Source organism: Pinus tabuliformis, chromosome 2_2 (assembly GCF_031772625.1).
Source record: "Pinus tabuliformis cultivar Carrire ecotype Pingquan chromosome 2_2, CPIR1, whole genome shotgun sequence".
Classification (NCBI taxonomy): Eukaryota; Viridiplantae; Streptophyta; class Pinopsida; order Pinales; family Pinaceae; genus Pinus; species Pinus tabuliformis.
The window spans coordinates 797,206,878-797,278,966 of record NC_142300.1 but is presented as its reverse complement, the minus strand read 5'-3'; positions in this window follow the sequence as shown (position 1 = coordinate 797,278,966).

The window sequence follows — 72,089 nt, the reverse complement described above, 5'->3', positions numbered from 1 at the left end:
CTAAAAAGATTGTAAAGCTTGCTTATCATTTTAGCTGCATTTAGGAATTTGTACCAATACATCTCGTGGTGATCCTGAAAGACAAACTGCTAAACAAGATCAACTTAAAATATATTGAATGAATCTAAAAATGCTTTGTAACATAACGCTCACAATAGAGGTCTAGGTAGAGACGTGTTCCGGCGTCGTTAAACGTAGTGATTGTCGTTCTCTACGAAGGTGGGTGATTCCTCCTGAGAGACGATAACACTAATACGGACTTGTGCTCCCGCGTACCGTCGCGTATATTGGGAGACCCCTATAGGAATTTATCCTTTATCCTTAGGAAGCCGTGTCGGCCGCCCTACTGATCGCGATGCAGTGAACACAGCATTCACGAAGATCGACCACCCGTACCGTAAAACGTATTCTGTGGTTTCGCGAAAGGTTTGGCACACCCTCTGCCTAGATCTCCAGAGCAGTTTCTTTTGGCCTTTTTCAAACTCTATAACTGAAAAAGTCCAACCGAGAATTTGTCACTTCAGGCTCGTTAATACATCGAAGGCGACTAGAGTCATCTTTAGCTTTTTCTCGACTCTTAAAATATGAAAAAGCAAAGTTGTGTCTAAAAGCGTCTAATAAAATTCATTCAATACGGAAACATAATTCCCCTTTTTGTATTTTAGTTGATCAAGTAATCCGCAACCGTGGAGGAAAGTCAATTAAAACTCCGTCGTTCTAGGAGACTCGCGAGTCAACCGTCTTTGTCTCCGGAATCGAGAGTAGTACAGACGAAGCGAACTCGCTTGACCGGGTCAAAATCTCCCATTAAAGTTAGAACAACAGTTCCGACAACATCTGAGATTCTGGTCACTCCTAATATTTCTGGAATCCCTGCCTCTATTGAAGAAGTTCAACATCAACAGAGGGACAGTTGTACTGATCCTAGTCTGGGGACCAGTACTTGCATAACTGAACCAGTTCCATCTGGAACCGGTCCACAGAGTCTTGTTGCTCAAACAACTGTCGCTGTCGAAGCAACCCCTTCTTCGGCACCAGAAATCTTTTACGGACCCGACGGTCTTCCTCTTCCTCCTGGTCTGATTGCAATAGAGGAAATCGTAGAGGACCAGCAAGCAAATACTCCAACTCATTTTGGAGTAGGCACCACTCTTTTTCCTTCTGCATCAGAAGTTTGTCCATCGCCACAGGAAGTTCCTGTAGAATCGTTAGGCAGTTTATTGGATAGACTTAAAATGTCTGAGCAACCGTCGACATCTAGGACTGTGCCAAATGACACAGCGACAGCAGAAGCTCCTGCTGTCAATCCAACGATGTTTGCCGGCATACCAGCTGTCCCGACTAGCTCTCATCAGCTAGAAGGAGTCCACCCAGGGACTATTACGACAACTTGGTCTGTTCCAGTTTGTTCTTCCGGTATAATACCCGGTAATTCTTATGTTGAAACTAGACAAATTGATCCCTTTGGAAATCAGTTTGGGCCACCCTGTCCTCAAAGGCAATCTATACCCTTGAGCTCCGGATTGTTACCGTATGGGGGGCAATATGCCCTTTCACTTCCCCTTCCGGGGGGATACCCATACGGCAGTTTTCAACAACATTCAGGTTTGACTGAAGTAACGACGAGTAGTTGGGTACCTATGTTACCCCAACAACCGAGAGTTGTATATTCCATGCAACAGTGTGTACCTATGTCTAGTATCCCGACGACGCCAGCAATTGTAACCATGTCGCAAATTCAATCGATGCCTGTTGTATGTCAACCCCAAGTTGTAATGCAACAGCCCATTGACCCTGCAACACAACCACAATCGCCAACTGCCGGGACGACAGAGATACAAACGGGAACCATAACCCCGCATCTTGGTCCGTCGATTAGTGTCACACAGCAAAACATGGCTTCACAACCATGGATGGTGCAATACCAACAACCTCAGTTTCAACAGGTGTACCAGGGATCTGAGCAACAGATCTTTGCGAATAGTGGGCAACCCTATATTCAGAACGGGTTAAATCAACCACTTTACAGTGGCCAAGCCCACCAGCCATATCAGTCATATCAACATCAGTTACATTATGCTGGTATGCAAAGGCCTACTGCTCAGGCGATTCCATCGTATCTTGGGTACGCCTCGCCAAACATGAATCAGCAGTTGCCATTCGTGGTGACTCTAGAATTACCAGATTTACATCGATTGACGAACGATCCAATCGCCTATGCCCATTGGTGGCCAGCGATTCCTCACAAACTTCCTTCGGACATTCCTAAATTCAATGGAAATCCTGGCGAAGATCCGTCGAATCATGTGATGACATTCCATCTGTGGTGTTCGTCGAATACCTTGAATGATGATTCGATAAGGCTTCACCTTTTCCAGAGGACATTGACTGGTCCGACGGCTAAATGGTATATTGAATTACCTAGAGCCTCTTTCGACAATTTTAGTTCCCTAGCCACGACTTTCTTAACACACTTTCAGTTACCTATAAGGTACGAAACTGGAACAGAGATCTTGACCAATTTCAAGCAGACAACGGCCACACATATATCGGATCATATACATGAGTGGCGTCGTCGTCGCAGAATGGTAAAGACCTATGTTCCAGATCAGCTATTAGCTGAGTGGTTTATAAAGTCGCTTCTTCCTGCTATAACAGAAGATGTGGCCAAGGGAGGCGTCGTAACAGAGGAGCAGGTTATTGCTCGTGCTCAATATTTGGACTTAGTATATACTCAGTCGGGCACGCTCTATGATAAGATACCTGACACCCCCAGACCGGAATTTTCAATCCCTCCTCCTCCCGGATCGAATAGTGACTCTCATGCCGGCGATGGCGTGATTGGAACTGCAAACGCTAAGTCGACAAAGGATTGAAATAAGAAAGCCCGTAAGACTTCGAATCAAAAAGAAAATCAAGAGATTCTTGCTTCGGAGGTAAATGCTGTATCTACGGATAAAGGCAAAAACTCCAATCAACCAGGAAGCAAGAAGAAACAAAACAAAGGGAAGAAGAAGAAACAGGGTGAGTCATCCCCTCAAAAAACTTCTTTGAACCCTCCTGGGCAAGGGAAACAAAATTATCCATGTCATATATGCGATGAGGATCATTCGACAAAGAACTGTCTGTTCAAAGCTGAGTTAAAGAGGTTCTTTAAAAGTTCCCAGACTTCAGCTGTGTTGACTGATCCATTTCCCACCCCAGGTCAAAATATGGTTGATAGTGGAAATGCTTCCTCGTCTCAAGTGCTTATGTTGTCGGTTTCTAAGCAAAATGATGCTCTGATCTCGACCAGGAATAAAGATTATGGAAATCCGCCGGTGTCAAACGACAAAGGGAAAGATCAACCCAGTAGTTCGACAACAACTTCGGCAGAAGCTGTACCCCCCCTCACGCATGAATTAACAATAAAGCCACCTAAGGGAGTAGTACACAAGTCGACGTTTAATCCTCGCGCCAGAGCGGCGCAACATTATAACATAGTGGAAGATTTGGCCTAATCGCCATCTGCTATGTCGACTCTTGAGGTACTGCAAAATTGTCCATCCCAAAGGCAGGCATTGTTATCAGCAATTGGTGGAGTGGATCCTAAAGATTCCAATCTTGTATCCTTTGATCACAAAGGATATGATCCTCAGTTACCAGCACAGCTAGCTTTCCTTATTCAAGTGAAAGCACTCAACAAAACTGTTCATAGAACGATTATTGATGAGGGAGCATCGACATGTATCATGTCGATGAGTTGCTGGAAAACTCTTGGATCTGCAACCTTTTCGCGATCTTCGACGACATTGAAAGCATTTGACGGTAGGACGTACACTCCGTACGGTATCCTAAATAACTTTAAGGTTGAACTAGGAGGAAAAACAGTGGAAATTGATGTTGAAGTCATTGATGGCAATCTTGACTATAACATCCTACTGGGAAGACCATGGATATATGCCATGGCAGCTGTAGTGTCGACATATTTTAGGAAGATCGCATTCCCGTTTGAAGGAGGGATTACGATCGTCGACCAGCAAAATTTCCTCCCTAATGGTTCAAAAGTTACTGCAAGCATTCCCATGATCCATGCGAGTGACCATTCAGTGCAAGATATTGGAGTAGGCTTGCTAAAAGATCCCACCATGATGGGAACTTTCGCTTTGCCACCTCCTTTCCATGTAAGGGATATCCCGTTTGTAGCAACATGCAACATGGTATCTTCTTCGAAGGTCGCAGGAGACAAAGTCGTCATGGATTATCAAGTGGTTTTTCCACCTAGCCCTATAGAAATATTGTAGCAATCAATGTTTCAGCCATGGGAGGCGAGCCCAAATCAACGCTCGTCAAGCGTTTGGGTAGATAGGTCTGGAGAATATGGTACCCCATTAGATCCATGGTCAAGAATTCATGGGACTGACGAAGGAATCTTACAATCAATGATGATTGAGGGGGCACCATGGAATGATCACCACCATCGTTCCCTTCTTCCAGAGTGTGAAGAAGAAACTCAACACGACCTATATCACCCTTCAGTGTTTGAATTCCTAACAAATACTGTAAATACGGTGGATTTAGAGCGAAACCTATCCAATATTGAAGAGACCATAGCCATAAACATCTCGACAAAACCTGATGTTGTAGAGAATATTCATGTCGGCAAAAGTTGTTCCCCTTCAGAACTGGAAATATATGGTGCTCTCTTTCGTGAATTTAGAGATGTCTTTGCATGGTCATATGATGAAATGCCAGGCATTGACTCGAGCATAGTTGAACATGAGATTAAAATGTATCCTGATGTCAAACCAGTAAGACAACGGCTTCGGCAGGTGCACCCCAAGAAAGCCGCTGCCATTAAGGCAGAAGTTGAAAAACTTCTCCATGCTAGATTCATCTACCCGGTTCCTCTAACCGATTGGGTATCGAATATTGTCCCTGTTATGAAAAAACAAGGGACGATAAGAGTGTGCGTCGACTATAGGGATGTAAACCAAGCTTGTCCAAAGGACAACTACCCTACACCCTTCATCGACCAGATAATTGATGAATGCGCCGGATGTGAAATCCTTTCCTTTATGGATGGATTTTCCGGGTATAATCAAATAAATATCCGCCCACAGGACCAGTCTAAGACTGCATTTATTTGTCCGTGGGGCACATTCGCTTATCGAAAATTACCCTTTGGTTTAAAGAATGCAGGGGCGACGTTTCAGAGGGCAATGAATTATGCCTTCCATGACATCAAGAACATCGTTCAACCTTACCTCGACGATCTTCCGGCTCATTCGCGGAAGCGGACTGATCATCCGCGACATTTGAGAGCAATATTTCTACGTTGCCGACACTACAAGATAAGACTCAATCCGCACAAGTGTGTGTTTTGCGTCGGTTCTGGTCGTTTACTTGGCTTTGTAGTCTCTAAGGATGGGATTCGTCTCGACCCCTGTAAGGTGCAGGCAATCATTAATTTGCCTCCACCTTCAAATTTGCTTCAGATTCAGAAACTCCAAGGGAGAGCAAACTTTCTGAGGAGGTTCATTCCAAATTACGCAGAACTTGCCAAAGGTTATACTCGTCTTTTGAAAAAGGATGTACCTTTTGTCTGGGACCAGGTTGAGCAAGCTTCCTTTGACGCTCTGAAAGATTCCCTAGTAAGAGCATCATTAATGTACGCCCCAGACTATCAAAGAGATTTTAACCTGTATCTAGCTGCAGCAGATACGACCATTGCGATGGTCTTAGTGCAAGAAGTCGATAGAATTGAACATCCTATTTATTATTTAAGCAAGAACTTAAATGACACAGAAAGTAAATATTCCTATGTTGAAAAACTAGCGCTTGCTGCTGTTCAAGCGATTCAAAGGTTTCGACATTATGTCCTCTTTAGGAAAACTACCATTCTGTCGGATTGCAACCCCATGACGTATATACTGTCGCGACAGTTGCTTGGGGGCAAATATTCAAAATGGATAGCGATCCTTCAAGAGTTTGACTTGGATTTTGTAAAATCCAAATCAAAGAAAGCTCTAGTTTTCGCGGAATTATTATGCGATCTCCCATCGTCATCCAACGATGAAACATCAGAAGAGTCAATCGTGGATGAAAATTTGTTTCTGATATCAGTAAGCGATGAGTGGTATGGAGACATCATTGTTTATCTCCAAACCCAAAAATTTAGGCCTAATACCTCACACTCGGAACAGAAGCGTATACGATACCAATCTAAAGACTACATGATCGTCGGTGATACCCTTTACCGTCGTGGTGTCGATACGGTTCTGAGGAGGTGCCTTACCCATGAGGAGGCCGAGAAAGCCCTGAATGATTGTCATTCAGGCGCGTGCGGGGGGCATCAATCTCGATATGCAACAGCACAAAGAATCTTACGAGCAGGATATTTCTGGCCAACTATGTTTAAAGATTGCATAATAGCTGTCAGAAGTTGCCATGCGTGTCAGATCTTTGATAGCAAAACCAGGAGACCGCCCGCACCTTTGCAGCCTATAGTTGCTGTTGGGCCTTTCGCCAAGTGGGGCATCGATTTCATGCAATGTAACCCCACCTCGACCGGGGGGCATGGGTATATTATAGTCGCTGTTGACTATTTTACCAAATGGGCCGAGGCGATGCCTACATTGGATAACACTGGTGAAACAACTGCCCTTTTCTTTTTTAATCATGTAGTCGCCAGGTTCGGCGTTCCGCAGGCTATAGTGACAGATCATGGATCGCATTTTCGCAATCACATGATGATTGAATTAGCTGCCAAACTAGGGCTATCTCACGACAGCTCTACCCCATATTATCCACAAGCCAACGGACAAGTTGAGGCAATCAACAAGGTCCTGAAGCGTATGTTGCAAAGGATGATCGGGGTTCACAAAAGAAGATGGCACCTACTCCTGTACTCAGCATTGTGGGCTTACCGAACCTCGGTAAAGAACGCCACTGGGTTCACACCATTCCAATTGGTGTATGGCCTGGAGGCAGTCTTACCGATCCAGTGTGAAATTTCGTCTCTTAAACTCGCAATTGACCTCCTCCCCGGAACCTCAGAAGAAGAGGCTCGTTTCTTGGAATTGATCCAGCTGGATGAAAACCGTCATGACGCCGCTTTGGCAAACAAAGCCCATAAGAAACGAGTCAAGGCACAGTTCGACAAGAATGTCAAACCTCGTATCTTCTCTGAGGGTGACTTGGTTTTGCTTTACGACCAAGAATCCGACAAATTAGGAGCAAGAAAATTTAAGTCCTTATGGATGGGTCCCTATATTGTTAAAAGGGTGTTAGCAAAAGGAGCCTACGAGTTAATGGATTACGACGGGATACCACTAGCGCAACCCCGCAACGGGTTGTACCTCAAGCGTTACTATGCCTGAATAGTAACCTGAGTGTTTTTGTTGTATTTTGTTTTCGCTAAAGTGTTTGTTTCGGTTTAGTAATCCACCCTTCTCGTTTGTTGCAGATGTCGAATTTTTCTGAGACATATGTAGGATATGCCGACGAAGCGAGTCGTAGTACGCGGAATTTGTCCTCCGCAGCCTGGGCCATTTTTGATCCAAGTGGCGAGTTAGTGAGTTTCAGAGGTGTGTGTATTGGGCAGTCAATGAACAACATCGCTGAGTATAGCGCGTTGATTGAACTCCTCTCTGATACCATCGCTCATGGTATACGCCGACTAATTGTTAGGCTAGACTCACAGCTTGTGATACTACAACTCACTGGTATATATTTAGTCTGCAATCCAACTATTTATCGAATGTTTCTAAGGGTTAAGATTTTGGAAAGAGAGTTTGATTCAATTCAATACCAACATATTTCCAGAAACTTGAACACATTAACAGATTCATTAGCAAACTATGTATTAGATAGACATTTACGACATATATAAAAAGAGATGCATCGGTGCTATGCAAGTGGATCGCAAATAAACCAGAATAAACCCCGAAAATCAAAATATATAAAGCTGTTTATAGTTTGTACATGATGTACTGTAATCAAAACAAAATTGGTCGTATGACCTAGAACTCAAAAAAGATGCTAGGGGGCACCCTAGCCTAATGGTGCTCATGATAGTACGTCATGGTCTGTGCAATCATGCGCAAGAGACGAGTCCATCGTCTAGGCACGCCAATAGTGTGCCACTGCAACTGTAAAGGTAACTCGTCAATCTGTACATCCGGAAGACCACGAGTAAGGCTCTCAACCTGCTCCTGCACAGCTGCAAGTGTCTCAGTATCACCAAGGTCGCAAATAACAACTCTCCTAACAGGCTCTGCTGCTGGGGCAGCAGCTGGCGATCGTGGACGGGCTGCTGGACGAACAGGACCAACATCTGCATGCACCCAAGAGTTTGATTAGTTTTTTCACAGTAACATCATGAGTAAAAACAGTAAACAGTGATATGGTCAGAGATTTTACCAATAGCACCCCATTGCTCGCCATCCGGTAGCACCAAGTCCGGATCACCTCGGTAGTCCATACCCACATATGGATACTCAGAAAACGCCATCTCCTGACGCTCGAACCACCTAAAGAAGGCCTCAGTGAAAGTAATCTGAGGTTGACCAGCATGTCGGGACATGTGGTCAACCCACCTCTGCATGCGTGGCTCGGTCGGAAAAGGCAAGTCAAGTATGATGTACTGAGGCTGCATCAATAGGATTTTCTCCAAGGCAAAGGCAGTCAAAATAGAACCAAATCCAAAGTTCTTCAGCCTCCCGTCCTTTACCTTGGTCAATTGACTTTTCATCTGAACAAGTACTGCATCACACCAGTTAAACACTTTCGGTTGGAGACACTCCAAGGCGTGCTGCATGTAAGATCTGTTGGCAACATGTAAAGCTGCGCTACCGGCCATCCTACCAATGGTAAACAGAATGGACCTAAGAGACCTGTCAGTGATGTCACGGATATTGATCTTGCCGTCTTTGCTCGGCTGTGAACCTTCCCGGCAATACTGACGGATATAGTCTCTGGTGGAATTAGTCCCTCGAGCCGTACCTGACAAAGAAATGGGGGCACCCCGCCTTGACAACCCAGTCAAGAAGTACATGTCCTCTATGGTCAAGGGGATGGTTTTCCCCCTAATCTGGAATACTTGGTTAACAGGATCCCAAGCATCAAGCATATACTGCAGTAAAGAAATCTGTGCTCTCATGCTAGAGATACGGAAGAACTTCAGTAGGCCACAGTTCCGAAGCGCGTTCACCGTGACCGGGTCATGGAGTGCAACCATGTCCTCTGCTTCATGTTCTCGTTCTCGCCATGTAAGGGACATTTTGTTCAAAGTTCCCTGCAATCAAACAAGAGAAGGAGTAAGTTCCTAATTTTGATGAAAAACTGGCGAAAAATCATCAAAAATCACATGCAGGATCAGTTTTTCTAGACCCAGCGCAGGCAGAGAGTCTCTCCCTTGCGCTGAGGCGCAGTCTGCCTTAAGACAACCTGACATACAGCGCAGGTTTCGAAAGGATAACCTGCGCTGATGCCAGGGCGCCTTAATGAAACCCCTGAGGCTCAGAAACCCTGAAAAATGTGCATGAAACTGAAAAAGGAAACCATGAAAGTGAAGGGCTAAGGTTTAGCTCCTACCTGGTCCAAACGGCGCCGAAAATCGTCCACAGAATCTCCCGGAATCAGCTGGTGAAAATCAAGGAAGAAGAGGCACCTCCAGAGCTCCAACAAGCAAAATGCAAATGAAATGGTAAATGAGAGGTAAAAACACCTTTTTATGACTTTTTACACAGTTTAAAGTTAAATATTAGGGTTATAATCTCATTTTCATGCAAATATTGTCCATTTCTAACAAAGTTTGTTGCAGCAATTGAAGGTGAAGTACTACATTTGAAAAGAGAAAAGCTAGTAAAAGTAAAAAATCAAATTTGACCATGAATCGAGCAGTTTTACCGCGGAATTTATGCTCGTTAAAAAATAGAAAAGTGTGAGAAAAAGTTTCTACCAGAGTTCAAGCTCATTAAAAATGAACCTATCCCGGTAAATAACCATTGCGATCGTAAATTTATCAGCCTTAAAAGCCTTGGTCGTGTTTTCATCCATCACCTCCACTGTCATTTGGCCAGTCGCTCATCCCCATATGTGTGTTTACCCATTTTGAGGAACATCTGCGAAGAGTGATTTCACCTAGCCATCCTTGTGACACTGCCATGATTGGAAAATTCCAACCTGTACCTGGAATCTGCTGCTATCCCTGTTTATCACTCGTTCCTCAAAAGACGAGTCTTCTTTGAGCTCTTTTCACTGACTCGTAAAATATGAAAAGTTTGCCGAGTTTTGGCCTTCCAGCTCGTTAAACGACCGGAAGAGCTATCCCTCCTCTAAATTTTAATCTTTTTGGACCTGAGGGATTATTGCACAAAAAGATCGAGCGCTTGTCTTGTTCGGCTCGTTAAAAGTACCGAACAACCATCCCTTCTGTATTGTTTTATACTTTTTCGGACTTAAGGGATTAGATGACGAAAAAGGAATTATGGAGTTGACTTTATGTACCTTTTCAGACTCTCTAAAAATGAAAAGGACCGAGTTATCCTTGTCGTTAGACTCGTTAAATTCATTAAATAGCGACAAACTTGTCTTTAGACGAGAACGAGTTTCCCTATCGCTAAGCTCGTTAAATCATAGCGATGGGCTTGCCCGAAGGGCAGGTTATAGAACAAGCATATGTTATCCTCCTCAAGCTTGACAAAAATAAAGAGGTACTGGTCAGAAATGATTGGGGAAAAATTGGGAGAACATCAAAGTTTAATGGTAGCAAGTCGCTCTTGAACATGACACTTTTCCTCCGTACCACATCGGGTTGGGTTGTTTCATTCACCGGTCTCATCACCATGGTCTTCGCCAAACCATCCACATTTGGGGTAATGCTACCAATCCATCGCATCAGTGTCGTTATATGTTCAAGAGAGGTCATTCTGAAAGTGTCAACCGTGTCCCATCCACTGCCATACATTATCCTTCATCCATTCATGATCGCCACCCTGAATCATATGTCACAGTTTGTTTTCACCTCCACTAAAATCATTAGCTCCGTTCCGTGTCATCGATGTGGGATTCATTAAGGCCCTCCTTTGACGGATCGCTTCTTGTCGACTTCAGCTCATTATCCAAGAAGTTGATCTAGGAACAACCCCATCAGTACTTTGAAGCTTGCATGCCTCAATGGCAAGTTTCTCACTTCCGGCGACAGGTATACATCAATGACCTTCGACCAGAAGATTTTGCGTGGCGTTCGACGCCAAGTCCTTTATTCACGCCACGTGAATTGTACTGCAGTACCTTGAGGGTCATTATCATTATCGGTGATTTCTCTCGCGCTTGTTAACGGTTTTTCATCATTGACCGGTAATCAAGCGATGTCTTTCCATGTTCGACTTCAGCGCAATTCTCACATGGATCGACTTGTACTTAGAGTGAAGATCGAACGAGCTTGAAGACCCCGGATCTAGTTTCATCCATCCGGGCTGCGATATATATTCAGGAAATATAAAAGCATTTGTCATGTACATCATTGCAGCAGATGATCATCCTATTCAAAGGATGATAATTTCAGCAGAGAATTATCAGTCTACCATCAGACGATCGTCTGTTCTATGTACCAAAATGTATTTGTAAAGCTGAGCATGGGAATGCCCGCCTCAGCTAGATCATGAAAAAAAAATGAAAAAATAATGTATTGTATTGTATTGTATTACAGGGTGCCTCCTCAGCACTGGAATGAACTTCGGACCCTCTAGATAAAGCATTTCACCCGATAAACGGCCTCATACTTTAGGGGGCAACTGTTATAGACATTTTTGTGCCTCGCAGCATGGAGCATGAAATGTCAATAATTACAGGGATCCTCAGTCCCTAAACATGTTGTTCTTACCCCTAGAAGAACAAGGTCAGCAAACCACAACACTTCCCATCAGTTCTCCACCTGAAAACACTCAAAAACAGGCTATTTTTGGATCATGTCAGCTGCTCCACTGAGCAACTGCGCTGAATGTCAACTGCTCCTCCTTGTACCTGCGCTGAAAGTCAACTCCAATGAAGGCTACCTGCGCTGGGCGAGATTGGCCAAGTGGCACAGTCATTCTGCAAGGTGTCAATTGCCCAGGAAGCTTCCAAACTGACACTTGGTTCAAGGGATTCGCCCTGTGATGAGTAAGAGGTACTTGATCTCCATGTGTAAGCAAGGATCTCCAAGTGGACTCAAGAACTGAAGTTTAACTAAAGTGGGAGAGGACACTAGTCAGCTTTATGCCAGCCTCAAGCTGACTCATCCTTTCTCCAAATCTCCTATATATAGAGCTCTTCTATGAGGTCTAAGGAGGCTGGAATTTTGTGCAAAGCAAGGAAGTGCTGTTGGTTTACAGTTAGAGCTATTGGGTGATTGCTTTTATAGAGGAGAAGAGGGGATTTTCTTGCTGCTGGGGAGGTGCTGCTGGATTGGAGCCATTGATGGTTGTAACCTTCTCAGAACCTTTTACTTCTATCAATAAAGCTTTGAATGTTCTCCTATATACTTGTATTACATTGATGTATTGTTTTTACTTGTATATCTGATTCACTCTAATCCATGCATCAGTTATGAGTACATGTTTCTTGTAGTTTCCCTCTCTTGTTTTTGTAGGATCTTTGTGTAGCTGGGCCGGCAAAGGGAGCAAGGAGCTGGAAACAAGAGACAAAGAGAGAAGACAGGATCAACAAAAGCGAAAGACACCGGTTGGTCAATCTTTTCTTCCTTCTCTGTACTTTCATAAATTAAAATATCAAAGCTTTACTTTCAGTTGTTGCTAAGGAACTATCACCCTTAGAGTAGGGATAGGGTCATTCCGAGTCGGATACTTTTCCCCACAACAGTTTCTCCCACAACATAATGCTAATGAATACTCTTTCTTTTCATATTGCAACTAATGATTTCGTTGATGTGGCTACTCACAAGTTGACACCTGCTACACATGTAACAACAACTCAATTTCCACGCTATTTGTACAGTCGTCTCTTATTTACATAATTCCTTTTAAAATACTTACAAAGAGAATTTACAAACATATTCTAATAGAAATTTTAACAACATAAAAAGTAGAATATACATGAGTTGCATAACGATGTTATAGAGGGAAAAGAAATGTGTAACATCCACGGGATAGTGGTTTTTAGCTATCACAATCGGTGTTTCTACGCCCTAGAAGATCTTTTCACAGTTAGTTTTTTATTTATATGTTTTTATTATTATTATTTTTATTTTTTATTTTTTATTTATTTATTTTTTCTCCGTGTAACATCTACCAACAGAAGCTGGTTTGCGACTGTTACACTTATTGGAAAATCAAGGAATTGGCAGCACAAGGGATTTATCCCCTGCCTTCATAATATTAAGGTTAGAATCCTTGACAACATTGATGAATGCATCCTTTGAAGTGGGTTTGTGATATAGCCGAAAACGGTGCCCACTAGCAAACAATGTTCTCGTAGAACTGTCAATGCTTACTAAATTTACAGTCCCATTATCAAAGACTGTGTCAACTTCATAAGGACCTAGCTACCTGGTGCAAAGCTTCCCTTTAAAATCCTTAAATCTTGAATCATATAATAGAGCCCAATATCATTTTTGAAATTTCTTCCTTTGAATTTATCATGCCACTTAGCCTTTTGCTGCTAGACAATGTTTGTTTGTTGAATAGTCGCTAATCATTTCTCATCAAGTTCATTAAGCTGATTCAATTGTTGTTACTGTGTTGTTGCCAAATCCAAATTCACTTGTACCGTTGTTCTTAATGTCTTAATTTCAAATCTATAGGAAACAGAGGATTTTTACCATACATTAATTCGTACGGTGAGAACCCTGTAGTATTCATCCATGTATTCTGGTATGCCCATAGCGCCTCTGGAAGTTTATCATCCCAATTTCTTCATTGGATAGCTATGATCTTGGTATGAATACCCTCAATAATATTGTTGGTTCTTTCTACTTGGTCATTTGCTTATGGATGATAAGGTGAAGTGATTCCATGGAAGATTTTGTATTTTTAAACCAGGTTATAAATCAAATGAGATGTGAACTGGGGACCTCCATCTGTCATTATTTCTCTCGATACTCCAAAGCAGATAAAAAATTCTTCGGACAAGAATTCTAAAACAACCTGCTCTTTAGCTCTGGTTAATTCTTTCACCTCAACCCATTTTGTGACTTAGTTGGTGTAGACCAAAATGTAGGATTTATGCTGAGATGATAGGTTAATTGCTCCTACAAAATCTAGAGCCCATTTCTCAGATGGTTCTAAAACTATTTGCAATCACAATGACATTTCGTATGATTGTAGTGGTTGACCCATTCTCTGGAAGTTGTCACATCCATTCATAAATTTCTTAGCATCCTGGAATATTGTGGGCCAATAGTATCCTGTTGATAACACCTTGTATCATGTTCTCTTATCTGTAAAGTGACCTCCACAAGGTTCCTCATGACAATCTCGAAGGATATAAAAAATTTCATCCTCCATTACACATCTTCTGATCTGATGATCTGGCCCAGTGTAATAGATATTTCATTCTATCCATGAGTATCTAGCACTTTTCTGAATGATCCTTCTCTTTTCCTTGTAGGATAGGTGTTGGGGGATTTTTCCTGCATCAAGATAATTATCTATGTCTGCATACCAGGGTGAGTGAAATGAAATAGAAAAAATATATTCATCTGGAAAAGAATCTTCAATAGGCATGCATTCACTACTAACATTCAGTCTAGAAAGAAAATCAGCTACCACACTATCCTTCCTAGGTTTATCTAGGATAATTATATCAAATTCCTGTAACAACAATAACCACCGTGTAATCCTACCATTAGTGACTGGTTTTTTTTATCAAAAATGGAATGCCAAAGTGGTCAGTGTGTACAAACACTTAATATACTGTGATGTAGTGCCAAAATTTATCCATGGCATGTACTACTGTAAGGAATTCTTTCTCAACCACTGTGCAATTGAGTTCAACTGGAGTCAATTTTTCACTTATATAATAAATGGCATATTGTTTCTTGTCCTCCAGATGGCCCGAAATAGCTCCCATAACAGTATTAGATGTTTCCATAGCTATGTGGAATGACAGATTCTAGTTCGGACCCCGCAAAATAGGAGTTGCTAATAAACAGTCTTTCAATTCCGCAAAGGCCTTCTTGCAATATCTTTTCCATACAAATTCTACATCTTTCAGAAGTATATAAAATAAAGGAGATGCGATCTTTGAATTTTTCTCTATAAACCTCCTATAGTACCCTGCATGACCCAAGAAACTACGTACATATTTTTGTGTCTAGTGAATTGGGATTTTTAAGATTACCTCTATCATAGTAGGGTGCACTTTAATCCTGTCAGTTGAAATAATATGTCTCAACACGATCCCTTCATTCATCATCATGTGACATTTTTCTGTACTCAAAGCAACATTGGTCTACACACATCATTCAAATACTTTTTCCAAATTAGCTAATGTTGTTTCAAAGGCATCCTCGTAGGGTGTGAAGTAATCCATGAAAATTTATAGACAGTCATTCAACAGATCCGAGAAAATTCTTAGTATCGCCCTTTGGAAAGTTTCTGGCGCGTTGCAGAGTCCAAAAGAAAGAACCCTGTAGCCGAAAGTTCCCGAAGGGCAGGTAAAAGTCGTCTTATCTTGGTCTTCCGAGGGATATTTGTATTTGGTTGTACCCACTAAACCCGTCTGAAAATGAGAAAAAATTCTTTCCAGACAAGGTATCGAGGACCTGGTCTATGAATGGCAAGGGGAAATGGTCTTTTGAGTGGCTTTGTTGAGTTCTCTATAATCTACACAGACCCTCCAATTGCCATTTTTTTTGGGGACAATGATAAGTGGAGATACCCACTGACTATCAGAAATAGGATAAATGAATTTGGCATTCAGAACTTTGTGCAATTCTTCTTTTACTACCTCCTTCATTATAGGGTTCATGCATCATTGCTTGTCTCACTAGATTACAACCATCCTTCAAATAGATGCGGTGAGTGCATAAGCTAGGATGGATACCCTTCACGTCTGTATAATCCCATGCAAACACCTGTTTGTATTTCTGTAATAGTTGTAACAACAGTCTGTTATGCTCAATAGTTAAGCTTGCATTGACATTACGATATTTTCCTGATTTTATTTCAAGAGGGTTGTTTTTAATACTTGAAGCGATATTCATTTGCTCAAGGCCAAAATCTTCTACAACTTCATCCTCCCCCGAGTCTTCAACAGAAGTAACAAAAACTGTTTTACTAATAATAGCACTTATGATATCATCTTTCATTTCATTCTTAAAGTATTGTACCTTCCTGAGGGTGAGAAGTGGTTTTGATTGATTTGACTTGGGTTAAAATTCATTCCATAAGGGATTTCCCGAATTCATATCTCATTTTTATGGGGGATAAAGGCTAATATTCTTGGTGGCTTGGCCATCAGAAATCATCATGGATCTAGACCTGCGTCCTATGAATGCATATGCAATGGCTAGCCACGACCTTCCTAAAATTAAAGGATGCCCCCCAGGTTTGATTTAGTTTGCAAAATAAGGAAGTCAATAGGATATCACCAAGAATCTATTGTAATCACTACATCTTTTATCATCCCCTCGGGTTTGACACAAACATGTAGACCTGCTAGTTCAAACACTGTAAGTGTGTGTCTTAGTTTGTGTAATCCTAAGGCAATGGAGAGTTATTTCGTCATTACATTAATGTCTTCCCCTAAATTAATCAATGTGTTGGTAATGGGCTTTCCATTGATGTAAACAGTGACAATATGATTCCTTGGATCATTGTGTTTTGTAAAAAGGGGTTGATCAATCATCAACTCCGACAACTTTCCCATCACATGAATAGTAGCAGGGTCCTTAGACTTCTTTCCAGGCTTTTTAACACACAAATCCATTACTATTTTTGCATAGACAGACACATCTCTGATAGCTTGTAGTAGAGGAATCTGTATCTGTAAGATTTTCAACTCCTTGAGAAAATCTGATTCCAGGTGTGAAGTCATACCAGTTTCTGCTAGCCTTCGAGTATATCGAGGGTCTTTAGTTTTTATATTTAAATCGATTGTTACAAGTGTATCATCCTTACTTCGAATTGGTTGTTACAAGTGTATCATCCTTACTTCAAATTGGTTGTTACAGGTGTGAAAACAACTTCAAAATCTGTAGAAACACCACCCCCCCCCCCCCCCCACTGGGTGACTCACATTCTTCTTTATTTATAATAGGGGAGAGTTTTGGGTGAACCACTTTCCCTAAACTAAGATGGATTTCGTTATATCCGATAGGAGTGATACAATAAGTCTTAAAGGTGGCCGAAGGTTCAATTTTCCAAGTTAACTTATTGTTTGGGTTAGGGTTAGGTTGCATATGTAATTGGGGTTGTATAGAAGGTGTAGCAACAAGTGTTTTAAGAGGTCGTAGTTGCAACTACTGTTGTATTGGTATTGCAGGAGGAAATGGTCCTAGGGAATTTTCTCTCCAATTTTAAGTCTAAGGATATGGTTGCGATGGAGGGCTTTGGAAAGGTGATGAGGGAGATCACTGATTCCAAGGTGAAGGATATTGTGCCGGAGGAGGGGTAGAGTACTACCATGGAAATTGTTGAACATTATGTGTACTATTCCATGGATTGAAAGAAGATAATTCTTTACGCATACTTGGGGTTTATGATTTCCATGTTTTCCTGGATTTAATGAAATAAGAAGATTGAACCTCCTTAATTGATTCCTTAAGCACAAATTTGAATCTAGGAAGCTTTAGGAAATGACCTGTGGAATACTCTAGATCACAGATGTTGCACAAGGCAATGTTATTTACCCTGCATTCTTTTTGGGAATGTTTATCCTTACATACCAGGAAGAACACGACTAAAGCTGCATCAGCGTCTTTCTGTGCTTTCTTCACTTGTGTCATCATTATTTGAGCAGACAGGGTATTGAGAAGATTAGTTTTAAGATTCTTGAACAAGTTTCTAATTTCCACCGTGGTCACACCATTGTTTGAAAATTTATGTATCAGGTTAGATGCATCTCATACCATGATTATTCCCTTCGAAAATCCTCTAGAGAATCTCAAACAAATATGTACTATCTCAGGAAATGGTTCCTGAGATATGTCCCCTTATGAATATGGTCTTTAATCTTTCTAAATCTGAGTCGTTGTCTTTAGATATCTGCAAATTGCAATGGAATTTCTCTACATAATCCTCCAATATTTCTTCCTCCTTTTGTGTCATATTGAATATTTCTTCCATCAAATCCCTAGTTGTGCAATAATCCTGATACTTAGATAGAAATGTTTCTTTTATGTCACTCCACATCTGAAAGGTAGAAGAGCCTAATCCCATGAACCATCTCAATGTTTCTCCTTTTAGAGTAGCAGGGAATAATTTAAGCTTTTGAGCATTTGAAACATAATCATAGCTCCTGCATAAGACATCATATTCAAACAAGAAGGTGTCAGGGTCTTCTATAGTCATCCCTTGAAAGGATGGAAGATATGGCAAAGAAATGATTTTTATGGGAGCCTCGCCTCTGATATCCCTTATTGGAAACTCAAAGGTGGTGATGGTGGCATCTGTTTTATTATTGTTTTCATTGTTATCATCCATTGTTAATCCTCCTGATCCTTGTTGTGACAAGTCTTCTTCAGACCGTCTTGGTGACTATCTTGTGGGTGAAGATTTTATAATTAATAGCTCAAGCTGCTTCGAGGTTAGTTGTTTCACTGTGATGCTTGAATCAGGATATTGATAAGTCAATTAATAATTTTGCGCCTCGGGCTCCTGGTGTTCCCCACTGGTTCCCCCTTGACCCTCATTCCTATTGTCTTGATCACTAGCCTTCCACTACTGCTCCTAATTTGGATACTTAGTTTTGGGAGTAGTTGCACTAGTTTTATGATGATATGGTCTAGAGATAGAGGAACCGAATGCTTCTATTCTTATTATGGGAGTAAAAAAATCTTTGATGCCCTTTTTTCCTTGTGTCCCCCTGATAATTGGACTATTATTTTTCTACTTTTGAGATCATCTCAGGAATAAACCTTTTCCTCCCTAGATCTGTGCCCTTCTTATTTATTTTATGACCCAGTTTTCCAATGATTTATTAGAGTGGTTGTATTTTGAGATTTCTATTATTCCTACACTTTACACATGGACCCTATGCATATTTATTCATGCCCAAAGCGTCTCAGCTTATAGAGTAGTGAGCCCACTTAAGTACCAAGCACCTATAAAGCTAAGAGCACATCTAAAGAAAAATCAAGGAATTCACAACCTAAGTGTCCTAGTGACCACAGGGGTGAGCCTGCCTAGGTATACTACAATGATGCACAGGTTCTTACCTCTCATCTTACAGCCTAGCACCTGTGCACTAGAAACAATATGTTAACAAAAAACACTTGGATGATTGCATCGTCGACTACCTTCCCTGGAAACAATGCCAAAATCTTGAGCTGATATAATCACTGTGAATATGAATGTATCATAACCATTAATTGTCAACCCAGGGTAGGTCTGTTTATTTCAAAGGAATATGCATTGTCTGTGCTGATACACTTCATCCAAGAGTAAAATTAAAAGGAAAAACAAATGTCGTTCAATTTAATTGTAGAAAGTAACACTCATGCAGAAATAAAAAACATTTTCCAAAGGTGAAACCACGATCCATGTTACCAAATAAAAGGCATGCCACACACCACACCACTAACTAATCTAGTTAGAGAAAGATTTCGGCGAAAATCACATGGAATTTCATTTGTCGACGCGTTTCAAACCAACCAGTGTGGTTCATCATCAGGACAAGTTGAAGAAACAGATCCAGTTTAGCATGTTAAATAGACCGAGCAGAGCCTCCAACGGCTAGTTAGACCAACCGCTAATATTGACTAATGGACTGGGATCAAAACATTTTTAATAATAAAAAAGGAGATAAGTTATATAGGAGACCAATAAATAATTTAAATTAGTGATAATAGTTTATTAATAAATGGTTAAAAATTATAGGTTAATTATTATTTAAAAGGAAATAAGCTCATTGAAAGCAACCCTATTTCTCTTAGAATCTATGGCCTCCCAACGATTCACAAGGAAGGAGCCCCCTTAAGGCCCATCGTCAACACCATTGGAGGTCCTACCTATCTTCTTGCGAAGTTCCTGGCTTTAAAGCTTAAGCCCCTTGTTGGTTGGACAGAGTCCTTCGTAAAAGACTCTGCTTCCTTTATCGAGGAGCTCAAGGACATTAAGCTTGATCCTGGGGACATTCTTGTCAGTTTTGATGTTGTCTCCCTGTTCACTTGCATCCCTGTTAATGAGGCCATGGATGTGATCAACCGCCTAACAGATCCTGACACGGTTAGGTTGGTTGAGATCTGTCTCACTTCCACCTTTTTCAGTTTTGAAGGGGAGTTCTTCGAGCAAACATGTGGGGTTGCAATGGGATCCCCCCTTTCCCTTGTTGTTGCTAATCTGTTTATGGAAGATTTTGAGTCCAAAGCTCTGAACTCTGTCCGGCTCCTTCCTAAACTATGGAAGAGGTATGTGGATGACACCAATGTCATCTGGTCTCATGGTGAGGATGAGCTTGATCTCTTCTTTGATCATCTTAACAGGCAGTCCTCAGCCATTAAGTTCACTAAGGAGCAGGAAGTTGAGGGATGCCTTCCTTTCCTTGATATTCTTATTTCTATGAATGATGATGGTTCCCTCGCCCATCAAATTTTTCGAAAGAAAACTCATACGGAGCAGTATCTTCATGCCAGTTCCCACCATTTCTAGGCTCAAAAGATGGGTGTTCTTAGTACCCTTGCTACTTGGGCCCTGAGGATCTCAGACAAGAAGAGCTTTGAGAAGGAAAAATCCCATCTGCTGGATGTCTTTGTGGAGAATGGTTACAGTAGATACATGGGTCATAGGGCTTTCCTTAAAGCTTCCAAGAATTTTCTAGTGAAAAGAGAACCAAAAGATCGTGTTCCTGGTGTCCATATTCCTTATGTTCAAGGGACCACTGATAGAATTGGTAGGATTCTCAGGAGACATAGTATCCTTGTGTCCGTCAGGCCCTTGAACACCATTCGTTCGTCCCTCAGATCGGTGAAGGATCCCATCGACCCTAAAGATTTGAAGGGTGTTTATATGATCCCTTGTTCCTGTGGGACCCCCTATATTGGGGAGACTGGTCGTTCCATTAATCAGAGGATTAGCGAGCACGCAGCGGATCTGAAGCATAGGAGATCTAAGACTTCCGCTTTGGCTGAACATGCTGAGAAAACCAATCATCATGTTTGTATTGAAGAAGCCAGTGTTATTGCTAAGGTTTCGCATTTCCATCATCGAAAATTCAGGGAAGCGCTTGAGATCGAAAAGAAACCAAGCAATCTCAATAGAGACGATGGTTGGAAAGTCAGTAGGTGTTGGGTCCCAGCCCTCTCTTCCTAGTCGTTTTTTCGTCCTCTTTGGTTTTTGGTGTCTTTTATCTTTATTTTCACTTATTTATTTATTTTATTATTATTATTATTATTATTATTATTTTATTTATTTATTGATTTATTGATTTATTTATTTATTTTTAATCGTGTATATAGCAACCTATTTCTTCTGATGCCTTTTTTTCCATTTTAATTCCTATTATTTTTATTGATTATTTTATTTAAGGGCCTCCGTATAACTAATTTCCTTTCTAATTCTTTACTGCTTATATTTTTAACTAATTTCCGATCTATCATATCATCCTTTGATTTTCTTTATTACCTTTATTATTTAACACACAATTTTTATAATATTTTTAAATAAAATTAATTTATACATTACTCTATACATTTAACTTTTCCTTTATTATTTTTATTTTATATTTTTATTTATTTATTTATTGTTATTTATTTTATTATTATTTTTATTATTTATTTATTTATTATTTTATTTATTTAGTTATTATTTATTTTTATTTATTTATTTTATTTTTATTTATTTATTTATTTATTTTTATTTTTATTATTTTTATTTTATATTTATATTTTTATTTCTTTTATTCATTTATTTATTTATTTATTTTATTGTTATTTATTTTGTTATTATTTTTATTATTATTTATTATTTTATTTATTTATTATTATTTTTATTTTATTTTTATTTATTTAGTTATTTTTATTCACATTTAACTCGTATTCACATTTAATTTATTCATAGAAGCGGTCCTTTGCAACTAATTTCCTTTTAAATAATAATTAACCTATAATTTTTAACTATTTATTAATAAACTATTATCACTAATTTAAATTATTTATTGGTCTCCTATATAACTTATCTCCTTTTTTATTATTAAAAATGTTTTGATCCCGGTCCATTAGTCAATATTAGCGGTTGGTCTAACTAGCCGTTGGAGGCTCTGCTCAATCTATTTAACATGCTAAGTTGGATCTGTTTCTTCAACTTGTCCTGACGATGAACCACACTGGTTGGTTCGAAACGCGTCGACAAATGAAATTCTAAGTGATTTTCGCCGAAATCTTTCTCTAACTTGATATGGATCACAGAAGCCTAAACTCTACTAACTAATCCAGCTGACTGAATATTATGTTCAAATCAATCATGTGTGAAAGCATATCATAAATCTGGAAACAGAAATAAACTCATTCTGCAAATTAGACGGCGACATAAATAATTTAACACTTACAGAAATGAACAATAGTTGATATACCACTATGCTACTACTGTTACTGCGATCCCTGCTAAAGCGGAGGGCCCTTCCTCCCTAGAAGGGTGTAGGGATGAAATAAAAATTAATAAAACTTCAACACCACAATTGTGAAAGCATCAGCAATGTTATTCTTTGTATTAAGAAATGATCATGAATTACAAGAGAAAAATAACGATACTTGTTCTCGTTTACATGGAACCGAGTTCCCTTTATAAGATTGACATGTCCAAAATAAGAAACAGACCAGTCATGAGAATCTCATGATTCTCATGCTCATCAATATCGAGAGAATAGAAATTGTTACAACAAGTTCTAAATACAAGGCTTCTTATTGTTACATCATTTCTCAAAATCACAACTATCTTGATTTCGTAGCCACCCATAAATAATACAATCTTCGTGACAACTGTCTTGTGGAATAGTACCCACAATCTTAGACGGTTTTGGAGTAGTCAATGTCCTGCAATGTAACAACAATTCGTAGTGTAACAACAATGCCTAAGGTGTAACAACAATGTTTGAGGTGTAACATAAAGTACTCAGAATTTGTTGTTCTTCCTTTGGTCATGGTCTTGGAAGCATCACCTGAAAGAAATAGAGCCGTAGAGCCTCTTTTCCACAATTTCCTTGGTTAGCCATAAAAATGGATACCACCTCATTCACATTTAACAAAAATGGAAAAATAATATGTCATAATAAAAATGAATACCTATAATCGGTAAATAGGTAACTGTGATGTAAAGTCCACAAGTTCAAAGACGAAATGGTCATAAATAGTGGGAAAAAGGTATCCAAAATATGCACAAATCCTGCACCCAACACTCCCCACTGCCACAACCATCAATCTTGAACTCAGACGAAGCATATTCTCTTTGGGTTCAATCACGGTCATCCACAAATTAAAAATATTTGTTGATAAATAAAGTCAACGCCAATACATCGAGGCAGGGGCAGGGTCGATATAGACACGCCTATCGGCATATTATATATTTTTAATATTAATATTAATAGTTTTATTATTATTTAAAAATTATACATTATCATTCGTATTACTATTATTATTATTTAATACTCTTAAATAACTAATTTTTTAATAATTTTTAATATTAATATAAATAATAATAATTACTGATTAAAAACAACTCAAATATTTATATTTATATAGTAAATATAATTATAATTATAAAACTAAATAATTATTATTTATAAACCAAATGGATTTATACCATACACAATGGTTATATTAATAATAATTAATTAATTATTAATAATTTTAATTTTGTTTAATAATTATAATTATTAAAAATTAGATAATTTTATTAGTTCGTAGACTTTTGTGATCCATAATGTAGATAAATGTCTTTTAGATTAACCATATCATTAAGATTTGGCCTAAGTTTTGCGCCAACTAATGTGGTTTATCCTCGGGACAAGGTGAAAAAATCAATCGAACTTCAGGAATAAATAGTATGGATGCATCTTTGCCTGAGTTAGTCGTTGAAAACTAGTCATTAGTAAATTAGTTAATACGGTGAATAAAATAGTATTCTAGAATTGGTTGTTAGGGGTTATTTATTAAAATATTATATATTTCATTATCAAGTAGTTATTATGAGCCGTTATTATCGGTAGTTATTAAAAAAAATTGATATAATAAGAATGATATTTAAATTAATTATTATTTATTTTTAATATTAATATTTATAATTTTATTATTATTTACAAATTACACATTATCATTATTATTATTATTATTATTTAATACTCTTAAATAACTAATTAATTAATAATTAATAATATAAATATAAATTATAATAATTAATGATTAAAAATAATACAAATATTTATATTTATATGATAATTATAATTATAAATTTTGAATTATAATTTTTGAAAGGTGTTTACATAATTCCCTATTCTTGTGGAACTCACCAATGGAAACTAGTCATTAGTAAATTCGTTAATACGGCGAATAAAATAATATTCTAGAATTGGTTGTTAGGGGTTATTGATTAAAATATTATATATTTTATTATCAAGTAGTTATTATGAGTAATTATTTATAAAAAAAAAATTGATAGAGTGAGAATGATATTTAAATTAATTATTATTTATTTTAATATTAATATTTTATAATTTTATTATTATTTACAAATTACACATTATCACTATTATTATTATTTAATACTCTTAAATAGCTAATTAATTAATAATTAATAATATTAATATAAATAATAATAATTAATGATTAAAAATAATACAAATATTTATATTTATATAATAATTATAATTATAAATTTTGAATTATAATTTTTGAAAGGTGTTTACATAATTCCCTATTCTTGTGGAACTCCCTATATTGGTGAGATCAATCGATCAATAAACCAAAGGATTTTTGAACATACTGTCAACAATAAGCATGGAAGGTATCGCTCTTCCGCTTTGACAGAGCATGCATAAAAAATCAATCATCACATCTGCATTGAAGAGGCTAGGGCCATTGTGAGGATTGACCATTTTCATCATCATAAATTTATGGAGGCCTTAGAAATTGAAAAGAGACCTATTAATTTAAATAGAGATGATGGTTGGAGTATCAGCAAATGTTGGATTTTATGGGAGGATTCTTGGGCGTAAATCACATTGGGATGTTGGATTCCTGTGCTTTCTTCCTAAAAAATTAGTTTTTATTTTTATTTGTTTTTTACGATTCGTTATTGCCCTAAACAATATTTATTTTATTTTTTATAATATTATTATTTGTTAATTCCCTATTAATTGGTTTATGACTCTATAAAATTATTTTTGTATTTGGGGATATAAATAAGATTAACCCATTAATATTAATATTTTTAGAATATTATATATAATAATATTCATTAATAAAGTTATAAAGGGTTGTAAAAAGTTTAATAAAAATTAATTATTTTATTAAATCAATATAGTATAACTTCTTGTTTTATAATATTATTTTATCAAAATAAATTTTAAGTTTTTTAATTAGATTACCTTTCCCATCCCTTATTCTTTTTATCAAAACTTTTACTAATTTTATTCTCCTAAACAATACTATTATATTATTTATATATTTTATAATATTATTATTTGTTAATCCACTTATTATTTAGTTTATGACTCTCTAAAATTATTTTTATATTAGTTAATATTTGGGGATATGAATAGGATTAAACCATTAATATTAATATATTTTTAGAATATTATATATAATAATATTCATTAATAGGGTTATAAGGGGTTATAAAATGTTTTAATTAATTATTTTATTAAATCAACATATTATAACTTCTTGTTTTATAATATTATTTTATCAAAATAATTTTTAAATTCTTTAATTAGATTCCCTTATCCTTTTTGGTCAAAACCTTTACTAATTTCTGCCCTTAGTCAAACTAGTTGTTACCCACTAACGGCTAGTTAGCAGCTCTCTATATCTATTTATTACAATGCTTGGATCTGGTTCCTCATATTGTCCTGAAGATGAGCCACACTAGTTGGTTCGAAACGCGTCAACAAGAATATCTCTCATGTGATTTTTACCGAAAAATGATTTTATAATTATAATTATAAAACTAAGTAATTATCAAGTATAAATTATAATAATTATTTATAAACCAAATGGATTTATACCATGCACAATGGTTATATTAATAATAATAATAATAATAATTAATTAATTATTAATCATAATTAATTAATTATTAATAATATTAATTTTAATTAATAATTATAATTATTAATAACTAAAGATTAAATAATTGTATTAGTTCTAAGACTTTTGTGATCCATAATGTGACAATTTCCTTTGAGATTAATCACATCATTAGGATTTGGTCAACGTTTCAAACCAACTAATGTGGTTCATCCTTAGGACAAGGTGAAAAATTCAATCGATCTTCAGGAATAAATAGTATAGATGCATCATATCCGAGAGTTAGATGTTGAAAACTAGTCATTAGTAAATTAGTTAATAAGGTGAATAAAATAATATTCTAGAATTGGTTGTTAGGGTTTATTTATTAAAATATTATATATTTAATTACCAAGTAGCTGTTAGGAATAATTATATATATAAATTAATTTTTAATATAGTGAACATGATATTTAAATTAATTAATATAATAATATATAGGTTAGGAGTTGGTTGCAAAATATTATTTATTTATAAAGTTTTTATTAGGTGTTAATTTCTTTTAATTATATTTAATAAATTAATATATAATCTTGCAAAATTTTATAATAATATACTTATAGGGTTAAGAATTGTAAATAATTGTAATTATAATTGAGATTAATAATTATAAATACTACTAATAATTATAATTATTAATAATTAACAAAAATATATAAATATTGTTCACAAAAGGGATAAATATTATAAACTGAATGGATTGATATCCTAAACCCAAGGGATAAATCTTAAACCCCAAGGGATTATCCATATTAAAAACCAAACAAATTAAAATTTCAATAGATTAATATTAAAAACCTAACGGGTTAATAAACCCAAGGTATTAACCTTACAAACCCAAAGAATTATTAATATTATAGAATTTGTATATTATTAACACAAACGATCAATAAATCCAATGGATAAATATTATAAACCCAATGGATTATATATTTAATTATAATAAACCCAACTAATTATCAATATTATAAACCCAAGGTACTAATATTATAAAACTTAGGGATTAAAAACCTAAGGGATTAATGAACCCAACTAATTCATAGTATTATAAACCAAAGGGGTTAATAAACCCAACAGATAAATATTATAAACCATGTGGCCTAATATTATAAACCCATAGGATTAATATTATAAACCCTAATATTTTTTTTTTCTAAATAAGACTGAGCTAAAATATATTACATCGAGAGCCAAATTACATTATCAATATTACACCAGGGCCGCGACCCTGTAAAACTGGTCCTGGGACCAACTGTAAACACTAGAAAGTTCATAACAGGGATACAAAAGCTGGATCCAGAGTGTCGCTTACGTAGCCGACACATGGACTGAGACAACTTAGACACGATAGACACATAGACACGATGGACACATAGACACCATAACAGAAGTAGCAGATAACCACGATGGACACATAGACACATGAACTGGAGTACAAAAAGACCGATTGCAGACATATATGTGGTCGCAAGGAGAGCTGACAGCAAGAAAAATCATGCAGAGAAACCTGGAGCGCGCCCTATTCTTCATCCGTGGTCTGAGGCTCGTCCTCCGTCTGGCAGCAGGGAGGCTAGAGAATTGCTTTGCCCTTACCAACAATGAGCTGAACAGGCTCGCTTGGACCAGCACCATGGCGTTGCACCGGCTCGGTTGGACCAGCACCATGGCGATGCACAGGCTCGCTTGGACCAGCTCTAGGGTCATGAACAGGCCTCAACATGTCGATGGCCGGAAATTCCATTTCCACAGTCGGGACAACCCCAGGAATCCGCGGAGGGTCAGCATGAGGGGCATCATCATCATCCCACGGGTTACGGCAATGTTCAACTGAAACAGTGACGAAGAAGGTCGAATTGGCCAGAGTACAGGGGAAGCGATATCTTACCATCGGGTGTTCTGTATGCCCGCATTCCATTCTTTCCGGCGGTTCCACAATCCTTCCTCTGCCCGGAGGCCTGCCTCTCGGTCTTCTATGCTCAGAGGAATCTTCTATGGAGGAGGAGGGGGAATGGGCTCTTCCACTGAAACTGCCTCGACGACTGATACCCTGAAGCCTTTCACGATGCATTATGAAGGAGAGCGGATGGCGGGTGTGTGTACACCAATTGTTCCCCTGCACCAGACTCCCAATTCCTCCACAAGACTGTGGATTGTATGAATGCAGAACCTCCAAACGACCAGGCTCACAGTTGAATTGTCCAGCTCTCCAATTGCTCAGGTCTGTGGCACCTGAACCTTCACATTCGTTCCCACAGTCAGACAGAGAGCCGAAGTAATGAGCTTCCGCCCCTTCCTTCCAGATCAGAACCGGTGCAGGCGAAAAGTGCAGAGGAATGTCCGCGAGCTTTCGGCTTTGAAGGGCCATGGTTAGCGTTTCAATGCTGGCAATGAATGTTGGAGGGACGGCTCTGCAGCCAGTATTAACTACCGGTCTTGAATGCTGCATGCTTGCGGGTTTAAGGCATGTCCTTTGGGGGTACGTGGCTTGTCCGGGCGGACACCTGCCCTATTGACAAGCCATGGGCTCTATTGCGCTAGCAACCACCCGCATCCGGGGATTATAAACCCTAATATTACGAATTATAAATTCAAGAGATTAATATTACAAATTATAAACCCAAGGGATTAATATTAAAAACCCGAAGGATTAATACTCAAAACCCAAGATATTTATTATTCTAAACTGAAAGGATTAATAAACCCAAGAAGAATAATTTTAAACACAAGGGATTAATATTATGAACCTTAGGGTTTGATAAACCCAAGGGATTAATATTACAAACCCAAAGGATTGATAAACCTAAGGGGTTAATATTAAACCCTAAGATAAATATTACAAGAACTAAAATCAATGTGGTTGAGTATTGTTCACCATGGTTGCCTTTCATAGTAAAACAATCTTTGTCACAATGTGACATTTGACCATGGTTGACAATGCTTGATTTTCATATTTAGACAATATTTGTCACAACACGGCATCGGACCATGGTTGACCATGGTTGATTTTCATATTGAGACAATCTTTGTCACAATGTAACATTGAACCATCATTGGCCATGGATGTCCATGGTTGTCATAATGTGACGTTGGACCAAGAGACAATCATTGTCACAATGTGACCATGATTATTTACCATGGTTTACCATGGTTGACCATGAATGATTTTCATATTGAGACAACCTTTGCCACAATGTGATGTTGGACCATGGTTGACCATGGTTGATTTTCGTATTGAGAGAACCTTTGTCATATTGTGACGTTGAATTGTGGTTGACCATGGTTGATTTCTATATTGACAATCTTTGTCACAATGTGAAATTGGACCATGGTTTACCATGGTTGACCATCAATGACCACAATTGTCACAATGTAACGTTGGACCATGAGACAATCTTCGTCACAATGTAACGGTGCTTATTAATGATCATTAACCATGGTTAACCATGATATATTTTCATATTGAGACAATATTTTTCACAATGCAATGTTATACCATGGTTGACCACGATTTACCATGGTTTTCAATGATTTCCCATGGTTGACCATCGTTGTTGATGGTTAACAATGGTATATTTTCATATTGACACAATTTGTATCACAATGTGACATTCGACCATGGTTGATTTTGATATTGACCATGATTCACCATGGTTGACCATGATTGACTAGGAATGACCATGGTTGACCGTGATTGATTTACATATTGAGAAAATAATTTTCACAATGCGACATTTGACCATGGTTTACCAAGATTGATCATGCTTGGGCATGGCTAATTTTCATATTCAGACAATATTTATCAGAATGTGGCATTGAACCATGGTTGACCATAAATGACCATGGTTGATGATGGTTGATGATGGTTGAGCATTCTTTGTTTCCATATTGAGACAATATTTGTCACAATGTGATGTTGGACCATTGTTGGACATGATTATAAACCCAATAGATAGTACAACATAAAGAGGGTTTTCAAGGCAATATATGAGACATTTTTTGGGTAAATTGTCTTAAGTTGAGACCAAAAAAACTAGTGCATTGTCTTAAATATTGTCTTTAAGAGAGTGTCTCAAATTATTGTTTTAAAAAATTATCTCTATGAAAAAAATATATAAGAGAAGCATTATTGTCTCTTAGGAGACAATTTAGTTTTTGTCTCTCCAAAGACAATAGTTGGGATTAAAGACGTATTGTCTTTATAGAGACAATGTCTTTAATCCTAGCTATTGTCTCTCTAGAGAAAATAAAAAATTATATTTAAAAACAACATAATATCACTTTTGTCTCTTTAGAGACAATATAAAACAATGAATCTAGAAAAATATCTCACCATTGAAATAAATCAATATATAAATATTTAATTAAAAATTAACTACAATATCATTGACTAATTCATGTTAGGGCAAAGTGGAATTGAACCACCAACCACCTTCTTATAAGGAAGGTGCTCTTCCAATGAGCTAGCACCCTTTAAAGAATGAGAAAATTTAGCTTATTATTGCTTGAGACTGTTTGAAACCAATTTGGAATTTTGTAGTTGTTTAACATACTAATCAATTTTTGTGTGAGAAACGATAACTTAATATTGCTTAAGACAAGTTTGAAACTGTTTTTTGAGTTATATTTGTCTAACATACTAATTGATTTATGACTATATAGTAGATAAAGACTAATGTTTCATTTCGTAATCACATGTTCAAAAGTTTCTCAACTACAACACAATAAATAAATAGAAATTGTGAAGGAAATACACAATAATGCAATGTAGCACTTTAGATGTATATAATTCTTACAACCAAATAGAATATCAACAATGAGAAAAGGTGCAAAATGTAAATGATACTTCAGCAACAATATCTCCTCCATGAATACATAATATTGTGGTTCTATCTTTGGATTATTCTCTGAAATAGTTTACCACTAAACATTTCAGTTACAACTATTTGTTTTGTTTGTGAATCACTCCTTAATTTTTACTTTTACTTGGCCACGTGCATTGGAATTATTTATTTATCCCATACTCCTCTCAGAGAGGTATCATATAATGTCAACATCTACTGGACCAAGTAATCAGCCAAGACTAGTCTTGGGTAAACCAATGAAAGAAACATTTCAAAATACTAGGAAGATAAGGACACAAACGATTGTGAATGAATTTTTTCCAATAAATTTTTGGCCCTAACCTATACTCATCTTAGAGAAAATAAGAAAATATACAAGTGCTAGGTAGGAAATTCCAATGTCCAGACATGAAAATGGTTTAAATTTCAATGAAATACATTTTGTTTCTATATTTGTGTGAGTGAAGAACAATATGTAATTTTCTATGCTATGGAAATTAACCAATTATTATTGATTTTGTATCCATAAAACATATATGGTGTACCTTCGAGTATATTCATAAATGATCTCAAATAACATTGATGATGCTAAGCTATGGAACAAATAACCAAGTCAAATAACCAATAATATTTTTTCCAATTATAGTTACCATTAAAAACACTCAAACTTTGACATCTAAAAATGAATAACAACATCTAGATTATACAAAAAGGAATTAAACATTTACAGACCTCGATTAGTTTCTTTCTTCGGCCTTTTGATTCAATTGGGAAACACCTAAGCATAAAGAAAGGCCTACAACAAAAGTGAAATAAATCTTAAAAAATAAAGCTTCGCTATGTTAATCATATTGATCCAGCCATAACATTAAATTTCAGAAATGGTGAATAAATAAAAATAGTTTCTGCCACATTGCACTAAATTCCACCATAAACTAAGAATCCCAGCACAGAAAAGAGTGATACAATTGCAGGGATCACATATTTTTCAAGTTAGTACAATATATGTTCAGTAAAGATCCTCCAAAATGAGAACCTATTATGTAAGAGTTCTATTTTTGCAATAGTCATAACCAAAGGTCACATCTATATTACAAAAGTTCAAGCTAACACCATGTGTGATAATATTATATATAAGCTAGCATACTAAATTTTCCAAACAAAGGTAGAAATTAATTCCCACGAAGAAAATTTTGCAATTTCCTCGGGTGCAATGTTATATTCTACCCCAAGGTATATCCAAATTCATGCCTAAAATAAAAAATACCATATTCATAAAAGGTGAGATAGAATTTGACACCACTAAAGGTTCTAGAACTTTAGTAAACTAGTATCCAGCATCCATCATATCAATTGTAGCTGAAGCCTGAAATAGTTATTTTCATGTCAGTTGTATGTTCAGAAGAGAATATCTACAAACATAATAGCATGTTATTCTTGGTATACTTGCATAAAATATATACCGTCATTGAATATGTAATAGGTAGGCTAACGAGAATCTGTATGAGTGCTTCTTGCCAGTTAGAGAAGATATGATTAGGAATTCAAACACATACATAATTTCAATTGTGAATCCAAACAAGAAAACAAAATATGAAAGGAAAATGTGATCTACTACACTTACCTAATAATAAATCTCAGCCCAAAATAAGGCAAGTAATGTATATGTAGAAAACAACAAAAGACTAGGAAGATATATCAGAACAACTTTTATAACCTACACGTAAATACGAAACATGTAAATGTAAGAATTAATAGATGCTAAATCCTAAATGAGGACAACAATACAGAGACCTAAAAAGTGTAATATAGAGAAAATTTCATGAACATGACTATGACTATAATTCTGAGGGGGGAATTCTTATCTTGAAGACACATTGGAAACATTTTTCAATGAAGGACAAAATTGTAGACTGTTGAGAAGACCCTTGAAATTTGTATGTATAATATAATATAAATGTAATGGTGTCATATCCATTAATTCATAAACTTGTGAATATTAATAACTAATAAGCTATTATATAATACATTATCCAAGTACATAACAAGCAACACCCTTTGGGTTGTTGTCTTCAAACAATGATGACTCGGTGAGGCACTAATTTTCAGTTGGAAGGAAATCACTCTCTAAAAGATCCCTTCGGTTTGTTGCTTCAGTGTGGTTTCAAGAGAAATACATTTTCTCAACGAGAAGTAAGAATTATTGATATTAAATTCAACAGAGATAGAGTACATGGCACCCAACATTACTAGATGTAAATCTATGTGACTTAGCAAGTTGATAACAGAGCTAGCAAGTGAGATGTTGTAGCCAAATATGACCTCGTATGAAAATTAGAGTTTTATCAAACTCTATGAGAATCATCTCATAAAAATATAATATATGCAATTATACTCATACATTTATAGATTAGACAACATAAATAGTAAGGAGTCAACATAGATAATATCCATGCCATTAAACTAGATTAACTATAAGGATTGTCACTTGGAAAACCGAGCACCACCACCCAACCTATAAATTACTTCCTCCATTTCACCCCCAAGCCAAGAATTCTTACCATGGATCAACTTCCCCTTGTTGATCTCTTTAATGGGTATTTAGCGATGTCCCATTTTTATGGATCTTTTTATCCATTTTCCTAGGATTTTCCCAAAAAATCTCACCTTTATCTCCCACGAGGATTTTTCTCATAAAAGCTTTCATTTCTCTCCCGCAAGGCTTTTACGTTTTTTTTTAAACTTAGCATCTTTCTCTAGCTAAGTAACTTATTGGACATTTATCTCCAAATCCAATAATCTTATCTAGAATTGGATCTATAAGTCTTATTGTGAAATAATTATCCATTCCCATTCACCAATGGGATTTCATTTGGCAAGAATCTCATCTCTTTGTGTCTCATTTTCCAAGTGATTAATTTATATTTATTTATTTAATAATAAAGTATTTATTTTCATTGTTACACATCAGACCTAGCTTTTCTTAGCTTAGGTCAACAAAGTGTTACATACAACGAAGGGGTGTTACATACTTAAATTTACATTGTCCCTTGTGTATTACTGCATTTTACAATTTATTTCCTCGTTCACAGGTAGTTGTTTCTGAATTTTCAGGTTCCCATAGCCTTTCCACCTGAATTAGATCTTCCGATACATCAGTTACAAAGCTATTCTCCCAGTAATCTCCTTATATTTCTACCTATACATTTGTTTCAATCAATTTTGTGAGAGATTTTCAGATGCAGAAACTCAATTTTATTTACCACAGTTAATGTAAGAGTAACTACTGGTTAATTTTTCCCACCCTTTAACTATGATTCCTCATTTCCATTTTATTTAAATTCATGTCAGTCCAATGCATTTTTGTTCTTTCCGAACACTTTCTTCCTATAATTTTCCTGCATTAGTCATAATAAGTAAAACTAGCATATTTGACCAATCAATATGTATAAAATATCATATCAGGTTAGCTCAAACATAACCATCAAAATCATAACCCATATGTAACCATCATAACTCAGAATAATATGTGATATGTATACTAAGACTAGAACAAAATATGGATACTTATGCTTAGTTTTCAATACCAATCCTTAGTTTCCACCTTTGTCTTTCCTCTATACACACTCTAGATCAGTTGCCACACTAGGCAATCACCCAGTGCCTTCTCTTTAACCATGTGTACCTACACATAGTGTGCATTACACATACATAGTTGTACATGTCATATATCATCATACAATACATGCATCCATACCAATACCATATGTATCGTTTGTACACAGTACCACCTGTACACATGTACCCAATACCAAATGTCAATAGCATCACCTGCATGACATATACTTCATCCACATGTTTTCAACCATGTTGGTATTATGTCAAAAATTCCTTCATTTATTCATAATACCTTTTGGAAATTTCGATCAAACCTTGCTCAGTTTGTTGTTTGGAGAATAAGGAATTTCATGGACCTGTTCAACTTCTGCAGCTAGTGAATAATTTTATGTCAAAGTATTCAAGTGTTTTTATTTAGAAAACCCTTTTCATGTGTCTTGTGGTTGCAAAAGAATTTCAGAGAAATAGCACCATAGAGGTAATCATGCATACTACAACTTTATCATACCAATAACTTTGAGTTTTGGGATTTAATCTATCACTAGACAAGGTTTTAATAATAACGGAATATGACCTCCACTTAATCATAAAGTAGACTATTATCTATGATAATTATTCTAGCATGGACTTCAATGTTATATTTGAAGTCTAAAAACAACCTTAACTTTTTCTTTAGCCAGGAAAATAATTGTTTGGTACTCAAAAGTACTCCACACATAAACTAGTTATGTCATATGATTTCATGTTTGCTCTTTTTAACACTACTTCCAACACCTTGTTGGCCATGAATAATTCTCTGTATAGTCAAAACCAATTGAACAATTAGTATGTAAGTACATACACCTCCTATACATGAGTCATGAATAAAGGTTACAATGTTTTCACACTCCCCATTCTCTTACTTTCCAGGGTACTCTGCATTCAAGAGTGTGAACTTGAGTCGTTAACATGTTGATACCCCACCTTAACACTAGATCATGACCTGGTAGAGTAAAATTAATTTCTTGGAAACCAAATCAATTGTTAAATTCCTTAAAATAATTTTTTTATGAAATCATTGTTATGTTGTCATATTCAAAACTAGACAACACTATCACTGCAATATGACAAGTAGACTTCTCCCATATTCCTTGATAGAAACAGTGGTACAAAACATGCATTTCATATTGTACAATTGTCAATTGATTTAAATATATCATTTTATCGAAACCAATTTTATTTTACTAGAATCTCGCTTACTAGTATCATTTAGCCATCCAATATGGTTAAAGAATCTTATTGAGTTAACAATGAGTTGTTTTATGGTTTAATATTCTCTCTCTTCTAGAACCTTTTATATGTCACCCCGTTAGTGCATGTATTATTTTATTACAAGAATAAGATCCTTAGATCATCATAAGCTATATTAATATCAAACCTCTTGGGTTTATCAAGAATTTGTTTATTAATTCAGACAATCATGTTCTGAATCTAGTGTACAATTCTTGTTATTCATTAGGCTACTCTGAATTGCTTTTATTTTGACTTCGACTTCATTGGGCTCTCCCATATCTAATCTATTTGTCAATTATGTGTGCATAAAGCATGTATATTGTGTTTATAAATAGTGGAAGCATATAAATCATTTTTATCTTATCACCTCCCTCAAGATGTACATTTGTAAGATCTACAATCATTCTACTTGAAGCATCTTCTTCTTGTTGCAGATTTGAAAGGTTCCTATTTGTGAGACATTAAAAAAACCCATCTTTATCTGAATGGATATGCACACCAATGTGAAGTTTGAGGTTGCATACTTTGAATTGCAATAATTTACATATTGGAATTTGAGTGAACTTGAGCTTGTATTTAATATTGTCTTACTACTACTAATCCAGAAGCACTAGGAGTTGCTTTTACACTCCTACTATGTACTTATATCACATCTACAGTTGGGTGCCAGTCCCATTGACCTTCTTATTAAGTCATACTTAATTATGCATACAATGAGTTGTATTACATGTGTCCATACACTTCACAGTTCTGACCCTAGTTCAATCTAGATGCCTCTTATGTCTCTTATTACAATTATTGAGATACTTCTCTACTCAAAAGAAGCCCGTAGGTTCCAAACTATGCATGACCAATTAAATATGCATGCTTCTACTGAATATCTAGATAATGACCTAGTAAGGTCTTCTTCCTTTAAGTAGTGTATATTTGAAGCGTTTTCCCTTTAAGGGTGAATTTAAATGTTCAACTAGTGGAAAAACCACATCCAAAAATGAACTGCATCATTACATATAGATGCACAAAAATATTAATTTGAAAGACAATTTTAAAAATACATGGTCTCATACCATATACAGAGACTTCTTTTAACGAGATTCCATGAGAAACATCATGGATAGAGACAATTTAAATAAAACCTTTATAATTTCTTCTAGGATGGAACCCACTTAATTAACCATCAACTTTTGTTAATGTTGATAGGATGTCATGAACTTCTTTCCTGATGATTTATATAGTTTCATTTATATACTTTTATTTTTTATTTTTCCTCATATTGGCCATGATCTATGGAACAAAAACACTCGACATTTTATCTTGTTTTTTTTGTGCGTTACCTTATGAGAGTTTAATGTTTCCTCCTTTATATATCATCCTTTTTTAGGATCTCTATAAGCAAAAACTTTATTCCATTAAGTTATGTCCTTGACTGGACTATCCTTATCGACATTAGTTGGAATTTTACTAAGCTATGTCCTTGTTTAGCAATCATAAAAAACATAATTTGGTGTTAATATGAGTAGAATAATATGATGATTGTATCACTAAAATCCATCATCCCACTTTCGATGTAATAACCATACCTTACAATTATTATAAATTTGTTCATTCCTCCTACTCTACTATGAACATTTAAAACTAGGTCTATCATGTGTAAGTATATTAAACCAGTTTTAAATCATGGTATATAGATTTTGTGACCTCACAAAAGCATTCAACTATAGCTTAAGTTTTGGAGAAACTTCCACAACATATAATTCCATAAAAAAATTAATCTTCACCTCACTCAATAAGTAGGCACAATAAAAAGTAACCAATTGATAGTTAACCATTTATACTTATTAAAAATAATCAACATGTTAATTATTTGTTATTTCTTTGCATTACTCTCTACTCTACCCAACACTGCAAGGTTTTATGTTATTGTTATAGACATTTTTGTGCCTTACAGCTCTAAGCATGAAATGTCCATAATCCAAGGGATCCAAAGTCCCTAAAAGTGTTGTTCCTGCCCCTAAAGGAACAAGGTCAACCAATGACAGCTTCTCCCAGAAGTTCTCCACCAAAAACCACTCAGAACTAGTCAAATCAGGATCAATTCAGAAGCTCCACTAGCTGCCTGCGCTGCAAAGCACCCAAATACACTGGCTAGGTGCGTTGCAACGCACTTGAATGCACTACCCGGGTGCGTTGAGTGGGAAATGACAAGTGGCAGAGTCATTCAACGAGGTGGAAAGACCATGGAAGCTTCCAAAATCTTCTCCAATGACACTTGCCTCACTGAATTCGACCAAGTGATGAGTAAGACGCTCTCAGTCTCCAAGTGGAAGCAAGAACTGACAGAGAGAAGACACAAGTCAAAACATAAGCTGACTCATCCTCTCTGCTTACATCTATATATGGATCCCTCATCCCAGAGATCCAGAGGCTGGAATTTTGTACTTTGCGGAGAATTTATGTTGGTTTGAGATTGAGATCAGTACATTGGGTGATTTATGTTTTGTTGGAGGAGAGGAAGGGATTCCTTTGCTGGGAGGTAGATGCTAGATCGGGACTCACTTGGTGGTATCTCCTCTTGGACTTTCTTATCATATCAAAAAAATTATTTGAGTTTCTCCTACATGCTGTGTATCAATGATGTTTTGTTATATTTGCATGTTTAGCTTAATCTGATCCTGAGCTTTTTATGAGTGTAAATCTATATCTTCGTGTAGTTTCTCTCTTTTGTGATCTTGCAGGAATTCAGTGAAGCTGGGCCGGTAAGGGAGCAGGGAGCTGGGAGCTATTGAAGAGAGGAGCGATTGGATCAACAAACTAGCGAAAGACACAAGTTAGTTACATCCTTCCTCTTCATTTACATTTCATAAAGAAGAATACTCAAGTAGTTTTCCTTGTTTGTTGCTAAGGCACTATCACACCTTAGAGTGGGATAGGGGCATTCTGAATAGATACTTTTCCCAACAACAAATTGGCGACTCCACTAGGGATCGTATCTAGTTAGTTTATTTGTGTTTCTATTGTTGTTCTTCTCATAAACTTAGGAGTGGCGAATCGAACTGCATTTGCCATTTACAAATGAAAAGTAGAGATATGCTACTCTAGTCCATTCACTGGGAATTTTTATGATCTGAACAGCTGATCCACAAATTCTCTAACTGCCCTTTGTGATAGCTCTTAGTCCTCCTTTAAATCATCCTTCTAACTGTACCTTATTGATAGCTTTTATCCGACCAAAAACCATAGATTAAACTGCAAACCGTGACCCAGAACCCAGAGACAATTCTCGTTTCTGCTTCAGCGCAGGCTATGTGAAGAGACTCTGTATTTCAACGCAGGTGTCGAGAGGGTTACCTGCGCTTCAATTCAGTTTCTCTGTGCAACAGGTGCGCTGATCAGCCTTTGCCCTATGCAACTGTGGTTCTTTGCTTCTTTTTGTTCAGTTTTATCTCTGATTTTTGCAACATGTTATCAGTGTGTGTACCTATCTGAAAACCCCTTTTCTTTGCCTTAATTCTGCCTCAGTTGTATAAAAGAAACTGTATTTGTTTTTGTGTATTTGTTACATCATTTGCAGTTTCCCATTACAAAAGTAAACTAGTCATACTGTCGCCGTTAGATCTAGACCTGTCGTAAGTGTCGTTTCAATCTTAGGAGTAAATTTGTTTGTTGCTGACAGTTGATTGCGCTTTTACTTTTGTCTTTTGGTTTGAATTTGTGAATTTCTAGTGTCGAAACAAGTGTTTACTTCAAAATTATAAAGTGTCGTAATCGTCTTTTTGATTTCAAAAAGAAACTTGTTTGTGTTTTCACTTGAAATCGAATTCAAATTTGTACAACAACTTTCTTTTTAGGCATCAATATTAAGAAAGTGAAAACAAATACATGCATTTGTGCATTTGCATAATGATAGTTTGTATGGTTTGATTTAGGAAAAGTGAATTTACAGTGTGCTCTTTGCTTTTTGAGAAAAAATTGTGTCTTTCTTTTCCCCTTGTAGCTAGGATTTTCATTGTTCAAAAGAGATAAAAGCTTTCTTATCATCTTTAGACTGCATTTAGGAATTGTATCTACATCTCGTGGTGATCCAAAAAGGCAAACTTCTAAGAAAGATCAACCTAAAATAAATTGAATGAACTTAACAACGCATTGGAACTTAATGCACAACATAGAGGTCTAGGCTAGAGACGTGTTCCGTCGTCATAAAACCTAGTGACTGTCGGCCTCACTGATGGTTGGGTGATTCCTCCTGAGAGACGATAAGTGCCAGTACAGATTGTGCTCCCATGTACCGTCGAGTATATATTGGGAGACCCCTATAGGCATAAAACCTTTATCCATATGAAGCCGTTTCGGCCGCCCTACTGATCGCAATGCACTGAACACAACATTCGGGAAGATTGACTGCTCGTACCCTAAAAAGTATTCTGCGGTTTTGCGATTGGTTTGGCACACCCTCTACCTAGAACTCCAGAGTAGTCCCTTTCGTTCCTTTTCAGACTCCTTAACAGAAAAGGTCCATCTGAGCACTTGTCACTTCAGGCTCATTAAAAATCGAAGGAGACTAGAGTCATATTTTGCTTTTTCTCGACTCTTTAAAATTGAAAAAGCAAGTTGTGTCCAAGCGTCGTTAAAATTTATTTTAAACGGAATATTCATACCCTTTTCCTTGCGTTGATCTTTGGGTTGAGAAAATGGAGCCTACCAACCAAGGAATTCCCCTTGGTGGAAATCCTAGTCCCTTCTCCTCTTGGGGAGATGTTGGTGCGCCCAATATGGCCACATTGTCGCTTCCAGGACTGACAATTGGCTTGCCGGTCTGGCTCTTCTCAACCAATGTCGTTCAGAACACCACTATTCCTAAACAGTCGAATCAGCAATTAGACGAGTCCATAGTTTCCCACCAACCTTCTACTTCCTCTAATTCTTCCTCTCTTCCTTCCTCTTCGCTTGATGGGGCTGGCAAAGCCAAAAGTCCAGTTCCTAAGGAGAAGAAGGAAAAGAAGAAGAAAGAGAAGAAGAAGAAGGAGCCAAAAGCGACTGGGGGCAAACGAGTGTTTTCTAATGAAAATCCACACACTGCACTGACCAGGCCTAAATCGCCATGTGTCATTTGCAAGGGAGACCACTTTCACAGAGATTGTCCTTGCATCCCTCGGATACTAAGGGACTGGTCTCCCCGTTTGCACAATCCGGTGGCGTCAACCTCTGATTGCCATGTTGAAAGCACACCGTCAACTAGCGAAAGTGAAGTCCCAGGACAAAAAGGGAGAGCTAGATCTCCTTGTAAACTGTGCGAAGGCAATCACGCCATCCACCGTTGTCCCTTCTTAGACGAAGCTAAAATACTTTTGGATGATCGTCCGGTTTCACCGTTACGACTTCCTCCTGGATATAAAAAACTCTTGCCGAGTCCTTCGTTAGTTGAAAATCCAGCTGGCCCGCTCAAGTGGTCAGCTGAAGCGTCAGTCATTGAAGATGAACCAGCTGAATCCATAGCCGACGGAAGTCAAAAGGTCGAGGCGGCAGTTGACCCGGTCTTGTCTTCAGAGGATTTATCTTCGAATGACACAGTCACTGAAGAGAACAACGATGACACCATCCAAATTATCTTCATCAACACAGACTCTGACGAACACGGGGGCAACCTACCCATTCCTTTATCGCAGGAAGGAAGTTCATCAGAGCGATACCCGGCCGTCTACTCGGTCCCACCTCCAAGCAACCTAGTTGTCTCCTTCGACTGGAATCAACTAGGCAGACCCCGTTTACCAGCAAGCATACCATTCAGAATTATCGTCCAAATATATAGAATGGTCATGGCTGGTACCATCATAGATGAAGGGGCTTTTGTGAGTATCCTTTCCTCTACTGCTTGGAAAGCGCTTGGTTCGCCATCGCTTTTTCCTGAGATGAGAAATCTGACAGGCTTTGATAAAGGAACCAGTCGACGTTTAGGGATCCTCCCCAATGTGCCCATAACATTGAAAGGGAAGACCGTTCAAATGAACGTGATGGTCGTTCAAGGACCCTTGGATTATAACCTACTCCTTGGACGAGACTATATATATTACATGTGAGCCATCATCTCCTCACTCTTTAGAGTAATGTGTTTTCCGCACGAAGGAAGAGTGGTCAAGCTCGTGGACCAGCTTTCATTTCCTGGATCATGCATCGCAAATAGTCATATACCATCCCTAAATGGTCTCTTCACGCAAGAAATGTCTCAACCCACGGTCCATCATCCCGATGAGCGTGAGTAATTCAGAGGGATATGACTGGAACCCAGGGGGCATGCGTCCTGGTTTGCTTCGGCAGGAAAACTTTGGGTATAGGGTAGGTTTCCGCGGGAGAATATGACTAGTCCATACCCCGTCCGTGATTGGAAGAGGGGTTGTTCTAGAATAAGATTCTTTTGTCAAAGTTATGTGTTTGGCACTCGTTGTCACTCACCTTCGTTTATCTCGGTAGACATCGCTGAAAAAGTGTTTTGTTTGAAAGATTAATGGAACAATCTTTGGGTAACCTGAAAGAGTTAGGCCTCTCCCGGTTAAACAAATGTTTTTCCTGCAAATTGAGGGGTAACCTTGAAACTCTATTTTATACCTGGGTGCAAGCAAGGGGCAGCTATTTATTTTTTAAATTTTTAGGACCTCTAACCCTTTAAACTCGTAGGATTAGTCGTTTCCGAACTTGCATAATGAAAGGATGCGGGGCATAGCTTTATAAGGCGCAAGCTCCATAAAAAATGGCATCTTATATGAGACATTCTTATCATATGACTGGATTAATCGAGCAGTTTTAGCACATAGTTCATGCTCGTTAAAAAATAAACATAAGATCGAGCAGTTTTAGCGCATAGTTCATGCTCGTTAAAAACTAAACATAAGATCAAGCAAGTGTTTCAATCCGCGTTTAAGCTCGTTAAAAAATGAACTATCCTCCGGTAAATAACCACCGTGAATGTAACATTATCAACCATTAAAGCCTTGGTCGTGTTTGCACCGTCACCTCCACTTTTCCATTGGCCGATCATTCACCTCCATTTGATTGTTTACCCATTTTGAGGAGCAGCTGCGAAGAGTGATTTCACTATCCATCCTTGTGACACTGTCGTGATTGGAAAATTCCAACCCTTACCTGGAATCAACTGCTACCCTTTTATCACTCGTTCCTCAAAAGACGAGTCTTCTTTAAGCTCTTTTCATATGACTCGTAAAATATAAAAAGATTGCCGATTTTTGGCCTTCCAGCTCGTTAAAGCAACCGGAAGTGCTATCCCTCCTCTACATTTTAATCTTTTTGGACCTGAGGGATTATTGCACAAAAAGGTCGAGCGCTTGTTTTGTTCGGCTCGTTAAAACTATCGAAAATTCATCCCTTCTGTATTGTTTTATACTTTTTCGGACTTAAGGGATTAGATGATGAAAAAGGAATTTCGGAGTTAACTTTACGTACTTTTTCAAACTCTCTAAAAATGAAAAGGACCGAGTTATCTTTGTCGTTAGACTCGTTAAAAAGATTAATAGCGACAAACTTGTCTTTAGACAAGAACGAGTTTCACTATCGCTAGGCTCGTTAAAACATAGCGATGGGTTTGCCCGAAGGGCAAATTATAGAACAATCATATGTTATCCTCCTCAAGCTTGACAAAAATAAAGAGGTACTGGTCAGCAATGACTGGGGAAAAATTGGGAAGAAACTCAAAGAACCTTTATTGGTAGCAAGTCGCTCTTGAACATGACACTTCCACTCCATGCCTAAGTCGGGTTGGGTTGTTTCATTCACCGGTCACATCACCATGGTCTCGCCATACCATCCACCTTTGGGGTAAATGCTACCAATCCATCATATAAGTGTCGCCGATATGTTCAAGAGAAGTCATCCAGAGAAGTCAACCGTGTCCCATCCACTGCCATACATTATACTTCATTCCTTCATGACCGCCACCCTGAACCATATATCATCAGATCGTTTTCACCTCCATCAAAATCATTTGCTCCGTTCCGTGTCATTGATGTGGGATACATCAAGGCCCTCCTTTGACGGATCGCTTCTTGTCGACATCAGCTCATTATCCAAGAAGTTGATCTAGGAACACCCCCTTCAGTACTTTGAGGCTTGCATGCCTCAATGGCAAGTTTCTCACTTCCGGCGACAGGTATACATCAATGACCTTCGACCGAAAGATTTTGTGTGGTGTTCGACGCCAAGTCCTTTATTCACACCACGTGAATTGTACTGCAGTACCTTGAGGGTCATTATCATTATCGGTGATTCATCTCGCGCTTGTTAATAGTTTACTTCATTGACTGGTAATCAAGCGATGTCTTTCCATGTTCGACTCCAAAACATTTCTCACATGGATCGACTTGTACTTAGAGTGAAGATCGGACGAGATTGAAGACCCCGGATCTAGTTTCATCCATCCGGGCTGCGATATATATTTAGGAAAAAATAAAGACATTGACATGTACAACACTGCAGAACAGATAATCATCCTACCAAAAGGATGATGATTTCATCAGAATCATCAGTTTACCATCAGACGATTGTCTGTCCTATGTACATAAAAATGAATTTATAAAGCTGAGCATGGGAATGCCCGCCTCAGCTAGATCATGAAAAGAGTATGAAAAATAATGTATTGTATTGTATCTTATTACAAGTCTCCTCCCAGCATTGAATGAACTTCGGATCCTCCTAATAAAGCATTTCACCCGATAAACGGCCTCATACTTTAGGGGGCAACTGTTATAGACATTTTTGTGCCTTACAGCTCTAAGCATGAAATGTCCATAATCCAAGGGATCCAAAGTCCCTAAAAGTGTTGTTCCTGCCCCTAAAGGAACAAGGTCAACCAATGACAGCTTCTCCCAGAAGTTCTCCACCAAAAACCACTCAGAACTAGTCAAATCAGGATCAATTCAGAAGCTCCAGTAGCTGCATGCGCTGCAAAGCACCCACTGGCTAGGTGCGTTGCAACTCACTTGAATGCACTACCCAGGTGCATTGAGTGGGAAATGACAAGTGGTAGAGTCATTCAATGAGGTGGAAAGACCATGGAAGCTTCTAGAATCTTCTCCAATGACACTTGCCTCACTGAATTTGACCAAGTGATGAGTAAGAGGCTCTCAGTCTCCAAGTGGAAGCAAGAACTGACAGAGAGAAGCCACAAGTCAAAACATAAGCTGACTCGTCCTCTCTGCTTACATCTATATATGGATCCCTCATCCCAAGGATCCAGAGGCTAGAATTTTGTACTTTGCAGAGAATTGTTGTTGGTTTGAGATTGAGATTAGTACATTGGGTGATTTATGTTTTGTTGGAGGAGAGGAAGGGATTCCTTTGCTGGGAGGTAGATGCTGGATCGGGACTCACTTGGTTGTATCTCCTCTTGGACTTTCTTATCATATCAATAAAATTATTTGAGCTTCTCCTACATGCTGTGTATCAATGATGTTTTGTTATATTTGCATGTTTATCTTAATCTGATCTTGAGCTTTTTATGAGTGTAAATCTATATCTTCGTGTAGTTTCTCTCTTTTGTGATCTTGCAGGAATTCAGGGAAGCTGGGCCGGTAAGGGAGCAGGGAGCTGGGAGCTACTGAAGAGAGGAGCGATTGGATCAACAAACTAGCGAAAGACGCAGGTTAGTTACATCCTTCCTCTTCATTTACATTTCATAAAGAAGAATACTCAAGTAGTTTTCCTTGTTTGTTGCTAAGGCACTATCACATCTTAGAGTGGGATAGGGGCATTCTGAATAGATACTTTTCCCAACATAAGTTATTGAGCCATATTGCAGAATTATTTGTTCTCATATAGCTTTTCTAGGTTTCTCCTCCCCATAATACTACTATAGCTATCTACCATGGTGTATGAAATACCATACGTGGATATCATAAGTTCAAGTTAAAGTGCAAGGATTAATTCCAACCCTGCTTATTCCTCGACTTGAATATAACTATCTAAAATTTGGTTTAGTATGTGTAAAGAATCTTAAATTAATTTTTAACCATGAAAAATAGAGGAAATTTCTGCCGTGAATATCATATTCTGGTTTGTTACCCGAATTACACATTATTTCCTTTTTCCAAACAACTCGGCCTTCAAACCATCTCGATCCATTTAGTGCCTTTTACAACTTTTTCATTCAAATTTACCTTCAGATTGACATATGGTCACTCTCCCTCTCTCACATATTTGGTCATTCCCCAAATGTCATTTCCCCCCACACACACATATATATAGATATATATAGATAATTCTTGGGTGTAGTTGTGGCTTTCTAAGTCTCCAATGCTATCACTACATAGGGTTTTCCTATCATGCAAATCAAAGAAAAGTGAGTCAAACCATTTAATAGAATCGATATTTGACCACATTAAGGATCTCAAATTGTATGATAAGTAAAAACATAATAAACTTTCGAGCTCAACTAGATTAACCACGTCCCCCATATCTACCTAAAATTACCAACATATAAAATGAAAATCTAGCCATGAGTTAACCTTGCCGTGAATTCCCAACCCACGCAATTCATCATGACCATTGACATGCAATACCTGAACCAAAAATATACTACACTATGACCGACGAGCTACTATGTTCGGTCTTCATATGGAAAATCTTGAGATTTGGACTTATTTCTCACTCGCCTTCACCCAACCTCCACATAATCTTAAGGGTTACCTCATTGCCAACCAATTCCTCCAATCACATGCTGAGAGAATTACCTGACATGTAGTTGAGCTATATCCTCACTTAAAATGGTCCAGAACACTTTAGATCCATTCAAACAGAAAAGAAGGAACTTGTATATGATACAAAGATTGCAGGTGAGTCATAACGATAGAATATCACAATGCGAAGTCAGTCAGAAAATCACCTCAACGAACAATATCCACGTACCCGAGAAGAGAAGTTTACATAATCCAAAACTAAAACATAGACTATCTAAAAGTGCGCAAGATCACAGAGTTTGACTTCATTGCAGCCAACGAGACCAAATAGCACTCAAGAGTAAGACCATAGAAATTAGCACAAAACGAATGCCACTTCTTCCAATATTCATAGCAATTAAATTATCATGGGCAATGTCCACATTACCTGTGGAGCTTGGCATACGCCCAGCAGGTGAATCGGTAACATACCCACCAGATGACAGATGTTGAGAGTGCTCAGTGAAGGAATCGTGAAAATCCCTCCCTCGAGAGGATTTCTTGAATCTCGGGTCTCCACCATGGTTAGGCCACTGTCTAGAACCTCTCCCACCCATGGATGCATTTACGTAACTAGGCTACTTGAGCCATTAGTTGGCATATTATCATGGGAGACAAGAAATATCTCGGATGACCCAATAAGCTTAGAACCTGTAGCGTCAATGAATAAATCAGACTCGTGACACATGAAAAAATGATAAAATAAGGTGGTGCAGTGACCAAGGTATCAAATCCTAAAATCAAACACCCGTCACTTGCCTTCTTCCTCTTGAAATTCTAAGGTAGGTGGACAACGTATGAGAGGATAGTCAGCTTTGGATTTGGTGCGTAGAAGCCACCCATTGTAGAATTTGAAAGCATAAGACCCCAAGAGATGAAGTTAAATAATGGGTATGGGGAGTGTTTATATCGAGAAAGTATAAATCACGATGATCAAACGGACATTGTGTTCACTCAACCTTCCCGCACGGAGAAAATGAGATTTACGAGCTTTTCTCACTACGACTTGTCCAAGTGTAGGTAAGGATAATCACTATCCCACTTAATTTGGGTTATGGGCATGACCATAAGGATAATTCTTATCCACTGAATGTTTTTACGTATTAGAAGATTCCACAACAAAGGGTAACCTCATTAGGTGCGCAACACGAACCTCTCCAGATCAGTGGATAAAGCAAAAGATAGACACTGAGGATCAAAAAGCAACCCAGTGGTCCTCAACAGGATTTTCTGTGTTACTGCAATTGGAAAGGTATTGTTGCTTTAAATCTACCCATAAAATATGCTTCTAAAGCTGCCATAATTGAGCATGCCTTAAAAGATCAAAGGCGTGGCTTTTGAAAAGTCTTGAAGAAACCACTCAATTTGAGTAGAGGCAGAAATATTTATCGAATATCACAATATATTGATAACCCAGCACTACAACTTCTCAAACATTCGAATTGGTGTAGGACGACCGCCCTTGATACCATTACACCATGAGCGCTAACATGAAATAAAACCCTTCGGACATGAACGAATTATGCAGAGAAATTCAGGGTTGATTTTATTACTTCCATGGACCAACTATGGTACCTTACGAATATAATCTTGTCTTACGAAGAGATTCAAGCCTTTCCCTGGTTGTTAACATCTTGAGATGCTCACACAATTTCTAGGATATCTCACCCACAACTAGTGAAGATATCGAGGTCATTGTTAAATGAATATTACCAATTTGCAACAATGATACGAATATTTCTTCCTCAACCATAGTCTTTGAATGAAAGGTCAAAATCCATTTCAGATTCGAACTCAACTTGTTTAGTAGTGAATGATTGGCTCATTATAAATCTTTTGTATCTTTGTGAAATTATGAAGTTTGGTTTGCTTTCGCATTAACTAAGGTTCTTCCCAGGAACGATCTCATTGTTGCTATATTTTCCATATCATATGTAGGTTAGCATTTAACACATATATACTATGCTTTCATATGACCATGCATACCCAGGTGTCGGTGGAAGATGTTAGTTAACAAAAAACCTGAAAACACTTGCATGTTGCAAGTACTCACAAAACACATGTAATAATACCAGTGAGCACGTCATCATCGTGCAATGGTCGCTAATATATGTATTTTAACTATATATATATATGTATGCGCCTCCACAAGATCAATTATGTGGAATCTAATAGATTTGTTTATTACCTTACAAATCAATACTTCCACAATTATTATGCATACATTATATCCCGAAGGAAAGAATCACATGTAATTTTACCTAAATACTTCCACAATTATTATGCATACATTATATCCCGAAGGAAAGAATCACATGTAATTCTACCTAAATACGTGTTTTTGATGACCAAAGAAAGCATTAAATGCATTCCATACAAATCACAACTTTACATTTATGCTTACGTTATCCTAAATAGCATGATCGTAGTCCTACTGTCATATTCTAAGGCATTAATGTCAGGTGTTTTATGCAATGCAAAGCAGAGTGAATAATATGTATCATAACTAAAATGAGCTTCAATGGGTGGAATTCAATCCACGATACATAATGCATAGCATAGATAATTTGAGGCATAGATAACTTGAGCTCACAGGATTTACCATTACAAACTTTAAAGATATAAAACAAGTCATTGATTTTTTTTCTTCAAGCATAATGATGCCACATGGAGAATGCAACCCACACAGATCCTTGAACTTGTAGCTTTCACGTCACAGAGGCTAGGGTTAGTTATTCCCTTATAATTAAATCCCTAGTGATCCAAAGGACTACTTTTGTTTTTTATTGATTCCTTTATGCCAATTGGAATGACAATTAGTTACATGTTTGACCAACAATATAGGATATTTCACTTCTCATAAAAAAAAACATTATTTCAAACAACATTAGTTCAAAATTACCTTTAATTCCATGTAATAAATATAGTATTGTAACATAAAATATATTATATTATATATTCTATTGCTTCAAAGTCCTCATTTTAACATTGAATTTCAACCTTTATGGATTCTCGAATATTTTTCTTATAGCAATTTCATAACAAAAATCCTTCAGTGAAACCTCTTATTTGTTTAGGACCTATTTTAGGACCTACAACTCACTCCTATCTTACAGAAGTGGGTTGGCCCTTAGGCCGCAACATTTGAACTTAGGGCTTTGATACCATTTGTCAGATACCCTTTGACCCAATATTAAGAATCACCTACTAAGCTCCATTACTTAATTTAACTTTTTTTAAATTTAGATTCAATAGTTGCCACATCCATAAGTATACCATCATCTCATAAAAAGATAATATATGCAATTATACTCATACATTTACAGATTCGACAACATAAAGAGTAAGGAGTCAACATACATAATATCCATGCCATTAAACGAGATTAAATGCAAGGACTGTCACTTGGAGAACCGAGCACCACCACCCAACCTAGAACTGACTTCCTCCAGTTCATCCCTGAGCCAAGAGTTCTTGCCATGGATCAACTTCCCCCTATTGATCTCTTCAATGGGTATTTAATACCCTCTTTCATGATATGGTTTCCTTTAACGGCGTCCCTCTTTTATGGATATTTTTATCCATTTTCCTAGGCTTTGCCCAGAAAAGCTCACCTTTCTCTCCCATGAGGCTTTTCCTCATAAAATCTTGCCTTTCTCTCCCGCAAGGCTTTTATCATTTTAATAAACTTAGTATATTTCTATAGCTAATTAACTTAATGGATATTTATCTCCAAATCCATTAAGCTTATCTAGATTTGGATCTAGATGTATTATCATGAAAGAATTATCCATTCCCATTCACTAATGGAATTTCATTTTGTAAGGATCTCATCTCTTGGTGTGTCATTTTCGAAGTCATTAATTTATATTTATTTATTTAATAATAAAGTATTTACTTTCATAGTTACACATCAGACCTAGCTTGTCTTATCTTAGGTCAAAAAAGTGTTACATACAACGGAGGGGTGTTACAATAGATGTGATTGAAAATTTCGATTTGTTTTATTAGTTTCCATCTTTCAAATTTATGTACGTTTATTATAATTATTCCTCAAGTGAAAAATTTTCTTACCATAGTCTGGAAAACAATATATTTTTCATCAAATTTGAATATTTAATGTATGTTTTGGTTAACAAATTTTTCTTCTCTTTTGTGATTTTGTGCTTAACTAGTTTGGTTCTAACCCTAATACTAATAATTATGATATATAAGATAGCTAGCATTTTTACACAAGAACCCAGTTTTGAATGTCCATCAAAAAAACATCATGCACACATTTAGAGTTCACATGATTTTACTTTCCTCACTATATGGAAAAGTGTATTACATGGATATAATATTTGTCTCAAGAAACAAATGCATGAACATGCATAATGTACCATAAAATATTAAAACAAGACATAAAAAACTAGAAAACTAGATAGTATTTTTTTCATAAATCTAACATGAGTTCACCTATAGAATGGGGAGGTAAGCTTACCTTTTGCCTAGGGATGATTTAGTATAATTTCTTCGAGGAGTGTAGACCAACTAATTTGTGAGCACAAGTATAAAAGGCTCATGGAAATTTCTCAACTCCTTCGTAATCTCACAAGTGAGGGTGTTCCTTGAAACATCTAGTTTTTCAATCATGGAATATTTTCCAATCTGTAGTGGGATACCTCCATCTAAAATATTTGAAAACGGAGAAATAAAATAAAGTCTACAACAATTCCCGAGCTATGTAGGAATTTCATGAGTCAACAAGTTTCTTTATAGATGGAAATACTCTAGAGGGATTGGCAGATTCTCAGTAGATTTGCTTCTTTTGCTACAGAGAGTTGATTGAAAAATAAAGATAAGAATTTTAGCTCCAGAAGATCCCTGAGGCTTAGGGAAATTGACCCAGATGTTTCCTACTATATTTAATATTTTTTATTTGTGACATCTGCCAAGCTCCATAGGAATGCTTCCAATAACGAAATTATACCCAAGGTTGAGCATATGTACGATACTCAATTCCTTTAATTCTGGTGAAATTTGGCAAGTAAAAGAATTGTCTTGAAGTTGAAGTGCTTCTAGAGCCCTTAGTTTTGTGATCTCTTTTGATATATATATATATATATATATATATATCTCTATATATATATATATATATATATATATATATATATATATATATATATATATATATATATATATATATATATATATATATATATATATATATATATATATATATATTGCATTATAATGCATCAATAAAATGTACAAATCTATCAATTTCCAACAAATGGAGGTGATCTACCTGTAAGCCTACATACCACCTGATTTCCTCTCCGATACCCAAGTTGAAACGTCCAAAATAATATGTTTTTTACCACAAAGTAATAAAGCAAAGAGAGGTCAGTTGGAGGAATCGATTCTGTCAAAATCCTAGCTCTTGAACAACTTGTTAAAACTTCTATTCCACATATGGAAAAGTGCAAAAACCTAGAGCAGGGCTCCACAACATTGTTATTCCCATCCCTTGCTTCAAAAGCAGAACAAGGAAATCCCCCTATCTGGCAATCCAAGACAATGTTAATGTTGAGGCCCAAAAATCCTCTCAAGCCATCACATGTAACTACACTCCATGAGAAAGGATAGTTATACCCATCTTCTAGAATATAACATGAAATAGAAATATATTTCGTGTAGTGCATAGAAATAGAAATATATTTCATGTAGTGCATAGAAGTAGAAAACTAGATTGTTTATCATTACAATGCATCCAATAAAAACAATTGGTAACAATGAATATGACATTATTGAGGATTTAATCATTGTAGACAGTAGGTTCATGAGATATTTGGGGTTCTTGGAAGGCTTGGGAGCAAGGATAGAGGTTTGGGATTTCTTAAGTTTGAGTAGCTCGTTCCATCATCTAGGAGAAAACGTTGGTGCCTTCATATATGGATCTTTGGCAACGACATTGGAATCCATTGGAATTGAACTTAGAAATAGTGTCAAGGGATGGTTTTGATTAGAAGACTCAAGATGTCAACGTATAGGATAAGTAGAAGCTTATTTCCCCATGAATTTGAGTTTTCTCTCTCTCATGAAATCCCAAGAAATCCATCATATCACTAAAAAATGATCTCTTCCTTCTCATTTCTCCAATTGTGATTTACTCCTCAGAAACTCCACAAGTTGGATTGTGGCCATAAGGTCCTATGAATGCAATGTAAAAGGACACCTCGAGTTAAATATCGCAAGGATTGCAAGATTGACTGAAAATTTGGAGAAGTTGTAGAAATAAATCTCACAATAAAAAATCACCCTCCTCTTCATTTTCTTGGGAGGGCATGAAAATAGACAAACCTAGAACAAAGATTCCTCTAAATGTATCAGTTTTGAGTACTCCAAAAAATAAATTTATGGCGTTTTGGAGTGAGCTAGAGTTTTATAGCTTAGTGGTTGTAGAAATATGGTAAGAGCATTCCCATACACCTGAAAATTTGCAATAAGTTGTTGAAATAATACACAGGGGGATCCGTAATAGGATGTTAACATAACAAATGGTTATTTCTAATAGGTTCTTGGAAAAACGAAGGAATTATAGTAAGGAACATCCACTTAAAGAACTCCTTCAACATAGTAAACCTGAATATAAACCCTTTGTGACCATAGTGAGCTTCAACCAAGAGTTGACAAAGGTTTCCATTCATTTGGTGAAGTCTTTACCCAAAAACATGAATGGTTTTCAAGTTATAATCCCTCATAAATAAATATTTAAAATTTCAAACATCAAAAACCAGTGTAGCACTCAATGTCTAAAGAACAAGGAAATTTGATCAAAATTGTATTGGGGTAATACCTAGTAGTGTTTATCTACATCTATGGCAAGTGTGATACTGATAGAGGGGGGATCTCCTCATTTGGCATTTCTTCTAATGAAACCTCATAAGATTTTGAACACAAAAACTTCATCATGCCTACAAACAGAGAAACCCTCACGGTATTTTTGAAACTTAAACGAATCAGTTTGTAAGTAAAGAATTCCATTTAAAATAAAAATAAGTGAAATTAACAATTAAGATATTTTACCAAGGGTGTCATGGGTTCAAATCCTTGACTCGAATCATGAAACCCTGATACAACTTTCTTCATTGTAGAAATTTGTTGACAATTTGTGTTGTTTACAGGGTACAAAGGGTACATTTCCATAATACCCTCATAGGAACCTATTAAAGGCTTGAAATTATCTTCCTACAACAATATAAGGGAGACCACCCAATCTGAACCTTAAAGCGACTCATTTTATGTTTGGAATGGTGGTTCCAACTGGTGAAACTAGGTCCAGTTACCTTTTCCCTATTGTTGTCAGTTTAAGATGTATCCTTAGTTACCAATAGGTAGGGACATCAAATCGATTCTTCTTGTTGATCAGGAAAGAGAATGACCCTTAAGTTGTTTAACGACACAACTAAACCACTATAAAGTTTTGCCTCTTAAAAAGAGGACATCTAAAATCCAAAAGGTATGATAAAACATGCAAGATCTAGTCTAAGATGCAATTAATCTAACCTATCCTGATTGAAGGAAAGGGAAATCCTTCTCTCAATCGAGATCCAATTAACTTAACAGGGAAATAAAGCTTTAAATAATTGGAATTAAGATTAAGTAATTAGATCAAGGAGATAGCTCGCATGATCTAATTCCTCATTAATAGAAACACTAACAATCAAACATTTAGTAAATAGTTACGTAAGTACTTATTGAAAATATATCCAATTCCTTATTTATCATATGCATAAGAACTACAAAGATTCATGATGAATTACTAAATTAGTTCAAATAAGACATCATCTATGCAAACAAACAATTATTATCCTAGATCGTAAGATAGCCTACCAATATAATATTATAACTATTTGTTCCAATGCATGTTTTAGTTTTCAAATCACATTTAAGATCAAGTTTGTAGAATAGTAAAATTAGACTTTTAAATGAATTAAGAATTAAAACTCAACAATAGTGCATGAAGCCAACAACTAATTCATGCATCTATAAATGTAAATTGAAAAATTGAGAAAGACTTTTCATTCATGATTTCAACAAACAGTAATGCTATATGAAAACCAGTGAAACAAATATTTATTAATAAAAGAAAAATTAATTACAAAACCTCATAGTATGGTAGTAGTGCACAATCCTATCGGCCTACGATCGATATTTGCTTCCAAAAATGGCCTCCTCATTATAACAATACTACATAATAAAGAAAAGTTTCTCCAAAAATAGATGAAAACACAGGAATATAGAGCCTTCTTCCCCGAGGATTCCTCTCACCTACAACTCTAAATCCTCATTACAGTAGTGCTTCAAGAATTCCATAATTGCATAGTAGAGAAGCCCCCTAATACATTCTACAATCTCTTATTTATAATATTGACAAAAAAAATTCTCAATGGGAAATTTGTTAAATAGTAGTTTTGTTCAATCCATTTTTATTGAACCAAAATCTCATTCTTCTCTTGCTAGAGCATTCTCATTTCTTGAGATCTTCTTCTCCTCATCTCTTCAACTATTTCCCTGCAAAAAGACCAATCAAAATTTAATTAAATAAAAACTTAAACTAAGAATACCAAATCTAGAATATAACATATATTCAATCAAATTTAATTAAATAACTAATTAAAAAGAAATGAGAGCTTTCTATTGATGTGTGTGTAGATATAATTGGTCAGAAAGAACATAGATGAATGAATCTGCACTCAATAGAAGTTGTGGGAAAATGAAAATATAGAAAATAAAACTCAGAAAAATGATTTTGTTTAAAAATTCAGAGCTTGATCTCCTGCTGAATTATATACCCATTAAATGATCAAATCTAGTTTTTCAACCACTTTAGAAATGAACTCCATGATTCTATATATCCAATGTGTTGTCTTGGAACTCATTTGGCCAAGTAAAACTCGATTTAGGAGATTATGAATTTGGGAAATTAAAACTATCATAATTTTGGAAATTATGTTGCTTAGACTAAAAATTAGAAATTTTTAATTACAATCTAATCCTAAATTAAATTACAGTTACTAATTAATTGTAATTATAAACTAAAACTAATTAATAAAAAATTAATTAAAACATAATCTAATAATTATTAATTAATTTCAAAACTTAATTAAAATCTAATTATATTATACTAATATTATAATTTAATTATATTAAAATTATAATATATTTTTATAATATTAATATAATATCTTAATTTTATTAAAAAAAACATATTATATTACCATCTTAAACCAAACCTATGAATTCAAAGTTTAAAGCATAAAATAAAAAATTATGTGATAGGTAATATAAGTACGAACTTCAATGGAAATGGAGTTAAGTGAGGAGCAGAGGTGGAGGTGGAGGTGGAGGTGAGGTGGTGGGTGAGTGAGGTCAGTGAGTCTGGAGGCATAAGAAGCCAAAAACCAAACTTTATGTTAAATAAAAATAGTCGCTTGCATGATTTCAAATCGGTGATTGGAATTTCTAAAATGAGGTACTAAAATATTTTGAGATATCACAATATCCCATCGCAATTTTTTTTATCGTAATCTTTATTTTCGTCATTTTTAAATTGGGATTTGGAAACAAGGAGATGATGCGGAGTGGGGTTCACCGGGAATTAAAAATTTTACAAATTAAAGTATAGCCATTTTTCAATTTTGAGATTTTGGGTTTGACAATTTGTTTTAAAATAATAAATTGGAGTAAATTACCGAGATCCCGAAACATATTTTTCAATTGTTCTATAGTTTGGCTAGGCCATTTTGTAGGACCGTTAGTGAAAAATGAAAAAAATAGTAAAAGTTAACTAAGAGTTAATATTTACAATGAATGAATATTTTAATTCCAAAAATTGAAATATCATACATTTTTTACATTTTTTAACCCTAGCGACAAAAATATCAAACGTCAAAGGAGTGAAATTTTCAAATCGAATAACCAAATGAGGTGAAACAAGAATGAATGTAAAGCTAGTGAAAAGTCGAATTCAATGAAATAATAAGATAATTAACTTAAATGAAAATCATAAAAGGTTTTTGCCAAAAATTAGTGAAAAGGGTCCCTATTATACAAAGTAAATAAGTCGAAAATGGGGATTGTTGGGTTTTCCCCACAACAGAACCCTAAGAAAAAATATGAAACCTAGAATTAATTTTAAGTCATCATAAAATTTCCTTCATTAACCCCAAGGTTCTTGCAAACAAAGAGAAAAATATTAATTAACATAATAATCTCGAAATCTCTTGTAATAACTCATAAAGGAATTATTAGTCCAAGATCTGATGACCAATTTAACTCCAAATAAATTGTAGGAAACTCGGTTAATAGATTATTCATCAAAGGAAAATACAAATTTTACCTACAACATGTTGTTCAAATGGAAACCATAAATGCCACTCTTCTTATCTTATTTTATGGAGCCACTTGATTTCATCATACCCACATACAAACTCCATATTAATTCAGAAGATAGAGGTTCCCAATTAAACCAAAACCCATTTAAAACTCTAGAAATCAAATACTTGAAGCAATCAATAAATCACGAGTCTTGCAACAAATTCAATCACATCCTCTTTTGTTAGATTCTTTGTAGGCTGCCTAACTATAAATTCCATAGGAACTTCACCCGTTTCTTCATCTAGGTATCTACCAACACATAATACAGAAAATATATGTTGATGTGAACACAATATATAATTAAGTAAAATAATGATTTATATTCTCCTTTTAATCATTTTATTTAATTTTTTTTTATTCACTGAATCAGACTTCCCTCTCTTGACAAAATGACAAAATAATTCTCTACTCATGCTTCTCTTATGCAATTTTGTGGCCAGAAAAAGGCAATGAAAAACTGGGAAGTCTCATGGTATTACTACAGAGTCTCAAATTTCTATTGCACAACGAAAGCTCTTCCAATTTGGCTAGTTTTATCCGAAATGGCTTTCCACACCATAATAAATAGTATCTCATGAATGCAATTGTAAAATTTCTCAGGTGGGTATAATGAAATATTTTCAATATGATAGGTAACTATACATACCTAGATTCCTTTGTATTTGATGAGTTTAGTCTGTCTACGATATATGCATGCCCTCCTTCATTGATACAACAAATATCTCTAGAATACAACTAGCCTTTCGAATCTATCGATGATGTCACTTTTTTGTACTTCTAGTATTCTATAGAGATTCATAACTGAGAAAAGAATGTTTTTGACCGTTTATAAATGAAACTTTTGTGAGAAATAATGACGTATAGCATGAAACCCTGGTATGCTAGCTAGAACAAATATGGGCGCTACTTTCCTTGGAGAGGACTGAAGGATCGATTGTAGGCTTACTCCCTAGGAGAACCTTCCACGATCTATAGAAAAGAATCAAAAGATAATAAAATTTGTAAAATCCTTAGTATATAAAAAAAATTATTGGAAGAAAATAGAGAAAAGAGTAAAGGTGGAAACCTCCATCCTATGATGGTAGATAATTATGACTATAGAAAATAGACGGTATTAGTGAATGAAGTGGCTTAAAATTTAGGAATTCTATGTGTTTATAATTTTACAATTCATTTCAAATATCAACGTCAACATGTTCCCACTCATGTCTAAAACTGGAGTATGCAAATCTTGGGTTTACACATAAATGGAATGTTTAGACATGTCCTTCGACGCTACAAAAATGCATCAGAAAATAAAATAGACTCGCGTGATGGAAGTAGAATCAAGATTTGATGAGGCTCAAATCGAAAACCCATAATTCAAGAATAATGACAATTCTGGAGGTATATAGTAAACCTCAACTTTCCAAGGTTGAAATTGAGAGAAACAGAGATACTTTTTCCCACCCTACAAAACCCAACGAGCCATGACCATCTCAATTTATGTATATATTACTCTGCAACGACAAGTGGAGAAGAAGAAATCAACTCTTCCTAAAACCAATAACTCATGAATATCATAATATATACAGGTCCTACTTTACAACAAAAAGGGGAGGAAAAAGACAGTGGATCTACTTAAACCAAACAACCCATCAATATCACAATGTATGCAGATCCTACTCTACAACAAAAAAAAATAGGGGAAAAGACATCAACCTCTCCTCTACCAACAACCCATGGGTATCACAATCTAAGCATATCCTACTCCGCAACAAGAAGTGGAAAAGAAGAAAATAGTTGGACCTCTCTTTTCATATCTATAAAAGTTCAAGATCGCATCTTATTCATGTCTATTATATAATTGTCAAGACACAACATCCAATCAATATCACAATGTATGTAGATCCATCTTTGCAACAACAAGTAAGGGAGAAGAAATTAGCTAGAATATTTTTATCGACAGCTACAATAGTTGAATCTCATATCTTACCTATGTATATTGTATGATTGTCAACAACAAAGTTTCCTTATATCAACATTTTTTTTGTTTGAGAAAATCAAACTTGTTATATTAGTTATAAATAGTGACCCACTCACTTTTATTAAGATCATAAGTCTATAATGATATTTTGACAGAGTCTCTCACCATGGATCTTAGGACTAATCCTTGACAATTGTATTTTATAAATCATCAATGACCAATCATCAATGACCTGCCTACGTAGAGGACTAACTTATCAAGAATTGAGTTGAATATTATATGTTGAAATTGCATTATGTTAAAGAATGAAAGGCTTCATAAAGGTTTCTATTCTGGGAATATATAGAAATGATAAGCATTCCAAGACACAACATTCCATCAAGAACATCATTAATAATAAAATTAGTTTCAAATCTACCCTTAAATCAAATTCAAATACCCATTTTTTGAATACGCAGAAATGATAACATTCATATTCAAATACACTTCTTACAAATTCAAATGTAATTGTACAACATACTATTTATTTGTGGACAAAGAGAACTGTAGAGAAAAATGCTCAACTAAGGACTAAGCATAATGTTGGATGGGAAATAATAAGTCTACAGGGTTACATTTTGATGACAATGATAATTTTATTTTCGAGGCTAATGTGGATAACATTGAAGAGATAGTTTTAATGTAACTTTTCATTTTAGATTCTAGCATTGACATGAACTATGAACCCGAAAATTTCTATAATGAAAAATATGTGGAGAGGCTTTCCCCTAATTTTAGAAGACTTAGTGTGGATAAGGATAAGAATTAAATTTCATATTATAGTCTCAAGTAAAAGTTTTTTATGCATTCCATTGGTATTGCCATATGTGCTTCTCTTAGTTCTATCATTCACTACATCTCCCATTCATAAAATAGTTTCTACAACCATTTCACTAACTATTAGTTCTTTATGTTGTTATTGTTAGAAATTAATTAACAGAGCAATGAAATACACAAAATATTGTGGAAACACAAATACATAAATGCATAAAACAAGAGATACATAGATATACATGGTTCACCCAATTTGGGCTACTTCCACGAAGAAACACTCAATCCTTCCTTTTATATTATCCAATAAAATGACGAGATACAACCTATAGCAGATTTGTTGTAATTTCCTCTTCATTCTCATGCAGTCACCTCTCTCTTTCTCACTCAAATTAATAACATAGTCCCAATACAATTCCCTCATATACACTGATGGGTTTCCTTCTAGGGTAAAAAACACTAAATTAAATGTAACTTCTACTGTGAGATCACATGTCTTATAAATCCCTAGGGGTTTTTCAGGGTGTTGAATCCGTATATACAGTCAAAAACTAATTTAAATAACACAAATCAAGATTTCACTTCAAAATTTTCACCAGATTCTAGCATTGGAAAATCCAAAAAGTTACACTAAAGACAACTCCATCATATATGAACTTTGTATTAAGAATGGAATAAATTACACATATTATTATTATTATTATTTTACACATAAACATAATAAAGTAATACTTTCATTACTCAAATAAAAATAATAATAACAAAAAAATAACAATACCACCATAAATCAAATAATTCAATTTTGACATTCTTTTTATATCAAATTTATATATATAGATAAAGTAATTAAAAGTAAAATAAAATTATTTTAGAGAGATATATGCAATTCTTTCGAGATTTGACAAATATATTTTAAAAATAATATTATTGATATTATAAGATGGGTAATTCATATATATATAAATAAAATATTTCAATATTTATATTAAATAACATAACTTCATGTTAAATTTATATAAAGAAAAATGATGTGTAATTTAATATAGAGTTCATATATAATATTTAATAACTAAAAAATTGTTTCAATATTATATATAAAAAAGTATTATTCCATTAATTAAAAAAAGAAATTCAAGACATAATAAAGGTTTAATCATGTATTTTACATGCTATTTTTCAACTTCACAAATAGTGGACGAATAAGGTATCTCTTTTTTAGTAAAATGTAAACTAATTTTGAAATAAAATTAATGTGAAAAATTGAAGTATTTTATTTATAGGAACATTGATTTTTTTTTGTTTATTAGCCTTTTTTTAATGTGTTAATCTAGGTTTTATTTTATTATATTTAAATGTAACTTTACATGACACCTCTATCATTCGCAGTTGAGAGAAATTAACTATTTATTGACCATTTAGGCTAAACAAAATTATTTTTAATTGTAACCCCCTGGTAGAAAGAAATATAATATAATATGACTTTTATATTATATTTGTCGCTGAAAATTCAAGTTTCAAGTGGGACAAGTGGAAAAATATAATCATGTTTTTAATTGTAACACCCCTGGTAAAAAAAGATGATGACTTTTATATTAAATTGTTGCTGAAAAGCCAAGTTTCAAACAAGACAAGTGGCATGATGTAATAATGTTTTTAATTGAAACATCCCTGGTACAAAAATTATGACTTTTGTATTAAATTTGTGGCTAAAAAGTCAAGTTTCGAGCGGGACAGGTAGCATGATGTAACAATCATTTTAATTGTAACACCCCTGGTACAGATATTATGAATTTTATATTAAATTTGTGGTTGAAAAGTCAAGTTTCAAGTGGGATAACGTAAATATTTATTTTGATGACTATAAAGAGAAACTATTTTTTTTTTATGTGATTGTTCTTGAAAATAAGTTAAGAATATCAGGTGAGATTACACTCAACTACTAGGAAAATGATTCGAAGAAGTTATGCTCAAGAAGGGGTGGGAAAAAAAAGAGAAAAATGTTTCTTTTTTCCATTTAAGAGAAATTTACCAGAAAAGATGGACCACTAGATATTTTCTCACTGGAGATAAATGTCATGGTTGGACCCTATGTAAGAGGGAATGTGAGAGTTAAAGGAAATCAAATTTAGAAGATACTATTGGGAGATAAAGACTGAAGCTCAAACCAAAAATTATAAGGACACTTCTAAGTAGGTGAAAGAAAATAAGAGTTCTTGTGATCTTTTTCTTGGGAAGGAGGAGTAGAGCTCAGGAAAACCACTGAGAATAGTAGTTCATGTTTGGGAAGAACATGGAACCCTTTAATATATTCTCAGGGATTTCTAGATAAGTATATATGGTTGCCAAGAAATAAATCTATGTTAATTATATTCATTTTGTAGATTAGAACTATGGAAAGAGTTAAGTAGGAAATTTTAGAGACCCTTATTGTTTCTTATATATGCTTGAATAAGGGAATGTATAAATGTTGCTAACTTTCCTATAATATATATATATATATATATATATATAATGTCGCGAACTTTCCTACAATGAATATATATATATATATATATATATATATATATAAAAGAGTAGAGATGCAAACTAATTTGTAATAGGAAAGCTAGAGGCATCCCAACAAATGGTTTCGTTAAGGGCCTCAACAGAATCTTAAATATGGAAAAATGGTAGCAACCAGTACAGAAATGTATATGCAAAAAATAGAAAGATGTGGTTAAGGTAAAAGAATGGTAAATGAATCCTAGGTTTTCATACATCAAGAGATTTGGGTTTTTTAAACTTTTGGTAGTTATTGAGTTAAGATTGATGTATAGTTGTTTTGAGGGACACACAAATAAAATGTTTTATATATAAGATTTTCATTTCCATTTTCTTTTGCATAATATATTATTATTATTATTGTTGTTATTTAAAATGTTACAGATATATCTTACAACTCTATATTAAATATTGAAGGAATTACAATATAATTTTTTTAATTTACTTTTTTGTTATTAATATATTTTTGTCTTAAATGTTACATTTCAAAATGAACATGGAATAAATCACACATTAGGTAATATCAAAAATATTATTTTTACATGCAATTTTGAACTCCGTATTAAATAGTGAATGAATTAGGTATCTGCCTTTTAAATTAATTAAGTTTTTTTTACATTCAATTACTTTATCTCTCTAGATAAAATGTTATGAACAACATTGATTTTTTTTGTTATTAGTATTTTTTAATATGTTAATGTAAGTATTATTTTATTAATGTTACTTGACAACATCTTAACCACATATCCCTTATATTGGGCTGAAGAATTAGCCATTTCTTGGAAATTTAGGCTAAAAATATCATTTTTAATATTGATATTATGTTCGAGAGTAAATTTTCTCTTTGATTCCCCAATGATTTCGCTCATGGATTTTGTCTTTATTTCAAGATTTTTTCCATGAGTGGCTTTGGCTAAGGTTTGAAGCAATATTAGAAAGATAATTTTTGTTTCATGTCATTTATCTTATACTTGGACTAGATCCCTAGTAGTGGAAGTGAAGGAAATTTATTACTTAAAGCCACCTTACAACAATATCCTCGATATGAATACAACATGTTACTTTGGGAAATAGATTCTATATAAAAAAGATAATAATATATATATATATATGTAATACTAGGTAAAGAAAGTTTATTACTTGAAGCCACCATATAGTAATAACTTTGATATAAGTACAACATGTTACTTGGGGAAATAGATTCTTTCTAAAAAGGATAATAATAATTTTTTTCAAATATCCGAAAAAGAGCTTTACAACAATATCGGAAAAATAAATTCTCTATAAAAAGGATAATAATCATATAATAATCATTCTTTCAGCTATACAAAATATCATAGTTAACACTATATATTATAACATTATTGTTATTTATTTTTTTAATGTCACCATTAATAAAATATCTTAGTTAACACTATATATATTATAACATTATTATTATTTATTTTTTAATATCACCATTAATAAATATTTATTGGTTTAAACAAAAGTATAATTAATAAGAAAAATAATAAATGATATAAAATATATATAAATCATAATCACAGTGTTAAATAATTATGTAAAATAATTTTTTATTGATTTTTACAATGTAATGCTATATAGATAATGTATAACATTAATACTATTTAATTATTGATGTTATTATAAAAATTAATATTTATTGATTATTTTAAATATAAATATAATCAATAAAACCAAATAATGAATTGGATAAATTGTATCTAGTATTTATGTTCTAAAACTGTTTTTTTTTTATTAAAAGCTCGTCTTTCTCGGACATAAAGAAACACCTTAAAGGCCTAGGACCCAAATTCATCTAGAAAGAATGAAATTTTACCCCCTTATGGACCACCAACAAGTTATTACAGGTGGCATAGTTTTCCTTGAATAACGGTGATGAGGCAGCTTGCATTCCTAGATAACAGCCAGAGATGACTATCCTCACTATTGATTTGAGACCTAAGTTATGATAGGTTTTCCCACATGAATAAAAAATAAAAATAAAAAAATAAATTGTATCTCGTATCTAATTACAACTAATAACCATATTAAATGGATTGTGCAAAGTACTTTTCCAAAGCAACCAACTTGTCGTGTAAAGTACATTTCCAAACCTTGAATGGCTCTAGTAAAAATATTAATATTTTCTTTGTACTCGCTATAGAATATGCTTGGCATTGCTTTAACAATTTCAACGTCTCTAATACACGTGTACATAAATACAGGGCCAAATGGAAATTGGCGATTTTGAGATTTTTTGGGAATAAAATCGGATGTTTTGAACAACTAAAAAAAATTAGGCTGATGATCATTGTGAAGTAGGCTACATCTAAAGAAAAACACATGGGAAGCGGGAGCATCGTGATTGCCTCCTTCTATAAGAACACCCTTTTGTAGACGTCCATAACATGTACTTGAAAGTTGACACATTTGTCCAGAATCCTTGTCACAATGTGACATTACACTGTGGTTGACCATGCTTGTCCATGATTATTTTCAAATCGACATAATCTTTGTGAGAATGTGACATTAGACCATGGTTGACCATGAGTTATGTTATAAAACATGGTTGACCATGATCAATAATATAAACCCAAGGGAATAATAAACCCTAGGGACTAATACTAAAACCTAAGGGATTATAAACCTAAGGGAATAATATTAAACCCTCTGAATATGAACTGTTAGATTAATAAACCTAAGGGATTGATACTATAAACCTAAGCAATTGATATTATAAACCTAAGGGAATAATAACCCAAGGGATACAAATTATAAACCCAAGGTATATAAGCCCTAAGATAAATGTTATAAACTATGAAATAAACATGGCTTACCATGGTTGACCATGGTTGATTTCCATATTGAGACATTTCTTGTCACAATGCAATGTTGGACCATGGTTGATCGGGCTTGAGTACAATTTATTTTCATATTGAGACAATATTTGTCACAATGAGACATTGGACAATGGTTGATCATCATTGATTTTCATATTGAGGCAATCATTATCACAATGCGACATTCAACCATGGTTTTTTATGATTGACTATGGTTTACCATGCTTGATATTATAAACCCAAGGGAATAATATTATATCCAAGGGACAATATTATAAACCCAAGGTATATAAACCCGAAGGGACAATATGGTTTACCATGGTTGATTTTTATTTTGATACAATACTTGTCATAATGCAACATTGGACCATGTTTGACCATGCTTAACCATGGTTTACCATGATTAACCATGGAAGACAATGTTTGATTTAAACATAAAACATGGTTGAACATGGTTTACCAATCTTGACCATGATTGGCCATGGTTGATCATGGTTGACCTTGATTATCATATTGAAAGAATATTTTTCATAATGTGACGTTGGACCATGGTTGAAACAATGATTGAATTTCATATTGAGATAATATTTGTCATAATATGACATTGGAGCATGGTTCACCATTATTGCTTTTATAAAATATGGTTGAAGATGGTTGACCATGATTGAATTTATAAAATATGGTTGATCATGGTTGACCATGATCGATATTATAAACTCAAGGGAATAATAAACCATAATGATCGGTATTTATAAGAACCAAAGAGAATAATAAACCCTATGGATTAATGCTAAAAACCCAAGTAATTATAAACCTAAGGGAACAATATTAAACCCCAGGAATATGAACCCTTACATTAATAAACCTAAGGGATTGATATTATAAACCCAAGGATAAAAATTATAAACTCAAGGTTTATAAACCCTAAAATAAGCATGGTTGACCATCGTTGATTTCCATATTGAGACAATCCTCATCACAATGCGAAGTTGGACCATGGTTGACCATGATTAATTTCGATATCTTGACAATCTTGTCACAATACGATTTTGGACCATGGTTGACCATGGTTTATTTTCATTTTGAGGCAATCATTGTCATAATGTTGTTGGGGAAATTATATGTGTTATAGTTCACAACCTTAAATTATCAATCGAGGGTCGTAAGACTTAGAGGCACAAGCACACGTAACGCGGGATTAGAGCATCTAATCTAGACTAGAGTAAGAAATCAATTCATCATTTAAGTACAAAAACAAATCAAACACTATTTCTAGTAAAATCACTTCAACTTATAAAAATTCTAATTACGGGATTCAAATTATGTATAATAGAAAACACTCATTTATATATTCTAATGTTGATCAAGACAAAACATGAATCACTAAATCAAAGGGGCATAAAGATTAAATATAAACTAAGATAATGAACTCGAAATCTAAATTAAGCTAGTGAACGTGGAATTGGAATTAAGCTCTGGAGCTCTCTACTTTCAATCAAAGAGAAACATTCAACATTCAAATGCAAAGACTACCTCAAATAACTCTCATTGTTAGAAATAAATCAACACTTCTCAATATTGAATATCACTGCTGGAAAGTAAATTTCACATTGAAAATGAAACCACTACGTTCAACTTAAAATGACACTATTTAACTATCGACCTTGGATCACACTGTTATACTACTTTAAACTAAGAATACTGGAAAATAAAGACACACATCAATCATAACTTGATCTTAAATGCACAACCTTGAATGGAGTCATAATGGTTCAAACACACGCACAACTCGCAATGTAAACACAAGTCATATCCTTCACACAATGCTACCAAACACAACTCTGATTATTATCAAATTGAAACTTCATTCATCAAACGAATTACAAGTTAACTATTTGATGCATTTAGGAAGAGATTCACTCAAAATCATCACCACGTTCTATGAACTAGTGTGTGAAAATTGTTATAACTTGAGCCACGTTCTAATCGAAGGATAATTTGATTGCAAATAAAATGAGCTCAGATCTTTATGAGGAACAAAGCATAGCTTTGTTGTGGAGCTTCAACATTGATTTATATGACAATTGGCAATCTATATATTCAAAACTTCTGATCATTATATTTATCAATGAATGCAATGTTGTAACAATTACAAACACTCCAAAATCAAATAGAATATCTCACGCATTAACTAGATGAAAGATGAATTTTATAGAGCTATCACACAACGATCTACTTAAGAACTAACAATGAAGCTTTCTCTCAGATGATGGTGGTCCTTGCCACACCTGGGAAAGCTTAAACTATTTGCAGTAAAAATGATTTAGAACATTCAAATGAAGAACTTACAGCAAACCATGACTTGGAACGATTTGGTTCAAACCATAGCCATGATATATTAACTGGAACAAAGTCTTCACTTACAAATTGTAATGTCTGAACAACAACTTGACAACTTAATAATTAGCACCAATCAACTACCCTAACTCCTTACAATGTTGGCCTTTATAGGCAACAATTCATATACAAAATAGCAGTAAGTCCATATATGGAAAACTCAACAAATTAAGACTAATCCAAGCTTGCGATCTGATTGCTTAAACAACTTGCTCTCCTTAGCACAATGCTTTCCAACCAAATGTTAACATTAGCATGGTCCCAATCTCAGCATAAACAATGAAGCAAACTCCTCATGGAGCATAAGATTTTTATCCAAATCGTAGTTGTGGCCGAAAACAGGCAAATCCGAATTGACCCCTATTTTATACTTAAAAATGTGTTGGAATATTCCCATGACCATAGCTCCTTCATGGTAATGAATTTTGCCAAACAATTTCTGGGTTATATGAAAGAGGGTATTTTGAGTGCAATGCAAGTATCAGAATGTCGAGATTCTTCACCATTTGGTCACAAACTTTATATTTTCATCTACATCAATCTCATTCCATAGTCAACTCTGCAGTAACTAGTTTAACTACCTTGGGAAGAGTTTGGGCAATGGAACTCTTCGGAAAATGAACTTAGTGAAATCGTGATTAGTAAATCATGACAAAATCATCTTTAGTCATAGAAAATCTAAGAAAACTAATGATAACCAACCATAGAGTGTAAAATATGTATTTGGTGACAAGTTATGGAATTAGGGTACATAACGAGTTAAAAACATAGGGTTCTAGGGTATGAATGGTGATATTGAAAGATGAAAACATGGGCATATTTAAGGCCCAACAAATGCGACATTGGACCATGGTTGATTATGGTTAACCATGGTTGGCCATGACTAACCATGGTTGAGCATGATTGATATTATAAACCCAAAGGAATAATAAACCAAAGGGATTGATATTATAAACCTAAGAGAACAACAAACCAAGGGATTGCTATTATAAATCTAAGGGAATAATAAACCTAAGGGATTAATACTAAAACCTCAATGGATTATGAACCCAAGGACTAATATTATAAGCCCAATGTATATAAACCCGAAGATAGATATTATAAGCACTAAAATAAGCATGGTTGACCATGGTTCATTTTCATATTGAGACAATCCTTGTCACAATGTGACATTGGACCATATTTAACCATGCATAACCATGGTTGATTTTCACATCAAGACAATCTTTGTCACAATTTGACATTCAAACAAGGTTGACCATGTTGCAATGGATGAAATTTTTTTATTTTATAAAACATGGTTGAACATGGTTTAATAAGGTTGACCATGATTGACCATGGTTGATCACAGTTGACCAATATTATCATAATGAAACAATATTTTTCATAATGCGACATTCGACCATGGTTGAAACAATGATTATTTTTCATATTGAGACAATCCTTGTCACAATGTGATGTAGGAGCATGGTTGGCCATGATTGATTTTATAAAATAAGGTTGACAATGCTTGACATTGATTGAATTTATTAGACATGGTTGACCATGGTTCTCCATGATCAATATTGTAAACCCAAAGGAATAATAAACCATAGGAACCAATATTATAAACCCAACGGAGTAATAAACCCTAGGAATTAATACTAAAAACCCAAGGGATTATAAACCTAATGAAATAATATTAAACCCTAGGAATATGAACCCTTTGTCACAATGTGATGTAGGAGCATGTCTAACCATGGTTGACCATGATTGATATAGTAAACCTAAGGGAATAATAAACCCTAGGGATTGATATTATAAACCCAAGGGAATGATAAACCAAGGGAATTAATATTAAAACTTCAAGGGAATAATATTAAACCAAGGTTGACCATGATTGGCCATGGCTGACCATGGTTAACCATGATTATCATATTCAGACATTGTTTGTCAAAACACAACATTGGACAATGGTTGAGACAATGATTGATTTTCAAGTTGAGACAATTTTTGTCACAATGCGATGTAGGAACATAGATGACCATGATTAACCATGGTTCACCACACTTCATTTTATAAAATATGGTTGAATGTGGTTGAAAATGATTAAATTGATAAAACATGGTTGAACATGATTGATATTATAAACCCAAGGGAATATAAACCTAAGTTAATAACATTAAACCCTAGGAATATGAACCCTTATATTAATAAACCCAAGGGATTGATATTATAAACACAAGGGAGTAATAAACTCAAGGGATAAACACTATAAGCCTAAGATATATAAACCCTAAAATAAACATGGTTGACCATGGTTGATTTCCATATTGAGACAATCCTTGTCACAATGTGACATTGGACCATGCTTGACCATGATTGATTTTCATATCGAGACATTGGACCATGGTTGACAATGATTTATTTACCATGGTTTATTTTCATATAGAGACATCTTTGTCAAAATGTTACTTTTGACCATGGTTGACCATCATTGACCATGGTTGACCATGTTTGATTTTATGAAATATGGTTGAACACCATTGACCATGGTTAACTATGATTGTCCATGGTTGAACATCACAGGTGATGATGATTAAAGATATTTTAATCAAGGTTGAGCATGGTTGATGAAACTCCACCATGGCTAATCATGGTTGACCATAGTTGACCATGGATGATCATGATTGATGATGGTTCACCATGGTTTACTTTTAGATCGAGGCAATCTTTGTCACAATGTGATGTTCGACCATGGTTGAGCATGATTGACCAGGTTTGATTCTATAAAATATGGTTAACCATCATTGACCATGGCTAACCATGGTTGACCATGATATCATAAACCCTAGGGAATAATAAACCCAAGGGATTAATATTAAGCCAAGTTTGACCATGATTATCATATTGAGACATTATTTGTCAAAATGCAACATTGGACCATGTTTGAAACCATGATTGATTTTCATATTGAGACAATCCTTGTGACAATGCGACATTTGAACATAGATGACCATGGTTGACCACAATTCATTTTATAAAATATGGTTGACCATGGTTGACAATGATTGAATTTATAAAAGATGGTTGACCATGGTTTATTATGAATGATATTATAAACCCAAGGGAATAATAACCACTAGGGATTAATACAAAAAACCCAAGGGACTATAAACCTAAGTTAATAATGTTAAACCATAAGAGTATGAACCCTTAGATTAATAAACATAAGGGATTGATATTATAAAACCAAGGGAATACTAAACTCAAGGAATAAACATTATAAACCTAATATATATATAAACCCTAAAATAAATTTGGTTGACCATGGTTGATTTCCATATTGAGACAATTCTCGTCACAATGTGACGTTGGACCATGGTTAACCATGATTGATTTTCATATTGAGATAATTTTTGTCACACTGTGACATTGAACCATGGTTGACCATGGATGATTTTCATATACATATAATCTTTGTCAAAATGTGACATTCAATCATGGTTGATTTTCATATACATATAATATTTGTCAAAATGTGACATTCAACCATGGTTAACCATGATTGACCATGATTTACCATGGTTGACCATGGTTGACCATCATTGACCATGGCTGGCTGTGGTTAACCAAGATTGTCCATGGTTGACCATCATAGGTGATCATGATGAAAGATATTTTAATCAAGGTTGAGCATGGCTGACGAAATTTAGCCATGGCTAATCATGGTTAACCATCGTTGACCATGGTTGATTGTGGTTGAGAATGGTTGACCATGGTTTATTTTCATAGAAATGAATAAATCAATACATGCTTATAACGATTATAGGTTCAAAGGTATCTGTGTTCTTTCCACTTTTTAATTAACCGTTCAACCCATTGAACACTTTGATCAAATTGCATAAATATTCATGGGCTAATCCTGAGTTGTTTCGCTACCTGGCCAAAGTTACCCAACTTAACGTCAAAATCCATGAAAAATGTAGTTCCCGATCGCTAGTTCGAATCCACCTGTGTGGTGAATCCTGCTACCCGACCAGAGTTTCTTGGCTTAATATCGAAGTTCATGAAAACTACATCCTTGGTCTCGAGTTCAAATCGCGACAAAATCTATTGTTTCTTCTCTAATTTTATTGAGGGTTTGCTTTTGTTTTGCTGGCTTCAACTCTTATGCCAATTTAATAGTGAATATTAAAAATTAGAAGAAATTAAATATATTTTAATATTTTAAAATATATATGAAAGAGGATTTGG